General features: G+C 37.1%; 1 protein-coding gene across 1 annotated transcript; it reads right to left on the bottom strand.

Moving 5' to 3' along the window:
- Window positions 1-21,405: 21,405 nt before the first annotated feature.
- Window positions 21,406-27,128, bottom strand: LOC105051096 (N-alpha-acetyltransferase MAK3). Its single transcript, XM_010931387.3, has 5 exons — window positions 26,882-27,128; window positions 26,673-26,793; window positions 24,250-24,305; window positions 21,802-22,045; window positions 21,406-21,682 (listed from the first exon to the last, which is right to left on the bottom strand). Exons 1-4 carry the CDS (start codon window positions 27,083-27,085, stop codon window positions 21,839-21,841), a joined length of 588 nt encoding a protein of 195 aa, XP_010929689.1. The 5' UTR covers window positions 27,086-27,128; the 3' UTR covers window positions 21,406-21,682; window positions 21,802-21,838.
- Between the last annotated feature and the right edge of the window lie 39,930 nt (window positions 27,129-67,058).

A 67,058-nucleotide genomic window follows, 5' to 3' on the forward strand; every position in this document is an offset into this window, starting at 1 on the left:
ATAGGAGAGCAGGGAGGACATGGAGAAGAAAGGAGGGGGTGGTAGCTTTGATGGTTTTTCACAAAAACTTAAAATCCTAGGCGCAGACAGGGTTTATATAGACCCTGCTGCGCTGCGCAGTGCCACATCATTCGACCAATCAAAAAATTTTAATTAATTCTAAAAAAAATTTGATTGATGGAGTGATATCATCTGATCACATCAGATAAGAACCCCTACCCTCTCTCCTATGTTGGCACCAACTTTGGATAAGCACAAGCAAGGGTTGGTGCCAAAGAGTCCATGTTAATCAGGACTCTTCATCCTTATCCATTTGGGGCACCCACTTTAGTCCAATTGGGCTCACACCATAATCTGATTGTGGCACCCAATTCAATGTGATTTTGGTATGTGGACACTCCACAAAAATCCTCCAATGAGCTCTCTTCAGTTTAAGACCCATATGTCAACATTTGATAGATGTCCTAAAATGAAATTGACAGGTCACAGGAATTAGCAGGTGCTTGTCTTAAATTCATCTCATGAATTAAGACAAGCCTTTTCTGAGCTGAACAAGCTTCATTTAGACTGAGAGAAATCTTCTTAAGATTTTCTGGATGAGTCAAATCATATTTGACTCAGTCGAGATAGAAAAGATTACACGAGAAGAAAGTTAGGCTCAATCAAGTGCTAGCACGATTTTCTTGAATCTAATTGGATCTAATCCAAATCAATTGGGTTAGTCCAATTGATGACATCCAGACCTTAATCTTTGTTTATGTGACTCAATTAGGTTCAATTCTGTATGGTAATGAGACATGTCGTGATCTCATCATCGACATCATCGAAACTCCTTTCGATGGACCAGAACTCTTCTGCTTCAGACAATTAGAATGATCGATAATCAATATCATTCTAATTGTTCTCAAAATTCACCAGTGACACCTAGCAGTATGTGGTGGCAATCCATCAGAACTGAAGATGAACCTCTCGGTGCAGCTACCTGTGTGATTGAGTTTCTCTATCATGAGTCCCGACTGAATTAGGGTTAAGGTGAACTCGTCAAATCCAACATCAGTCATATGAATCAATCGATCGATCCGAGTCCGATGTGAAACCCCAATGAAAAACTCTTTTTTCATTATTTCACTCTGCCATGACCATGGGCTTAAGGACTCGATCTTTCGATCATCATAGGACTACTTCTCTCATCTACCGAGGTTGATAGATCCCATCTTAGTGCGACCTAGTTCCTACAATGAATATACTATAGCCAACATACACCTCAGGATTTCGAATGACTAGGAGATCGATTTATGGTGTAGTCAAACTATAACACACTCAAAGTGAACTGTCGATGCACCTTAGGTCAAAGAACAAGACACACAACTGCAGCATCGAGCTAGTCATCGATGAGAAGGTAGACTTCCTTATGACTGCTCGATATGGTCATGCTCAGTACTTTCGTTCTCAACGAATGCCTGTACTCTCACTCTGGTGTCTCCACACCATAGACTCAAGACACATTTATCCTAAAAAAATGATCGTACACCAACCTTTCGGATCGATCACCATCCTCGTAATGATCCTATGGTCAGGAGCTGTTTATGAGTTGTTATGTAAATTCATGTCTTAAATTTTTAACTCTTAAAAATATGAATTGACATTCCTACTAACTCAAAGGATGTATTACAGACACAATGTACACAATGTGATAGAAGAATAACCTATTTATTGATTTATAGTCAAAATTATAAATTTGTCCTTAGATTTGTACAGGAATGTGTCAGCCAATCTGGCATCTAGGGCATACATCTAACAGTTAGGATGTAGGGATTGTTCTGTAGTCCGAGGAGGGCGGTGAGGGAACTCTATGACCAATATAGGAGGGATCCACTTAAAAGGTTGGATGGTGCGTGGATTTGGAGACTCAGGATTTATTCGAGAGTTAGCTTATTTGTATGGAAGTTTGCTTAAGATCGTCTTTCTATCGATATGTGCTAAGAAATAGGGGTATGGCTTTTCCACCCACCTATCCTTATTACGGGAGGGAGAACAAGACTATACAACATATTCTTTTTCTTTGCTTGAAAGCTGAGTAGGTTAGGTGGTTGATCAATTTCTTTCTGATGGTGGTCTGGACGGATACATCGATGCAGGCCTTCCTTAAGGCTTTGCAACGGGGCATTAGCATTGAGGCTACTAGATTGCTGGTTGACTATGAACAACATGAATGATGTTGCTTATCAGAGTAGCCTAAATTGCTTATCATATCTGATTGACCATGAACAACATCATATTCGAGTCAAGGAGGTTACTAGCTAGATTCATCTTGGAGAGAACATTAAGTCAGACTATTGAGATCGCTTAAGAGAGCATTGAATCAGACCATCGAGATTACTTAACTATTGTCGACTGATTTGGCCTTAAAGACCATGAATTTCTGGGACATCCTATTTGCTCATGCAATGACTCACAGGATATTCATCTCATGGTAGCCCCCTACCATCGGGATATCTCAAGATCAATTTTGATAGAAGTATGATGGGTAGTAGAGGAGGGGCAAGGTTTGTTATCCACAAGCCAGATTCAAGGTTGGTGGCCATAGGCGGCAGACATCATTTTGATTCGATAGTCCTAAGTATTGAGTTGCAGGTGGCTTGAGCGGATATTACTTTTGCAAGGCTGACCTTAGAGCTGATTACTTCATCATTAAGGAAGACTTTGCCATAGTAATGGGGTGGATTTAGGGCCAGACGAGGGTTACTACTTGTCATCCATTCATGTATAACATCTAGAGCTACTGTGGGATTTCACTTCATTGGTGATCATTTGACACATTAATTATAAGGCGAACAGTGCAACTGACTGGATCGCTTCTTTTGGTATGGAGTACTTTGAAGAGATGATGTGGATGCAAATGGGAGTTGTTCTACTGCCATTCCATGATATTTTATTCTTTGACTCTTTTGGCTATATTCATACAAGACTTGTATAAGTGCTCTATCTTATAAAAAAGAAGAAGAAGATATACTATAACATATGTTATTTGTCGACAATATAATATGAGTAATGAAAATAAACACAAATTAAATACCGAATTACAGTTATGAAAACAAACATTAGATATAACAAAAATAGAGTATATAAAATATATATTTAATGAGAATAAAAATAAAAATATTATATTAATTAAAATTGTAGGCAAAAGATACCATAAAGTGATGGATTTTGTTATTTAGAATCCATTATACAAAATAATGAGGAGACAGTTAAGAGTATATAATAGAATTAGAGTTAGTTAAATGAAGCATGAAGATGCATCTTGAAAATTATATGATTGGGACATACTATGAAAAGTTTATAGAATAGCAGCAAGGCTTGCAATATTGCACGGCTCAGGTGTTGGACATTGAAGAAATCATAAAATAAATTATGTGTTGTAGAAATATAAATATTTAGATAGATGTGCACTAAAATTTAAAAGGATAGATTAAGAAATGAATATAATAGAGGAGTTATAGAAATTATGCAATAAATGATGAGGTGATGGAAAAATGTTGATGATTTGAACATATACAGTACATATCTGAGGAGGCTCTTATAAAGAAAGATTCTTGAAAGTAGTAAAAACAAGAAAATAAAAAAGAGAAAAGGGGAAGACCTATGGTAACATGGATGAAGGTTGTGAGGAATGATATGGAGAAATTTAGGATAATATCAAATATGGTCATAAATAGAAATATTTGATGAACAAGGATCCATAAACCCAATCCTAGATAGTTGGAAAAAGAACATATCCAAAACCATAGACAATACATTTTGCTCCTTCCCTCCCCCTCACCCTAATCCCATCTTTGAATGAAGGCTAAGTGATCCATCTAGTTCGAAGTGACCGTGTCCTATAATCTCTCCACCTTTCTTCTTTGTTCTTCTAGATAATATAGTTTAGCTTTTCAAAGTAAGTTCTCTCCCTATTTAACTATTTGATTCTTATAACAATGTGCTATCTGTGTGATTTGGGACTTACTTAAGTCATTACATCATTTTCTCAACAACTAGATCGTCTAGGTTTGATTCTTGGATGGTGCAACCTAAAAAATGTAAACTTGGACGAACCATTCTTTGTAGTTTTCTTGTTAATGATCATCTTCAATATATAGATCTTATATCCTTATGGAAAAAACATAAATGATAGCAAGAGATTAGATGTTACTATAGATGTTAATGGTAGTACAAAAAATATAGAGGAACTTACTTAAGTCACCTAACATGAAATTTATTGAGTGGTCACTAAAAAATCAAGAGAGCAATGCACAAAGACCAACATAGAATAATTTTCAATATTTTCTTAGTAATTTTTACGTATCTATTCCAAACTAAAAAGCTGCAACTTATAGTGGATGTAATGCAGGATAAAGTGTTTTGACATGTTAACAACCTAGATGCTATAATATAGGCTAGAACTTATCCCTATTATGTTTACAAGCAAGAAACTTAAATAAAAGTAATTCTCCAACCTGGCTCTACATTTTTTGGTAGGATACAAAGAGACAAGGAGAAGACCAGTAGCAGCTTAATAATATTCTTATTTCAAATTCTACTGCAAGCTCAAGCAAAGATTCTTGCTAATATCCTTAATAAACCTATAGTGGTTTTAGAATAAGCTATGAGCAAACTCTCCATCTTAGATGTTATGGCAGCAAGGATTGGTATTTTTTAATATTATAATTATTAATTAGTAATATTAGTATGATGGCAATCATTATAACAAAAACTATAAGGATAGTAGATGAATAAGCACATTCAATCTCCATTACTTTTTATCAACATCAAAATTTTCTAACTTAGGATTGCAAATGAGTTAAGCTACTCTCTAGTTTGACTCGACTCGACTTAGCTATTATCAAGCTTGAGTAGCTCAAATAGTCTTTTAAGTCGAGCTCAAGTAACAGGATATTCAATTCAAAAGCTCGCAAACCTATTCGAGTGTGTATATATATAATATTATTTTTTAAATTATAATATATATTAATATAGATATTATTAGTAAGTTAAGGCTCGAACTCGAGCTCAAGTGTGACTCAGTTGATATTCGAGTAGAGCTGAGTTGATCTCAAAGTTTGTTATTTTTTTTATCAAGTGAAGCTCGAGCTCGAAATATTAAGACTCGATTGATCTCAAGTTAAGTTTCAAGCTTGATATTTTGAATCGAGTGGAGCACGAACTTCTAGCTACTTGATTCAGCTCAACTCGGCTCGATTGCTCCCCTATATATTCTAACCTTATGAAACAAAACAAAATTTTTTTCATTTAATAGAAAAAATTCTAATTATTACATGTTTTGAAATATGATTGCTCTAATATCATGAAATGAAACAAAGATTTTTCCATTAGTAAAAAATTACTAACTATCATATGTCTAAAATATGATCCATGGCTTATTATATAAAGTTTACACAAGGAAAGGCATTCTAAACATAAAACTAACTAGTTTTCTAAGTGGATGTATTTAATCACAAATAAATAATGTAACATATTGAGAACAAGTTAAAATTATTATAACAAATAGTAAAGAAAAGAAAAAAGGAAATATTTAGATTAAACTTTTGTTTTTAAATATAATTTGTGGTTCTTTGTTAAGATTTACATAAATACGATGGTTCAAATTGATAAATTTTCTTCAATATCATAATTGCAATATTTGAAATATGTATGACTTTCCCAACATGCATATAGCCCAATGTAATGTAGGTTACTCAATAAATGCTAATTTCTTTTTTTTTGTCGAAACTATTAAGAATTCTTCTCAATTTGTATGACCATTACCACACATAATAAATAATTTCTTTTTCATACATCTTGACATGCACAAAATATGCACTACCAATAAAATGTGGTTTTGTCCAGCTCGTAAGAAAGAGGTCTCATTCTCTATCCTATACCCACCCCATCCGACTTGGTCAAAGCCCAGGCCCGAGCAAGCCAAGTCATTGCTTATGGGCATCATATGGAATTGAACCCTGCCATGTATCATCCAATTTGTCCAATTTATGTAGGAATTTCTTGTGATAAAAGAGCTAAGAAAAGCCACATAAGACCAACCAGTACAACAGCAGGGATGAATGAAATATTTTAGACCATATGTGAATAATCCTAGCCTAATGGGCCTAGACTAGAACTGGGCTTGGTCCAATCAACCAACCCAACCACAAAAAGGAGCCCAAAGAGTGTTGCATTATTTTTAAAGTCGTAAGAAAAAAAATAAAGAACCAACACGTCTTTCGTATGTGTGTTAGGAGGTGAGAGTTAGTCCTAAAATTGATTTTGATAATGTCAAAGATATTTAAGTATAAATTATATTTACTAATGATATTTTTGAAAGTGATTGTAAGATTTCTCAATATACTTAGTTAGCTTATTTAAAAAAAAATCCTCTCAAAAAAATTTATATTTTCATATTAAAGATCTTTGATTGGAAGTAAAGAAATTAAGTTTTCAAAGAAAAGTCTAGTCTAGAAGTATTTCTCAACAAGCCTACATTTGCATAAATTAAGTTTGAGAAGGCAAGTCTAGCCTAGAATAAGATTGATCAAGAAAATCTATCTAAAATACTTTTTGGAATGCTTGGCATGCCACTAAGTTGATCAGGTGAGAAGCTTAGCCAACCCAATTTTAGTCCAAGAAAAAAATAGAAATCAAAAAAATTCATAGAAGTTTTCTTAGCCAACCAAGCCTTCATCTTAGATAATCAAGATAGGGTCTTAGCCAACTCAAGCTTTTGGATAGCTAACCAAATCTCAAACTCAGAATGAAGATAGAAAAATAAAGATTTAAGATATTTTTCTAAGCTGATCCGATGATCGAGTTAGCCAACCAAGATTGAAGCTTAGCCGACTCAAGAAAAAAGATAGCCGACTTAGCCTCAGAAGCAGAAGAACATAGAAAGCACTATAAATCAGCAAGTCTTTTGAGCCGATCCAGAAAATCAGTTAGCCAACAAAGTAATTAAGCTAGCCGACTAAGAAGAGATCTAAGTCAACACAGTCTCAAACAGACAGAATGATAAAATTTTGGAATCTACTACTGAGCCATCTTAGAATTTTTACTTACTCGACTCAATGTCGAAGGTTAGCCGACTAAGAACTTAAGTGAGCCGACTAACAATTTTCTTATAGAATAATGGCTAATTTTTTAAAATTTTTAAAATATATCTAAAATATTTTTATCAGCCATTTTCAAGTTTTCAACGGCTAGAGTATTAATTTTAGATATTTGTGAGGCCATAAATGCAAAGGATTCTAAGAGAGAACAACTTTTTGAAGCTTTTGGAGTTTATTAAGTTATATTTTTTAAGCTGGTGAGTGGAATTAAAAGAGAAAGAGAAAACAAGTCAAGAGCACATTAAATTCAATCATTCCCACATTCAATTCACTTGAAAGAGAGGAAAAGAGTATTAATCTGAGCTAACTACTTTTGTATAAAAGCATTGAAAGCTTCCTCAATCCTCTCAAGTATTCAAGGAAGAAGTCCAAGCAATCAACTACTTATCTACCTCAACTTCTTCAGAGCTTAAAAAAGTTTTATTATTTATAAACTTTATTTTCTATATATCTTTGTTTGTTATTGTAACAAGTTTCTTGGATGTAGAAACTTGGGGTTGGTCAAGCCTAAAATTAGACGGTGTAATATTTTGATTGGTATTTTCGCAAAAATTAATCGGGGTTGATTATGAGTCCAGAAGAAAATAGTCGATTATAAGATTATAATTGATGATCTAGATAAAATCAACTAGATTATATTGTAAATCCAAGAAAATAATCATATTGTAATTTTAAAGAGGTTATAGTTGAAATTTTTAAGTAGATTTACTTGAGGAGTAGAAGTAGGTGCTGAGTTTAGCATCGAATGATATAAAATTCTGTATGTTTATGATTGTATTGCTTTATTTATATCTTAGTTCTGCTACACTATTATCATCTGCTAATCGATCACTCCACAAACACTCTTAAAATTATTGTTGGGCACAAGTAGCTAAAGTTAGTTATTTATTTTTAAGAAACCAAATTCACCACCCCTCCCTCTCTTGGGTTGTTGCCTCTAGGAAACAGTGAGGAATTAAATTCTCATCGGAGTCATCTTCTTCACCGATTTTCTAATAAAGAATGAAGCTAGGGAGGACTTGGACTCCTCCCTTCAGCTCTATTTAAGGGGAAGAGGGTTGCCCATCTTCCCAATGAGGATCAACACCCCAAAGGAACAAAATCATCCGTGATTTTGGTTGTTTTCATTGGATGCAAGCCACCACCATCATGGATAATACATTATCGGAAAATAAGGTATGGTCCCTTAATTCTTTAGGTAATCCCTCTTAAGGGTGGCAGTTTTAGCTAACCTATTGGTACCTAACTTGATGCGACCCGAATAGTATAGGTTTCATTAGATCTGATTAGAACGCAAGATAGGTATGGGTTCTTACAAAAATATCCAGAGCAGATTTGGGTCGGATATAGGTAATGGTATACCCTAACCTAAATCCAACCTGATATAAGTTTAATATATATCCCCTTTCAAAATTATAATAATTTTAGATTATTTACATGTATCCGATCCGATCCGACCCAAGACAGGTATAGGGCGGGTATGAGTATGGAGTTTTTACTTGTGGGATGGGTATTGGTATGGACCAACTCGATTCATATTCGATCCATTGCCATCCCTAATCCCTCTTCCCATCTTAGCCTAAGATCTTGGAAACTGATTGGATGAATTGTTGGAATTTGTCAAGAAAAGGATGCTCTATCGCTTCTCCTATTTTCAAGTCTTCCAGCTCTATTTCCTCCTTGTCCGATCATCTTCTTCACTGGTGCTCGTTGTCAAAATCATAAATCATCACCTAAGGTTGTTCATGGCCATGGTTGAAGTCCCAAGCACTAATGAGCAAGTTGGAAATCTGAAAATCGATGAGCCAAGGGATCCCCTGTTGAATTTATTTTCTTTGATCTTTCTCTCCTTTTTCTGATGCTATTGATCATTATCGACCGTCGATAGTGAAAACTTGGTTGTATCGCTGTGGCCCCAATCATCACCAGTCGTGGTCACCACTAACTAGAAGTGCCTTTATTTCGGGAAAGAAGGGGGTTGTCCCCTGTTTCCCAAAATGCCAAGGGAAGAAAAAATAAAGAAAAAGAAAGGAAGAAATAAATAAATAAATAAATAAATAAGAGAAAAGGTAAAAGAAAAAGAGAAGTTTCTCTCTCTTTTCTCTCTCTTTTTCTAATTTTTCTCTCCTCTCTCTTCCACACTTTCTCTCTTTACAAGTTCCTCTATCTACAACTTTCTCTTTCTAGATTATTTCTATCTCTCTAGAACTGATCCAGTAAAGATCTTTTTTTCAATGAGTTTGATCAATTTTGATAAAAAAAATTATGATCCATGATTGCTGAGTAGTATGTCAGCACCCATTTTAACCAGACCGAGTGATGCATGTCGTAGCACATCAAAATTAATCCTACTCACTACTATGTAGATAAGGTGAGTCGGGATCGTATCTGCAGGAATCTTAGTTGATTATTTTGAAAATACAAAAGAAAAAAAATAATAAATTATAAAAAAAAATTAAGAAAGAAGTATGAAAAATAAAATTACTTTTCATTAATCTAATAAAGAAGTATACATAAAGAAAATAAATAAAATTACGATACAAGATAACTAAGCTAAGTTGATCTTCTTACTGCACCCGATGGTGGATGTGTCTCCTTGAATCCTTCATCTTCCTCCATGCAGACAGCGACAGGATGGCTGGAAGGTTTAGTACAGAAACTCCAAAGAAAAAAAATTGATGGAAGCGGATATGTAACAAAGAAAGGATAGCGGCACTAAGATTAGAACCTCTCCTAGATTTGATGGGATGTGGAAAAGGGATCTATGGAGGAATATATTGTGCTAGGGTTAGTACCTCCCCTAAACTTACAAAGAAGAGGAAGAGGGAGAGAGAAAGAGAGAAGCTTGAAGAGAACTTAGGCGTTGGCTTGATTGAAAAAGAGGGAGGCCTTGGGGTTCTATTTATAGAGTGAGGAGGCTAGGGTTTCATGAAAAGAGAGATGGGAGTGTGAATAAGGACCCTTGGATCTTCATATTGATTCTCCTCCGTTGATCAATAAGTCGTGCTCACACTTAGTTCCATTTATTTTTTAATATGGACCTTTGATTGGAGAGGTTGCTTCTTGACCCTTGATCTTTAAGTTGCGTTCACACTGAAATAAGAGCTGATTGCTTGGTTCACCCAAATCTGAACCAATTTGAGTCCAAATTGAATCGTATGAACCCAAACTCCAAATTACCTGCAAAATAGACTAGATAGTATTAAATTCTTAATAAAATAATATTAATGATTACAATATTTAGTACCTCTAGCATCCTAAATTAAGTATTCATCACACCCTCCAATTTAAACTTTACTCGTCCTCGAGTAAAATAGATCCATTAGCATTGTACACCAAATTATCCTTGAATTGAAAGTTATCCTAGATATTCCTAACTATAGTTGATATCCAGCTAGATCATTAAAGAGGTACTTCATTGGATTATCAATTCGACCCAATTAATGGTTGAGTATTAGCCATAAAATTTTTAGAGATCTTCTTTCACCGACTTCCTACTCTACTCTTTCAGTCCTCAAACTTGATGTGAGCAGAATTTATTGTCTTCTTATAATTTAGTCCCCTTATTCTTTTTTTTTAAAAAAATATTTACATGTATAGTCAGTGCAATGTCCTAACCCCTTAAGCTTTCTCATTGACTCTTATAGCGAGCTTTAGGCCAATGACTCCCAAACCAATTGGCTTTAGGGCATTAGGTGTAAGGCACCCCTCAGGCTTACTAACTCAAGTCAAAAAGGCTACGAGTTAAAACTGACTATACAAGAGATTTCTTCACATTCTCACCTTTTGACGCGAACAACAATGCTTACTTAGGCGAAGGGGTCCGGTTACTTAGTGAGAAATGTTAAAATTTTTTTTTTTTTTTTATCTCTCTTTCTTTTTTTTTTGCATATCTCGACCTTTCCACCCATACCCCCATAAAGCAGATTCTTCATTGAGATGGTGGAAAAAGGATTCTAGAATCACTTCAAAATTTAGTCTGATCTAAATTCTTTCATTAATTGGGTGTCCTTAATAATTTTTTTCTCGATATCTCTAAAATTATCTAAACCGTTAATCATTTATTGGTTAGAGTGCCTAGTTAACTTCAAATTGAGACAAAATTTAGATGCACAAAACTAATTATTTCTGACCATACTCGAGGACTTAATTAGTTATTCTCCCTCCCAACTTAATTTTCATTGTCCCCAATGGAAAAAGAGAATCATAACAAAGCAAAAATAGAGTATAACAAAAAAGGACACCACCTGAGTTCGATATGTGTAATGTTGATTAAGATGTCATTCATTGCTGGGCTAGTGTGTTCTTGACTCCATTGATTATAGTGCTCTCCCCAACTTGGCTAATTATCCTTTTCAAAAATTTTTATAAAATAAAAAAAAACTGAATAGCTAAAAAATAAAATATTGGGTTGCCTCCCAACAAGCGCTAAGTTTAAGATCTTCAGTCAGACCAAGCCAAAGTTCCATTGTAAACTAGATCCTGTAATTTAATTGAGTCAACTTGCTCGCCATCTCTAATTTCATCCATATAATGTTTCAATCGTTGGCCATTTACTTTGAAGGTGTTTTCCTATTTAGGATCTTTGATTTCAATTGCTCCATGAGGGAACACCTGAGTTACGACATATGGTCCATCCCAACGTGAACGAAGTTTTTCAAGGAATAGTCGCAACCTCGAATTATAAAGCCACACTTTTTGATTAGGTTCGAACATTTTTTATGAAATGTATTTATCATGATAAGCCTTAGTTCGAGCCTTATAAATTTGTGAACTCTCATATGCTTCATTGCGTAGCTCTTCTAATTCGTTCAATTGTAGTCTCTTATTACTACTCGTATTTTTAATGTCGAAATTGAACTGCTTTATGGTCCAAAATGTACGGTGTTCTAGCTCTACCGACAGATAGCAGACTTTTTCAAAAATGAGTCGGTAAGGAGACATTCCTATCGGGGTCCTGTATGCAGTACGGTAGGCCCATAATGCATCGTCTAATCATCCAAATCAATCTTTTCGATCAGGCTTAACCGTCTTCTCAAGAATTCGTTTGATCTCCCTATTGGAGACTTCCACTTGGCCACTAGTTTGAGGGTGATATGGTGTGGCAACTTTGTGAGTGATTCTATATTTTTTTCATTGAAGTGTGTACCTCCATCACTAATAATGGCTCTTGGACAACCAAATCGACTTAAGATATTCTATTGGATGAATTTGATTACCACCTTGTGATTATTCGTTCTGGTTGCCATAGCCTCAACCCATTTAGATACGTAATCCACCGCAACTAAAATATATTTATATCCATAGGATGAAGGAAAGGGGCCCATAAAATTGATTCTCCAAACATCAAAAACTTTCATGACTAAGATGGGAGATAGGGGCATCATGTTTTTTCTAGAAATATTTTTCGTTTGCTGATAGCACAAGCACTCAAGGTAAAATTTATGTGCATCCTTAAATAATGTCGGTCAGTAAAATTCACTTTGTCACATTTTTGCGGCTATTTTTTTTCCACTGAAATATCCCCCGCATACATGAGAGTGACAAAAGGTAAGTATACTTTGATACTCACCCTCAGGGACACAGCGTCGAATCACTTGGTCAAGGCCATGTTTGAACAATTCAGGTTTCTCCCAATAATAATGTTTGACCTGTGAGAAGAATCGATCTTTCTCCTGTTTTGTCCAATGGAGAAGAACTTACTCTGTTGTCAAGTAGCTAATGATGTGGGCAGACCATGAAATTTGGTCAGTGGATGTTGCAAAAAGTTGTTCATCAGAAAATTTACTTCATCTGTACCTATCGTATGATCAACTAAGATTCTAGAAATGTGATCGTGATCACATTTTCGGAACCCTTCTTGTCTCGAATTTTTAGATCAAATTCTTGAAGCAGAAGGATCCATCTGATCAATCGTGGTTTAGTATCTTTCTTTGAGAGCAGATGTTTTAAAGCTGTGTGATCAGAATATACTAGAACCTTAGACCCTAACAGATATGAATGAAATTTATCAAGGGCAAATACCACCGCTAGTAGCTCTTTTTCTATCGTAGTATAGTTCAATTGAGCATCGGATAGAGTTTTGCTAGCATAATAGATCACATGTGGCTCCTTATTGATTCTTTGACCTAAAATGGCCCCTATTGCAAAATCAAAAGCGTCACACATGATTTCAAATGAGAAGGACCAATCAGAAGGTTTTATTATGGGTGCTGTTGTCAGGACTGTTCGTAATGTGTAGAAAGCTTGTAGACATTCTTCATTAAAGACAAATGGTGTATCCTTGGCCAACAGATTGCACAAGGATCTCGATATTTTGCTAAAATTTTTAATGAAGCATCTGTAAAATCCAGCGTGACCTAAGAAAGATCATATTTGTCGAACCGAAGTGGGGGGTGGTAGTTTTGAGATGACCTCAATTTTTGCTTTATCTACCTCAATCCCCCTTTCGAAAATAATATATCCCAATACGATTCCTTCCCGAATCATGAAATGGCTCTTTTTCTAACTTAAAATCAAATTTGTCTCCGTACAGCGCTTAAGGACTTTGGAGAGGTTATGAAGACAATCCTCAAAAGTGATTCCAAATATGAAAAAATCATCCATAAATACTTCAAGATATTTATCCACCATATCCAAAAAAATGATCAAAATGCACCGTTGAAATATAGCGGGTGCATTGCAGAGTCCGAACAGCATACGTCAGAAAGCGAAAGTCCCGTACGAGCAAGTGAAGGTGGTCTTCTCTTGGTCATCTAGAAATACAGGGTATCTGATTGTACCCCGAATAACCATCTAGAAAATAAAAAAAAATATTGACCTGCTAGCCGTTCTAAGATTTGATCGACGAAGAGTAATGAAAAATGATCCTTTCTAGTAATGGCATTGAGTTTCCTATAGTCAATGCACACTCTCCAACTAGATGGTGTGCGAGTGGGAAGCAATTCACCTTCTTCATTCTCCATCACAGTAATACCTGCTTTTTTAGGTACTACTTGAGTAGGACTGACCCGTTTACTATCAGATATGGGGTAGATGATTCCAGCATCTAACCATTTTATCACCTTTTTTTCACTACTTCCCCACATATTTGGGTTCAATCTCCTTTGCATGTTTCGATGAGGTTTGGCATCTGCCTCGCAATGAATATGGTGCATACAGATGGAAGGGACAATTCCTTTTAGATCGGCAATGGACCAGCCGATAGTCTCTTTATTTTCCTTCAGAACACCAACCAATTGTGCTTCTTGATCCGGGATCAAGTCTGATGCAATGATCACCGAAAGGGTATCATTAGGTCCTAGGAATGCATACTTGAGTGTGGCCGAAAGTGGCTTTAATTCTAGTGTAGGTGGTGATTCTAATGATGGGGTTGTGGGTGTATTGGCTAATGCAGGCAATGGCTTATACTTGATTGTCCAATGGGGAGTAGTTTCATCACTTGATGTATCAACTAAAATGTTTACTTCTTCACTACCTCCCTCCATATCACAGTTGTCCACTCCAAAGTACATCAAATGGATATCTCGAAAATCATGTGCAAAAATTATTGATGTTACTTCCTCTATAATATTCTCGAATGTATTTATCTCGAAGTAACTATCCATTGATGGTCCCTGAGATGCACTAAACATATTTAATCTCAGTTTCTAATTCTCAAATGATACGTCTATGACTCCTGTCCTACAATTGATGCATGCATTTGTCGTAGCTAGGAAGGGTCTGCCTAAGATAATGGAAATTTACCTTGGATTGCCACTCAGTTCCATATCAAGGATTAAAAAATTAATTGAAAAATAGAACTCATCTACCTTAACCAAAACATCTTCGATCATCCCACGTGGTGTCTTAATTGATCTATCAGCTAACTGTAGAGTGACCGATATGGGTTTTAATTCTTCGAATCCAAAAAGTTCATAAACTGAGCTAGGTAAAAGGTTCACACTCGTCTCTAGATCTAGGAGAGCTTGTTCAATGTGAAGATCTCCTATAATGCAAGAAATGTTAGGGGTACCTGGATCTTTAAGCTTTGGAGGGGTAGCATGCTGGAATACAGAGCTAGCTTGTTCGGTGAGGCATACTTTCTTTGAAAGTTGTGATCGAGATTTACGTTTCTGGATGCACAATTTTTTCAAAAATTTTACGTAAGCTGGGACCTGTTTGATTACATCTAGAAGGGAGAGATTAATTTAGACTTGCTTAAATAATTCTAACATCTCATCAAGTCTTCCTCCTTTCTTATCCATAAGAGTGGGGGCTTTTAGGGCACTCGAAAATGGGGCTCTAGGCAAGTAAGGTGATTTCGGTACAGTTGGTCTCTTTTCTACTTTTATGTCCTCCTTACTCTTAGGTGATTTGGGCTTAGTCAGAGGTCTAGCATCAGTCTCATTGATTTTACTCATGTGTTCAATGACCTTCCCACTTTTGAGAGTCATGATTGATTTAGCATGTTCAGAAAAGGTATCTAGAGTATTGGAGCTCTCAACCATGAATTGTCCTCTCGGATTGCTCTCAGATTGGCTAGGTAATTTTTTTCCTTCTCTCCTACTGACTGCGGTTGCTAGTTGACCTATTTGGGTCTCTAGCTTAGCAATGGATTGTGTGTGGGAGTTAAGGGTCTGGGTGTTGACTTCTAATCATTCTAGTGCTTTTAGAATCTTATCCTTAAAAGCTGAACTGTGACCAGTGATAGATGGTTGAGGAGTATTTTGAAACTGGTGGTATGGTCCATGCCTATATGTCGGGTCCTGATAATTTGATCTAGGTACAACAGGGCCAACCACTGGCTATGATCTCCAAAAAAAATTTGGATGGTTTCTCCAGTCGGGGTTATAAGTGTTCGAATATGGATCATTTTCTAATCTACGAGCTTGTTGGGCTTGAGCTTGCTGGACCTGCTCATGCACAAATTCAGAAAATTGAGGTGCGGTTGGACATTCACTAATAAAATGAGTCGGGCTTGCACACAATGCACAAATATCTTGCACTGGATTAGGTAGAATCGAAGAGTGTCCGGTATTCAGAAGATGGTCTAATTTTTCGGACAACTCATCTACCTTACTGTGGATATCCATAATATTTCCAATCTAATAGATTCCACCTCTTTTCTGTTGAGACATGGGTTGTTCTCTAAAGGTGGCAGACATGTGATGTAGGGAGTTCTCACTAAGTGTTTCAAAGAGCTGTCAAGCCTCATCCTCACTCTTTAGCATGAATGTCCCACCACACGATGCATCGATCATTTGTCGGTGTTTCTTCGATAGACCATCGTAGAAACACTGAACAAGTTGCCATTTGAGGATAGCGTGGTGGGGACATTTACGAATAAGATCTCTTAACCTTTCCCATATCTCATGAAAAAGTTGACTATCCAATTGGAAAAAACTAGTAATGGCTTTTCTAATTTGATTCGTTTTTCCAATTGAAAAGTATTTCTTGAGGAATTCTCTCTGAAGATGGTCCCAAGTTAAAATGATTATGGAATCTAGGGAGTTTAACCAATGCTTGGCTTTGTCCTTAAGTGAAAAAGGAAACAGTTTCAACCTGAGGGCATCATCGGAGAAGTTTTGGATTTTTACTGTAGAGCATATCTCAAGAAATTCATTCAAGTGTTTATACGGATCTTCATTCGTCAGTCCATAGAATGATGGAAGCATTTGAATAATGCTGGACTTGATTTCGTATTGTGCCGCCTCCACAAAAGGAGGCTGAATACATGATGAGTAAGTGTAAGATGAGAGAGTAAAATACTCTCTCAATTATCGTGGTGGGTCAGTCTCTTATTTTGGATCCATGGTTTTGATTTGGTTTATTTGAATCATTTTTTCTAGCTCTAGGTCTAATGGGTGTAAATCAGGTCGTAATGATCGGTGTCCTAGCATGCACCCAAAAGATCTCATCGAGTTTTAATTTCAATAAGTTTTTTTTTTTGAAAGAGAAGAGGAGAGTAGGAGGAAAAAGAATTCTAAAGAAGAGAACCTAAGGAGTTCTAATGCTAAGAAGATAGAGAAGAATTAATTAGATTTGATATTTTTAGTCAACAATCAAGTGATTCAATCAATCCTTTCTATGGGTTATCCTAGATCTAGACAGCTCCTAACTGTCAAAGTCACCTTCAAGCACTCCAAGTAGCAGACTAGCCGCTCAACTGGTCAGGTAAGTATAAGGTTGGTGGGGGTCCCCCCGTTGCTTTTCTTAGACACCAACTGTGTTGGCCAGATTAGCGAACGGAACCAATTAATGAACCACCTTCCTTCAAAACATAATTTTTGAACCACTTTTCTAGACACCAGTTAAACTGACTAACCTGAACCCGGTCTAACTTTTAGGATTTCTTGTCCTACTGAGCTCGAGGATCCTTAAGGGTCAACGTCTAATCGATTTTAAATTAGAAATTTAGGTCAATGTAATTGCAAGGTGATGATTTGTGGGCCAAGGAAGGGTGATGAAATTCCTACCTTATGTTGATTAGGGTTTTGCCCTTAAGATTTTTTTTTATGAAAATATGCAATGCAAAAGGAAAAGATGTCCAAACATATTAAGTGGATTTTAAAATTTAATTGATTTATTTATATTAGTCAAGTGTTATGTATTATCGTTGTATTCCTTTTATATTATGTTATCTTTTAGCAAGAAGAAATAAAAAGTAAGTTTTTAAATTAGATTAATTAGATATTAGAAGATCAAGTGAATCTAACTAAATAAAAAGTAAATCATACTAAGATTAAAAAGGTAAGTAGGTATTCTACAAATAAAGTAATAAATCAAATCTACTTTTAGAATAATAAATTATTCTAAGCTATAGAAAGCAGTAAATCACTAGGAATAATAGGCAATAATAAATAAGGTAACTACTTAACTATGCAAAAAGGTAATCTTACAATTAAGAATAAAAGGTAACTACATAATCCAAATAAAAGGCTAAGAATCTAATCTACTTATGAAGTAGGAAATCACTAATTATATAAAACAGTAAATTATTCTAATCTATAGAAAATAGTAAATTGCTAGGTTATAGGAAGTAGAAAATATTTCTATGTATGTAAATAAAAAAATCTAAATATAAAATAATAAATCTACCATATATGAAGAGTAATATGAGGCAGAAATTTAAAAAAAGAATACATAAAAGACAATCAAGCAATCTAAAGTAAGAAATAAAAATCTAAAAAGTAGTAAAATATTTTTTTTATTTTATAGATTTTTTTTTATTTTAAATTTTTTTTTCAAAACAATCGTGTCAAAATCTCCGGCAACGGCGTCAAAATTTGATGTGTGTCGTAGCACACCAAAATTAACCCTACTCACTACTATGTAGATAGGGTGAGTCGAGATCGTATCCGCAGAAATCTTAGTTGATTATTTTGAAAATATAAAAGAAAAAAATAATAAATTATAAAAAAAATTAAGAAAGAAGAATGAAAAATAAAATTACTTTTCATTAATCTAATAAAGAAGCATACATAAAGAAAAGAAATAAAATTGCGATACAAGACAACTAAACCAAGTTGATCTTCTTGCTGCGCCCGATGGTGGATGTGTCTCCTTGAATCCTTCGTCTTCCTCCGTGCAGACAGCGACAGGATGGCTGGAAGGCTTGGTACAGGAACTCTAAGGAAGAAAGGTTGATGGAAGCGGATATGTAACAGAGAAAGGGTAGCAGCACTAGGATTAGAACCTCTCCTAGATTTGATCGGATGTGGAAAAGGGATCTATGAAAGAATATGTTGTGCTAGGGTTAGACCTCCCCTAGACTTATGAAGAAGAGGAAGAGGGAGAGAGAAAGAGAAAAGTTTGAAGAGAACTTAGGCATTGGCTTGATTGAAAAAGAGGGAGGCTCTGGAGTTCTATTTATAGAGTGAGGAGGCTAGGATTTCATGAAAAGAGAGATGGGAGTATGAATAAGGACCCTTGGATCTTCATATTGATTCTCCTCCATTGATCAATAAGTTGTGTTCACACTTAGTTCCATTTATCTTTTAATCTGGACCTTTGATTGGAAAGGTTGCTTCTTGACCCTTAATCTTTAAGTTGCATTCACACTGAAATAAGAGCTGATTACTTGGTTCACTCAAATCTGAACTAATTTGAGTCTAAATTGAATCGTATGAACCCAAACTCCCAATTACCTGCAAAATAGACTAGATAGCATTAAATTCTTAATAAAATAACATTAATGATTACAATATTTAGTGCCTCTAGCATCCTAAATTAAGTATTCATCATCGAGCATGCTAGATTTGATCATTCATAATTTTTATTGAATCATATGAATAGTAATTTAATCATGATTTGATGAAATCATTTTAATTGGATTAGTCAGGATGCTGGATAATATCACTTGGTCATCTTTGTTCCACCCAATTAATTTCTCTCTCTTCTTTTCTACCAATCTCTCTCTACTTGATCTATGAATCCAATGGTCCTTAGTCCTATTACTTTGAATCTAGGTTGATCCAATAGATAGATTTTGAACCATCTTTTTGGTCGGATAGTATGTTCGCACCATCCGAGCCACTATCAAGCATCATAAGATCTAATTTTTATTGGTCTCTAACAAATTTTTTTATCTTAAGTTATCATGATTAAATAAAATTATTTGATCGAACTGACTTTTGATCATCAGGCGGCATACCAACCTTCACGTTGACTCTTGTTAAACACGACTAAGTTGATCATCCTCGATCTTTATTGAATCCCATATATCCCAATATAATCTTGATTGGATGAAGTTAGATAACTCGACCAATCCAGATCGTTGGATGCTACTATCTATCAATTTTGCCTTTTTTTAATTATCCATACTCTTTTTAATTATTGAACTTGATCATGTATAAGGATGTAATTATCTTGACAAGAAGATGTCCAGTAGTGGCATACTGCAATATGATCTATTAAGTAAAGATTTTGAAAGAAAATTTTTGAAATTATATAGATTTGTTGGAGTGCATATGAGATAAGTATTACTTTATTTTTTTTAGATTTATCAATAAATTATAAAATATTTTTTATATTGAATTATTCATGATTTATAAATTTGATGTATTATATTTTAAATTATTGAATATATTTTTTTTAAAATATTAAACGATTTATTTTCGAACGTATTGAATTTGATATATATTGTCTAATTGCTTTCGCTGTCATATGGTTTATGAACCTTTCGATTCGGAATATAAAATATATTTTCAAGAAAGATATTTTAATTTAAGATGGAATTCAATGCATGGCCAAACTCTATTTTTAATACTTTTTTAGTGGGGGTTGTGCACTTATATTTTGATACCTTGCTAGTAGGATTTGTGTGTTGGTGCTTCGATATCCTACTAGTGGAGATTGTGCATTGATACTTTAATATCCTACAGTGAAAGTTGTGCATTGGTATTTCGATATACTGCCAACGAGAATTGTGTGATTGTATTTCAATATCCTATCAATGAAGGGTTGTGAACCGATACTTTGATATTCTGTCATTAAAGGTTATATAGTGGTATTTTGATTGAGTTCATAACTATCTAGATGAGCGTGATTTTTTGAAAGAAATTGATTTATGAACAAAATAAATATTAAGAAGATTAAATACATATGAATCTAATTTTGATTAATATTATATATTTTGAATTGATGAATCTTATATGCTTATTTTTTAATATATTATTAACATCAAATTTATCTAGCCAAAATGTTCATTACTTACGGAATTGTCAAGCTCGTTATCATCTCTTTCTTTCTTAAATTTAGATACTGTTTGAATGTGAGATTAGAAGCAAAATTCAGCAATTCTGATATTGTTTATATTTAGATATATTATTATTAGTTAAAATTTATCAATTAAAATTTTATTTAATATAAATATTTTCAAATATAATTATTAATTAAATATTAATTTTGAGTTATTTAAATTAATTTTACTATAATATATTAATATTTTATTTTAAATATCTTACATGCTTACGGAGAAAATTTTTTATGAGTATCCAATGATTGTTATGATCCATGACCTACAAGTCTTGGATAAAGGACACGAGAATATGACTCCTGAAGCATGTATCATTATAGACGCACGTTAATAGATACAATGACGCTATCCAATCGACTCCAGTCCAAGGCGGTTCTCCTCCAATAAGTTTTTGAATCCCCACAATGTTGCTTTGGGGACATTATGCAATTGATGCAGACGCAAGGTCATTACTTCGATGCAGATGGTGTAGATTCAATATACACTGATGATATTAAAAAATTCCCAATCACTGAGATAAGTTCAGAAGCAAATATGTCACCCTTTTCTTCCACCCCTGGTCAGCATAATCCTTGTTACAGTTCATCAGATATAGCAGTTACTCATCATCTTATCCAACAAAATTCATGTTTCCTTCTGAAACCAAAAAATTTGTAGTCTCAAGGATCTGAACAAAGATCATATCTTGTTTATCACGGAAAAAAAAAATCAACCAATGCACGGCAACACTTCTCTTAGCCGTTTAGAGACCCCTTACATGCGTAAGAAGGTGGTCAGCTCCATGCCTTTGCCTGCATCCCCCCTGAACCAGAAAGTAGAAGGTTAATCAAGGAAGCTGGCAACACAGACTGTGATTCTCCTATATATTGCAAACTTCAATCAACATAGGATTAAGAAGCAATATCAGCAACCGCTCTCTACCTTGGACTAGAGATCATGACAAAATTTGAGAGCATTCTCATGGATGGTGATCAGGTTGGTTCTGGCTATCATTTTTATCTGGCATAGCAAGAAAGGTGGGATTGGGGCGAGGGAACAATAGCTTCAGGCGGAAAGCATCCACTCCATTCAAGTAATATCGGAACAACCTCTTTGCCCGTATGAATCCTAGGCGACCATACAGCGCAAGAGCTCCCTTGTTTGTAACTTCTGCTTCAAGAGTCACCTGCATAAAATAAAAACAAAATTTATACGTAGCTGATGTGCTTCTCGCCTATCAGTGTAGCATGTGATGGAGCATCATATCATGCACTTCCATTATGCCCTACTGTTCCATATCCAGTATGCAGGGTTTACAAACCACTCCTAGGAGGCAGATCAAGGAGGGGAGAGAGTTGATGGTGAAAGGTCTTCAAGCAAAAGAAGAACAAGGAAATTCTCTGGCCTGGATATGAATGGAGGGTTGACATCAGGCTGTTATTATGACAATGATCAACATGCCTTTTCTCATCTACATGGTCTTGTAATATATTCTTTTCAGAGAGAATATTTTGTTTTTCAAAAATGCCATTGACCTATCAGCTACAAGTACCATCAAGTTGCGACCAGTATAGAAAATCTTATTGAGGCCCAAGCTACCAATGAATAGTGCCAAAAAAGAAGAAGAAGAAGAAGAAGAAGCAAAAATATGTATATTTGTGAGTTAAGCAATCAGGAGGAAAAAAAAAGGAAAGAAAGAATCTATGACAGAGTGCAGGCAACAAGCTTGACAGAGCTACAGGAATGTTTCAGATACAACCTCAGTACCTCTGAGAATTTACAAGAGCCAAAACATAAAAAAATAGAATCGAGAAAGAGAGAACAAAAGCTCTCGAGGTTCTGGAACTGGGCCCGAATACATGCACTTAAATCATCTTCTTGGTTGCTGTACTTGTACAACCAAGAAGAGGACTTGGAAGTATAAAAAAGGCTCAAAAATGAGCAGTTACTGAACCTAGAAACCTCGGGGGAAATCCCGTATCTTCATCTTTTAAATTTCTTGAAAAGACCTCTTCTTTGCCAACCAAATCTCCCAAAAATAAGCATGAGAATTCGCAGATAGATGAAGCCATCCAAATTTAGGTCAGATTTGTCTTGCTTGTGTTGAGGGTTATATCGACTAAGATCATCTAAGAGTTTGTTGAAGATACATCATGTTGAGGCTTATATAACCTAAGATCATCTAAGAGTATGATGAATATACATTGCATCAATAAGAATGTTGAGGGACACATCTCTCAGTACACCAGATGAGAACAAAGATTACCTAAGCCAATCAAACCCCAACCCTAAAGAGGGGAGTGATTGTCCACCAGCTATTCTTGGCTGAGAAGATTATTTCAGGGAAAATTACACAATGTATCAAACATCTAATTTCTATTTTGGGCATGCTTGGCTATGTTCCTTTTAAAACCTTAGCCCTAAGTCTAGAGTAATGTTTTAAAAGCAAGTTTCGTAACTCCTCACCTGCATCATGAAAGTACAATAACTATCAAATATTGTTGCTTGGTAGATGGATGAACTATAAAGAATGGATACTACTAAGTGGCAAACATTTCAGAAGTCCCAGTCTGTACCTAGCCTACAGACCAGTAGAAGTAAACTCTGCACACCTGACCAGCTTAAGGCTCAAAGACACGTAATTGGTACTTTGGCATGGTTTTGTTTTCCATCTGTAGCAGAAGAACACCATCCTACTTGTGTACATTTTTAACCTGTTTACCATCTTTTAGCTAACACCAACTAAATATCAGGCATGGCCCTGCTCTAAATCACTTGGCTTCCACCCTGTCATACCAAACCAAGCCAAAAAAAACTGGAGGTCATAATAACTAGAACCGGACAACCTACTAATCATAATTACATATCTTCAAATTATATTTTCAAACATTAATCACTTGGCTACTTCTACATTTTGTATGACCACTAATTTCAAATGTTAATATCTCATATTTATGAATTAAGAAAAATAGATGCAATTTAGTACATATTAAATATTCATGGCATCATCAAGAAGTTTTCTCCAAAATCTAGGACCCTAAAAGATACCACAGTATCACCAAAAGGTGGTTACTAAACCTTAGTCTTTGAAGAAGATCTGGTGGAAAAAGGAACAGTTACAATAAAACAATCCAAGTACCAAATGCAAAATATCTCCAGATTGAACAGAGGAAAAGGAGTCATGTTCAATAATATTTTGCATACAAAAATCAAGCATTGGAGTAGAACTTCATAACAAAAAGCAAACATAACTATACGCATCAAGATATTGCTCTTCTAGAAAAAAAATTCAAATCTTTTGCATGTTGACTTCTATATTATATTATTTATATCTTCTCACTTGAAGAATCATAAAATCACATAACTCAACATCACGCAGTATTAGCTTACCTCCTCACATCCAGATTCCATCATCATGCGGATAGACCTAGTAACAAGTTCGGTAGCTGCAAAATCAACAGATATAAGATGTGTTGTATAATATGCTAAAACTACTATGATCGCCAGTTGACACGTATTGATAACATTATCAGCAGAAAAATGGCACTTATGCAGCAGTTCCTCAGAAGAAAAAATTAAGATCACGAAATAGTTTAAATAATGTCTACTGGCATTATTTTTTGCATACCATCCATATAGAAAGCTGTCAAATATCTAAAAATCAGAATGAATTGAATCTCTATAGGACTTATAATGTGCACCAGAAATTGATTATAAAAAGCATAATCTGATGTATAACAACAAAACAGCAAAAAATTGGCATTGTTTATCAATTTTGAGGAAAAAAAACTACTGAAGTATCTGATCAATGACATGCAAAGGCAGGATCATTCATATGAATTTTATGCATTTTACAGCAGAATCTTTGTTCAAGACACCACCAATAGGTTTTGGCCCCAATGTGGATGCTAATAATAGTGCCAGGGTGAGCAATCACTTTCTTTGATCTCTCGAAAGAAGGTTCAACAGCATACTCTCATGATTCTCGATCACTCTTACACAAGTACATGTGCACAAATATCTCAACATATGTACATTCACTTATGACAAGCTATCATATACCGTGCACCTGTTCTAGACTACACACACTTTTGGACATGTAGATGGCTAATAATACGCAGCGAGCTCCTTGGTGCCCCAAATAGAGTGTAGGGCTTATGTCAGCCATAAATGTTGGAACTTAATCTGTTCTTTTGCGGTGTCCTAAAGAACATGGTATTCTAGTCTAGACACACTTTTGGACATGTAGATGGCTGAAAATATGCAGCAAGTTCCTTGGTGCTCTAAATAGAGTGTGGGGCTTATGTCAGCCATAAGTGTTGGAACTTAATCTGTTCTTTTGCAGTGTCCTAAAGAACACGGTATTGCAAGCGAGAGCTTTCCAATTAGCCTAAGCATATGGGCATTCTAGTTAACTTCCCATAGCTCTCCTTTCATGCTTTTCAGCACTGTAGTGTGGCATGAAACTTCAACAGTTCTAGCCAGAAGGAGTCAGGCTTCATACTCAACATATTTTCAAATGTATATGCATTTTGCAGATACAAAGCCCCACTATAATTTTAAGATTGTGGGTTGGACACTACAAGAGATCTATTCCTAGTCTTTGGACAACGTAGGCGCAGCATACTTGCATTGACATCTTGCCCTGCCAAGTTTTTTAAAATTTGAAACAGTAAGTACTTATGGATACATTGACACTTGATAATTATCTCACATAACTAATTAACAATTATTTTGTGCACAAGCAAGAAGAGAGTTAGGAAGAATGCCTTTTTAAGATATCCTATCTAAAACTTCATCGAGAAGTTACCACTAAGTAGACTAGGCCAATTATTACAATATTGCAGGACATATTACTAAGTTAATTATCTTGGTGATGAACACGAAACTCAAATAGCGCAAAATCATAGGTATTGAGCCATTAATCCTTGCGACATACAAAGCTGACAAAAAGCCATTTGGAAGCACCATCCCAGAACATAAAATATACATCTTGACGAAAATGGAAAGTATGAGAAACTATAAGAAATGTTCTCTAAAAGCATGCCATTATCAAAGCAGTGAAGCTTATGTAGAGTGATCCTGTCCTGCAAAATCCACATACAGATAGGAAAAAGGTGCTAACACCACAGGTTGCCCTGGCGATAGATTGAAGCCCACAAAACAGTAAAACTACCTTGTGGCTGAACAGGCAAACTTGCAGAAAGTAATGAGCAGTTGAATGCCAATATTACACAACAGAGGTTGTCGATTGCCCAAACGTGTAATTGACCACTGAGGCACAATCTAATACTTTCGATGAAGCATAGGAACACTAACCTCACTCTCTAACCCAATAACCTATACTATCCACAGTCAAAATAAAGAACTATATTTTTTTTTTAAATATATATATTTTAAAACTTCACTAACCCAAGGGCGCCCTTAGTTTCTTTTTCTCAGATGCCTCTAGAAACACTATCTATAACCAAATTAGTCCTGAAAGATTGCTCCTCTTTCATTGTAATCGAAATACAAATATTCCAGACTTTCACAAGATTAAATGATATACTTAGGCTATTGTTTTGGTTACCAATGCCTTGGAATACAGTTGCTTTGGCAAGACTGCTCCTTTTTCATCAAAATCAACATAGAAACAACTACTATTTTCTCCGAATCAATAGGGCCGCGTTATTTTTTCTTAATTCCTCTATAAACTCAATCCACATCTAAATCAGTAAGGAAGGTTCGCTACTTTTCGATCATCATCAAATCCGAAACAGCTAAAAAAAAGAAACTTCACCAAACAACCAAAAGGGATGCAAGTGCCTTACCAATGCCTCTCCCTCTATAGGGTTTGATGACGACAAGCATCGCGATGTATCCTCTAAGGGTGTTCCGGTGCTCCCCCATTTTACACACCACCGTCCCCACGCACTTGCCCTTGTGGAACGCCTGAAATCGCCATCAAAACCGAAGCCATCAGCGTTAATTACATCCGGGAAGAGATCAAGAGAGAAGCGAAGGAGAAGAGGGGGAGTACGAGGAAGGTGAGGTTGGGCCAGAGGTAAACGAAGTAGCGGTAGGTGAAGATGGAGTAGGGCTCGCTGAGCTCGTCGTCGACGAGGCCCATGATGAGCGGGAGGTGGTGCTCCCCGCCGTAGCTCACATACTCGATCTCCGACGGAGAGAACACTACCACCGGCTCCTCTCTGCCACCGCCGTCGCCGGCCCCCTGCGCCGCCATTCCCCTCCTCTCTCGAAACTCTCTCGTAGACCTTCCTGAAAGAAGCTTTGAAACGGGCGGTTCCAAATGGGCCGCCCCAATTAGATGGGTATGGACTTCGATCTTCAGGCCCATTTGGTTCCAAGAGAGAACCAAAATCACACTGGGCGGGCACTATAAACCGTCGTGAGAAAGTCTGTGTATTTAATATCTATAATTTTATTTTTTTATTTAAAATTTTAAATAATAAAAATATTTTTTCTAAAAAAAATTATAATATTTTATGATTATATTATGACTTCCTACGATCAAATTATGACTTCTTGTATAACAGCAGATCATAATTTGACCATAGAATATTATAAAGAAGAGAAGAATATTTTCATCTTTTAAAAATTTTATAAATTTTCAATGATGAAAATATTTTTTTTTATGATTTTTAAAAGAAAATTATGATTTTTTGTTGTACAACAAGTCATAATTTGACTGTGGGATGTCATAATATGGCCACATGATGTCATAATTTTTTCAAAAGAGAAGGGATATTTTCATCATTCAAAATTTCAAATAAAAAAAGTAAAACTACGAATATTAAATGTACATAAAAAAATGATAGCTATGTGGCTCAATAAGGTAGGGTGATGCATTTTTACTGCACGGCATGTGGTGTATAAAGAATTACTCAAACCATCATATAGGGCGGGCCTAATTTAATGCCACGTATCTGTTTTTTGCATCTCAAAGTAAAAATCTAAAAATCAAATAAGAATTAAATTTCTCCAACAAACGGAGCCTATTAATTTCATAACTGAAAAAATAAAAAATAAAATAAAATACATATCTAAGAGAGATCCTTGGTGACCGTCCATATTTTTTTTTTCTCATCAAGCCTCTCTATCCATCATCTTCTTTATTAAGTCATTTCTTCTATCTGTAAGATCTTCCTCCCAAATCTTTTTGTCCTCTTCCAAATCCTATGCGCTATCTCTCTTATCCATTGGGTCTTTCTCAAGTCTTTTTCTCCTGTCCCAAAATTTTTTTCTTTTTTAAGATCTCCACATCTAAAAGTTTATGAAATCCAACAAATAATATATATGTAATTTCTTATGTTAGATAAAGCTAGAAAGTTTTCTTCATCATTTCGTTAAATTTTTTATCTTTTTTTTCATAAATTATGCTAAGGAAAAGTTAGAAGACTCGAGAGATGAGATAATAAGTGGTAACACAAGTCCCATTCAGGATGCTGAGCTCCCCGCACCAAAAACTATGGTATTAGTTAAATTAATTTCTATGTTTCATCTTTTATTTGCAATGCTAAATTATATTACTCTACATATACAGATATTCATATATTACTTAGTTATTATGCAAATACATACAACATATTTAAATAATATATATTTATACTAAAATAAAATAATATAATAAGAATGACTGCATGCATAATTTTTTTGGTACAAATCTTATTATTTATTAATATATATTTGAAAGTTCACTAACATACGTATCTAATATTATAAATATAGATAAGTTATTTGTTAAATTCATTATAATTATCGAGAAACTATTTTTGAATATATAAAAATAGTTGTTTTTATTTTAAAGGACTTGACATGTTATTCTTTTTGAATTATTTGATGTTCATAGGTATCTATTCAAGATAAAAATTCATTGCTAAAGATAGTTGTTGGGTCATATTCAAATCTAGAAATTGACATGGCATTTACTTCAAAAGAAGAAGCATATAAATTTTATAACTCATATGCAAAAAGAGTTAGCTTTAGTGTTCATAAAAATCACCATAGGATTAGAAAGGATGGAAGCATACAAAATAGAATATTTTTATGTAGTACCAAAAGTACTTGTGCTACTCATTCCATACATATAACTAAGAAATCACGGATCATCGAGAGAACAAATTGCATGGCTCGCATTGAATTCAAAATTGATTATAAGAATATATGGATTATGAGTAAAATTATCATTGATCGTATCATCCTCTAACAAATCCTGACAAGGCATATATGTTAAGATCATATCGTAAACTATTATCTATTCACATGATGGTTATTGATCAGATAGAAAAAGCTGGAGTAAATACTTCACAAGCTTATAATTTTTTCTAAAGGATCCCAAGATGCCAAACATGTCGAGTTTATAAGAATTGATTACTCTTATTATTTACATATAAAGAGGACGAGACAACTTGAGGTTGGAGATGCATAAATTCTCTTAGATTATTTGAAGAGTCGGTAGTTAGAAGATCCTTCATTTTATTATGCTATACATATCGATGAAATAGGATAAGTGGCTAATTTTTTTAGGTAGATGGGAGATCAATTATAGACTATGCATATTTCGGGGATATTGTTTCATTTGACACTATTTTTAAAATAAATAAATATGAAATGCCATTTGCTGCACTTCTTGGTATTAATCATCATAAGCAAAAACAATTGTGTTTGGATGGTTTTATTATTTGATAAAATAATTAATTCATTTATTTGGTTGTTTAAAACTTTTTTAGTTGCAATATCTGAGAAATAATCCAAAATAATCTTCACAGATTAGTGTGCCACCATATCGAGAGCTATCAAAATAGCCCTATCCAATACATGCCACCATCCATGTTTATGGCATATATTTCAAAATACTACAAAAAATCTTTCTCATACATATACCAGTCATCCTGGATTTCAAACAGAGTTCAAAGCTTGCATATATAAATGCCGCTCTGTGGAGTATTTTCAATCATAATGGAAAAGCTTAGTTAAAAAATATAAACTTGAGAAAAATCGATGGATGAATGAATCATATGAATTACATGAGAAATAGGCTTCGATATATCGTCAAGAGTCCTTTTGTGTAGATATGATAGCAACACAACAAAGTGAGAGTATGAATGGTCACTTCAAAAGTTTTTTTTACAAAAAATTCTCTTTCAATGTTTATAGAAAGATATGAGAAAGCAATAAAGCTATTTTAAGAAAAGAAATTGTATAAAAATTTTAAATCAAGATAAACAAAATCAGTTATTTATGTCCATGGACTGTCCATGTTAACAGAAGTAACTGAAAAAATGCAAAGCATGCCTATAGTGATTTCAAAGAGGAGTTCAGAAACCAACTTGCATATCTTTGTGAATGTACATGATGCAATGGTGGCAAATATACTTATAAGACTACTCCACCAAATGATAGTTATCTTGATTTTGTTGAATTTAATTCATTTGATGTCTCAATTAAATATAGTTGTTTAAAATTTGAGAGTATGAGTATTTTATGTTTGCATGCACTGAAGGTTCTGTATTATAATAATATTCTTCATTTGCCTTTTAAATATATACTAAAATGATAAACTAAGTATGCAAAAGATGGAGCATTGTCAAACACCCATCAACTAGTTGTCCATTCAGATGGTAAGAAAACATCAGCTTTTTATTATACCAGAGTATGTCAAAAGGCAATCACTATTATAGTCAAAGGTGCTATTCCAAATGACATTTTAAATATGGTAGAAAATGAACTTGATAAATTGACTATGGAGGCCGAAAGGATGCTACATCAAATGAATAAAAATAATATTGATATATAATGAGAAACAAAAGAATATTATATCAAAATCAAGTAATATGGAAATATCTAACAATAATATCATAGTCAAGTCCCCATCTATTAAGAAAGATCCCACCACTAATAGGATGAACAGTGCACTTGAGAAGAGAAAAAAAAAAAGAAGACAAGCTATACCAAAAAGAGATACAAGTGATGCTGATCGATAATCTATAAATTATAATATTTAATATTTCCAATGAATATTATAATACTTCTTATAATAATTTATTAATATCTATATACTTGCAGGATCTGATAATGCTTTAAATTTCATGATCATTGATGAGCCATTGCTTCTTTTTTCATACAACCATGAGAGTATGTCATTGGACCATTCAATATCTATGCCATTTGAAAATATCTATGCCACTTGAAAATATTATTCTCAACCATCATATGTTCTTTCATAAGAGAATATAACACCTTACAGTGGATGCTCTATCAATGTCCAAGATCCAATAATGTAAGGAAATATAAACAATATCCATATCCAAATACTTCAGTGCCTTATCGTCTTGACCAACATATGGTATAGAAATTATAGAATGTTGGTATTAATTGATATCTCTTATTAATATATATCATGATAATAGATATATTTATATTTTACAGTATTATGTGGTTCCAAGTCAATAATAATTGGTGCCTTACGAGCTCAACTTTGATGTTAATACAGGTATTTAGCTAGAAGACTTCTCTTAACATCACTTTTCATATTGTTTCAAAAATTTTAAACGATCTAGTAAAACTATCTGTTGGAGCTCATAAACTTTTCATTTTGCAGGTAATTGATTGAAAAAAGGCCGTCATTTGGATTGTGCTCAACTTTTTTGTCATTAGGGATTTTTTTTGTAAACATCTCTCCATTTTCAATATTTTTGTATTTATTAATATAGAGGTGTGTATGAGGATGTCTGATGAATATTTTGATATGTGTATCTCAAAAAGAATGCAAAATTTTTGTAATATTTGAAATAATTTTATCATTTGCATTTGAATCAAATATCCTATACATACATATATATCAGTTGTTGTAGAATGTATATTATTTATCCATGGAGTGCATATCAGTGAATCAAACTTCATTTATATTTATTTCATCAACCATTACATGTGAATCTTTATTACACAAAAATTGTATTGGCAGAAATCATTAGGTACAATAACACATTCCGATAACTAAAAAGAAAATGAACCAGTATATATAGATTGATGATTATATATAAACTTTACATCATATAAATTAGATTGCACCACAAAATCAAATGAAATGATAATTTATATACGTTAAGAAGCCATTCTTTTCTTTGAAGTTGACAAATTTGGATGTTGCAATATCCGAACTATAAATTTTGTATGGCTTTGTTTGATCTCCCACTATCATAGAAAAATCACTTATTAAGTATTAAAACAACAACAACATATAAAGTCAAATAAATTTGAGAAGAGGGTGCAGACCTATTCAATTGAGAGTGATGCATGCTCTATAAAATATTGGCTCTATATATTTGAGAAGAAAAATACTATAATCATAGGAACTATAATAATATAATAATTAACAACTAAGAAACGAAATATGTGTTGTCAAATGTAATAAGAGTACTAATTATAAAAAATATTACTACAGTGCATGTAATAGGCAATTCAAGACAAATTCCAATCGCCATTTCTTTTTCTCTGGCCTGCCAAGTAACTCTGATAGATTTTTTTTCTAAAAATTATACTTGAACATGAAAAAAATGATTGTTAGTATAGATGTAAGTTAAAATCTAAATTAATTTTATAACTTTAATACTTACACTTTGATCGGCAAGAATCTTATGACTTTAACTTTATCGTACCGAATTGTACTATCTAAATTTTTTCTCCTCAAAGTCAACAATAAGAAGATGCCAATAATTTTTAGAATGTAGAGGCATAGATAAAAACTTGGCTTCACTAACTGCCTCCTTTGTAAGAAACCAGAGGAATTTCTTCAATTCATTTGGGGTCGAAATGTTACAGTCTATTAATTTCTACATTTTATACAAATACAAAACAAAAGATATAAAGAAGATTAAAAAGATATAATAGAAAAATATAATATAATAACATCTTTATCTTTATGAATGATGGTATAAAGAGCTACGAAGGATCACGTTGTCATGCTTATTTCCAAATAATTAAGGTGATCAAAATAACCTTTTATCGTAAAAAGTAAGCAAGCCATACATTAGGGCACACTAGATTATAAGAGAATAGATATCAAGATATTATACTATTAAAATTTTTATACATCATCAGATATTTCTCTTTCAAATAAAAATTAGTGTATATAAAATCTTGAAATAGAAGAGTGCTTATCATGCCACTCAAGCATCAAACTATATATAATGACAAATTAAAATTGATTAGCAATCCCCAATCTCATGTTGCCACAATTAAATATACAAAACATAAATATATTAATTTATGTATGAAATTAAATAAATGTACCTATCAATCTTTTGCTTCAATCAAGTATCAATTAATGTTTTCTCATTCTCCAAAATATATTCTCTACCAGCATAATTTTGATTACGCTCTAGAAATTTCAACAAAAAAAGTAATATAATATTTAATAACATTTATTCAATATAAGCATAAAGTTGTTAATTGATAGAAATGATTTGTTACTATCGACTATTACGGTTTCTTTTCAATGGATGATATATCTAGGAGCAAACTTTTTAAGCAACTTTATTCTCTTCATTATCTTTTCAGTATCATTTTTTTTGGTTCTATGCTCTTTGAAATTACTTCAAATATATTTACAAAAGAAGATGACAAAGCTCTAGAGGGTTTTATATCTTCACCTTTCAAATTATAACGAATAATATTTCCAACAAAGCATGCATGCATTGAACCATCCAAAACCATAGATTGAGGCTCATTTTCATCCTTTTCTACTTCATAGTTTCGCTCTTCTTGTATTTTTCTTTATCTCTTCAAGCTCATGGGTTAGTTTCTTTACATATTCTTCTAGCACTTCAATTCTAAGCTTCTGATTATCGATAAGCTCAATCAAAAAGCCTTTCTCATAAATTAATATTTTATTTTTTTCTTCAAGTTAGAGTATCCTTTCAACAATATATCATCCTTCTATAATTTCTTAGCCTGCATTGTAATCGGATTTTCTTAATCTTCATTATCAGTACTTTCACGAATGTCTTGACCCTTGCTTGGTCTTTTCAAAGATTTCATCTCACAATGAGAATTTGCATTCAAAATTCACATTTCATCATCCATTGGTATCAAGGGAGTAATAATAATCTACCAATTTTAAGGAATTACAATAAGCACTTGTAACATTATAATATTAAAATCAAATATCAAATACATATGTTGAATTATCTGACTCGAAGATACTTTAGACAATTCTTTCAATTGAACTTTCTTTTTCTCAAAATGGCCTCAAAGTTTCTAATTAAAGTAGCAAGGCATATTCCGATAACTATATCTTTATCCACATGATGTATGTTCAAACAACCATACCTACATATCATAGCAATTTTTAATATATACTTATAGATATAACTAAAATTTATAAATAATTTTTTTAAAAATAAAATTTACTAGTAATATAAAAGTGCATCCATGAAGATAGCCAACTTTCTTGCACTTTCTCTTCTCCCTCAACTGTACCTTCTTTACAGTGCATCGAATTTCACTTAACAAATTAATAATTATGTACAGCCATCCTCCAAGCATATGTCCATAAATTATCCAAATCATTGATATATAGAAATAAATTTTTGGGCACTTTCCAATTTGCTTGTAGAAAAAGGATGCAAAAGATATATAATATTTCAAGCTTGACAAAATCTTTCGCTAACTTTTCATTTGTCTTCAACTCTATAAGTCAATTTTTAATATTTTTTTTTGAAGGACAAAAATGAGTAGAGAAGTATTTCATATACATCTCAGACTCCTCAAAATTAGCTTTTCTAATAATCCTATTTCATAGTCTTTATATGGCAACTCTAACATGAGTCTGACTTCCTCATGAACAAATGGCATCCTTTTTTTTGTTTATTAAAAAAGCACCTTCGTTGTCATTCTATAACTCTAAAATATTATCTAACACACCCCTATTGGATCTTAAGATCAGGAATATCAAGAAAATGGTAAATAGAGTTTTTGCCAACAATCTATGGTGCTTTCCATCATACTTTTGACCACATTAACCATATGCCAATTTGTGAAATAGGTGACATAACATCTTATATCTATCAGTTTGAGTACGTCATTTTTTTTATATCCTTCTCATCTTTCAAATACATTTCCTTTATAAAAAATCAATCCCTTATTTGCATTTTTAACTTTTTGTAAATTCTTGATGCTTTTTTTCTTGTTCAATTTTTTATCTATTATTTTTTTCCTTCTTCTATTTTTTTCCCTTTATCCAAATTTTTATTAATTTTTCTTTTTTTTGTAATCCTCTCTTTTTTTTTTTCTTATCTTCTCCACATCTACTTTTTTATGACAATAAATCTTTTTCCTTCTTGCCATAATCAATTTGCATAAAACATATTAAGATAGAAAATAAATGACATTAATTTAAAAATAGAGAAGTCATATTCATTCATGCTCTTCGTTGTTATTTTTAAACTACTTTTTTGATTTTCGTGTCAATATATATCCTTCCTAGCACCACCAAATACAATCTAAGTTCTCTATCAGATAAATTTTTTAAAGCATTGAGTTGAGACAAAATCTTGATGAGACAATAATAGTTTTATTAAAAAAATCATACATCAATAGATAAAGATCATAGATTAAAATACTAACCTCAAATAATGGTAGTATAGTTGTTTCCAAATATGAATCGAAATAATGGAAAAAAAAATCAATTCTATAAATATGTGCTTTCTTTAATGAATTAAAAGTATGATAGCAAAAATCTAGAAAAGAAGATAGATGTGCTTCATGTTACATACAGGTAGGGGTGCAAATGGGTCGGATCAGATCGGATCATGAGTGATCCCGATCCGATCCAATTTCTTGATCGTGTGTGAATATTGCATCCAAACCCAGTCTAATAGATGATCAGATTGGATTGGGTTAGATCCATGATCAAATTTTTTGACCCAATGAATCATTCAGGTTGGGTCGGATTCATATATAATCCGACCCCAATTCATAAAATACGGATTCGGTTTGGATTTGGATCCGAATCAGTTCAGATCTGGATTATAAGAAAGACTAATAAAAAAATTTATGTAAGTAATAGTATGGGGTTCACTCACCCATCTAATTTTTTTTTTAGGAGGCTATATGTATTCTAACTCATATTCGATCCAAACAAATGGTCATTAGAGAAATTCACAGCAAACCTATGGATCCACATACTGATCTTAATGTGTTTATCTTGCAATGAAAAGAAGAGATAGAATAGTGAGAAACTTTGCATTGGAAAACTCCAACGATGCTACAAACCTAGATAACACAATTGCCATACTGATCTTGCACCAACATGCAAATAGATCGCAAAATTTCATCCATCATAATTTGCTGAGTTTTAGGATCATTACATTGAGCCATCTATTTGAATTGTAATGTATATTGTTGCGGCCAATTCCCTTATTGCCCGATCGTCAGGGTCGTGCATCTGCAAGAAGAGTCCTCACTGACCGGAGATGCCTCCGGCGAGGATCCTCTGACGGTCAAGTCAGAGAAGAGACTAGGCAACAGTGAAAAATCAGGGGCTCAGCGAGAGAGAGAGCTTGAGAGCTTAAAAATGCTTAAAAATTATTGTCTTACCCCATTTTATAGTAGAATGCGGTATGGTCCTACCATTAATGGTGCAGACAACTGGAGAGTTGTCAAATCGCCAGGGGTTGTCAAATTACCGTGGGTTGTCAAGTCATTGGAATTAATCCATATTCTTGACAGGACAATATCCCAAGACGGCCGTACCGCATATCCTTGGCAGGACAACAGCTCATAGCGGTTGTATAGCGTTCGGACGGACTGGCCGACTATATGTCGGTATTCGACTGTCAGAACATCGGGTGATGACTCGAAAATACCGTCGGTTGATCTGGTGCCTTGTGAAAGTCGGACGTCGGCTGCCACCCCCCACAGTGAGTTGGTGATATGGGTTCAGCCGTTCGACCAGTTGAAAACAATATTGGTCTGTTTGGCCGGCATACTTTTGGTTGGATATTATCGACAATCATTGTCGGAGTCGTCCGTCTATCCGGTGGGTAGAGTCGGGCGTCGGTCGGACCGATCCGAGGATAAGTCAGCGTACAGGGGTCAGTCGGTATATCCCAACAGTTGCCCCTCCCACTCTTGAGTCTGATATCGTGTTGGCCCGCATTTTCATATGGGCGGCGGCTTCAGATGAAATGAGTGGTTTTCCATCACGTCATGCTCTGACTCTGACGACCGTACCAACGAACGATCCAGTGTCAGACATCTCATTAGGAATGCAAACCACCGTCGGTTAATTAATTTTGAGATGTGATTTTTTCTCTACGCATCAGGGGGCTATTGGGCCAGAATCGTTCACGCGGATGGAGGCGATGTGGCTCGATCTAGGACAGGTGCGTCGAACCGTCAGACCGAGAAAGAGCCCAGGCACTGCCACATGTCGACATCCGAAAAACCCTCGTTCGGTGCGCTTTCATCTCGACCGTCGAAGGGCCTTATATATATGCGGCCACTTACATCCAAAGCTTCACTTTTTGCTGTCCTATTTCTGACGCTGAGGCCCTGTCGAGTTGTCTCCCAGTTTCAGGTAGCTATTTTCATCCTCCTTCTTTGAAAGCTCTTCTCGAAGTTTTTTCCATTCTTGTCTTCTTGCATCCTTGGCATTTTCCTTTTTATTCTCTTTTCTTGGTGTTAGCGTTATGGCTAGAATCTCTCCTCGAGGAAGTCAGTCGGAGAACCCGACCGATGATTCTCGATCGACCCCGGAGGTGGAGGCTTCTTCACTTTCGGGGTCGAACGTCGAACGGCTTAGGGAGCAGTATGGTATCCCGGAGCAGTTCGAACTTTTTGCCCCTGGGGCTGAGGGTCGGGTTAACAACCCACCTTCGGGCCAGATGGCCTTTCATGTCGAGGACCTTCGGGCAGGTCTTCGCTTTTCGATTCCGGAGTTCGTCCGAAATGTCCTGGATTATTACGGGCTTTACCCGGCACAACTGACGCCAAATTCGATCCAACTAATAATCAGCTTTGCTCTGTTGTGTCGGCTCTTGCCGACCTTTCTCCGTATCTCTCTCTTTCGGGCGTTCTTCATCCTCCGACCCCACCCGAAAGCCCGAGGGTGGTGGTTCTTCAATCTCCGAAAGGATTTTTCGTTCATTACCGATCTTCCATCGTCGATCCACAGGTAGAAGAACTAATTTTTCTTTGCTTCTTCTTCATTATCCTGGGGGTTTTCTTCTCGCTGGGGCGACCCTCGGACTCAGTCGAACGAAAACAGTCGGGTGGAGGCTGGAGATCGAGAGGACTTTCACCGACTGAAGGATGTGTCGGTGCCGAAGCAGAGGGAGCTCGTCACCAAGCAAGCTCTGTATGACGCTGGTCTGAGTTCGATTCTCTGCTTAGGTACAGTTCGATCTGTCGGTTGTCTTTTGACTTTTTCATCCGTCTTCGGATTTGTGCTAATTTTTTATTGAAATTGCAGGCATGCTGTCGAGAGTAAGACTGACAGATGCCGACATTCGGCAGCATGCGAAGAGGAAGAGACCAACGCCCGGGGCCGGACCTTCGCGGCCCTCCAAGAGGCCTCAGACATCATCCTTGACCAACATTGCGATGGTGGCAGTGCAGCCTGACACCGAATGGGCATCGGGCTTTGAACCGGTCATCACCCTGTCAGCGCCGATGGTGCCACCCGAGGCACCATCCGAGGAAGGGGCGGCAGAGGGGGCAGCCGAAGGAGCGTCGGTGCCCCCGCCTGTGGAAGAGGTTCGGGTCAAAGCAAGTGAGCCCGAACGACCTACGACGGCTCCCGTCGCACCCTCGGGAGGAACTCAGTCGAGTTCAAGTTTTTCGTTCCTCTCCGATCTTCGAGCCTGGGCGACTAATCGGAGGAAGGCTCCGATGGTGCCGGCGGACAACACAAGGTCGGCAGACCGCATCGCATCATCCGACGTTCATGTTCCCGAAGGAGCGTCGGCCCTGGCCAATCACAATTTGGCCAGGAGGTTGTGTCAGGCAACTATTCTCCCAGTCGATCGGGAGCTCTTGAAGAGTCGGTCGATAATCGAGATGCTCTCTTTCTTTTATCCGACCATGATCCAGGTGAGCTCTTCTTCTTCTTTTCTTTCTTCTTCATTATCATTTTCATCATTTCATTTTTCTGACGACCGGCCTTCTACTTGCAGCTGATCTACAACATGTCCGAGCTGGATGTCGGGTACCGGAGGTTCGGCGACGTCCGGGAGGCTTGAAAGAATAGGGTCGAAACCACCGAAGCTGAGAAGACGACGCTGGTGGACCAGCTGAAGCTGTCGGTCGACCGCGAGGCCAGGCTCGAGGAGGAGATCTCCCGACTCACCAACGGCCTAGTCGCCTCGGAGGCGAACTTCAGTCAGCCCGCGAGCAAGTCCAGTGCAAGACCCGTTCCATTCACCGACTGCGGTGTGAGCGGGACGACTGCATTAGAGAAATCGAGGCCGAGCGCGAACAACTTCGGACTAGCCTGAAGAATCTGGCTAAGATCGAGGAGAACCTGTCCTCCACCCAAGCCGATGCTGACATAGCGAAAGCCGAGGCGGAGTCGGCTAAAGAGGCGCTAAGCCGGGCGGTGGAGGACGTTCGTGGCTCGGACGAATACCGGGAGGAGCTTCTCAAGAGCAGCTTCGCCTCCTACCGAGTGGGGTACGAGGATGCCCGAGATGCAATTTAGAGTCTGCACCCGAAGCTCGACCTGAGCAGCATCATCCCTCCGGGGTCGGAGGATCAAGCCGCAGAGGAGGAGGCCGACCCACTGTCGGCGGAACGAGCTACCGAAGGTGAGGCGGCTCCAACCTCCGGTCCCACCCCGACCCGAGTGGGCACATCGGTCACTCCCGAACTCTCTCCGATGCAGGAAGTCGATTCCGACGAATAGTCGGAGTGTCTGCTCCTTAGTTTTTGCATTTTGTTTTTGTTTCGTCTTTAATACTTGTAATCGGGCTTCAGCCCAATTTTGTAAGTCTAATTTTAACTGAATGAAATCAAAGACTTTTCAAACTTTTTTCCGCATGCGGTTCAAAGTATATGTTTTGCCGAGCCATCCTTGAGAGTATAGGTCGTAGCTCCGACACACCTCGTTAGGACACTCGGTAGGATCCAGCGTAGCCGATCAAAGTAGTCAGTGGCGTGCGCCATGCTAAGGGCAGAGCAAGCTCCGATCGCAGGCCGACATCCCGACTATCATACAGATAGCGTAGGATCCGATGGTCGAGAGCCATCCCGATCGTAGGTCGAGCGTCTGTCGTCCGGACCTTGGTCGGGAGCGCACGTCGGACCGGGTGTCGGTCAATCTCCGAACGTAGCATGTCGACACGATCATTCTGTAGAATTCGATAGTCGAGTAGTGTCCAATGTATTCGGTTAGGATAATGATAACAAGTCAAATATCCGTTGTCCGGATCTTGATCGGACGTATACGTCGCGATGTATGATAGACGGTGGTAAGCCGAATATCCTTCGACCGATCATGACCGAGTCGGTATGTCGCAAGTGCGACTGTAGTTGTCTTGACGTTTTGTCCTTCTTAGCCGAAGCTAAGTCGGCAAGTTAGCCAGCTGCGTTGATCGAGAGTCGACTGTGGAAGGAGCACGGCTTCAACTTAGAGAGGTTTCATCGCCAGTGCTGGCCTTCCATTAGTGTAGACAGAATGGTTCTCGTAAGAGTCCGATGTGTCGTCGGCGATCAAGTCGTAGGTTCGCCGATCGAGCTGTAGATTCGACGATCGAGCTGTAGATTCGGCGATCGAGATGTAGATTCGATGATCGAGATGTAGATTCGGCGTAGATTCGATGATCGAGACGTAGATTCGACGATCGAGCCGTAGATTCAAATCTACATCATAGATTCGGTGATCGAGACGTAGATTCGACGATCGAGTCGTAGATTCGACGATCGAGCTGTAGGTTCGACGATCGAACCGTAGGTTCCCAACGAAACATTGGGCCCAAGTCGGGGCGTCGGAGCTCGTACTTCTGACGAGGGCTGATCCTCGACGGAGAGCCAAACTTTGCAAACTCTGGAGTTTTGAAATTGAGTTGTATTCCGAGCAAGGGCATACAGAATTTATTGATGGTACAATTTCAGATTGTCGGCATTCCAAGTCTGGGGAATGGCTGTCCCTTCCAGGGTCTCAAGTCGGTAGGCGCCCGACCTGCAGGTGTCTGCTATCTTGTAGGGTCCTTCCTAGTTCGGAGACAGTTTTTCTTGATCCTGAGGCTTCGAGACTTTTGCCTTCCTTAAAATCAGATCCCCAGGTCTGAAAGACTTTGGCTTAACTTTAGCATTGTAGTATCGGGCCACTCTTTGTCAGTAGAAAGCCATGCGGAGTTGAGCCTCGCATCGAAGCTCGGGTAGGAGGTCCAAGTCAGCTCTCCGACACTTGAAGTTTCTTGGTTCACATTATTGCTCAACTCTAATCGATGATAGCCCGATCTCTAGTAGGATTATTGCCTCCGTCCCATAGGCCAAATTGAAAGGAGATTCTTCGGTCTGGACACGGGGTGTCGTTCGGTATGCCCACAAGACCGAGTGCAACTCCTCAACCCAAAGGCCACTGGCTTCATTTAGTCGAGTCTTCAACCCATGCAGAATGGTCTGGTTGGTTACTTCGACTTTTCCGTTGGACTATGGATGCCCGATCGAGGTCAGCTTGTACGTGATATGAAATCTCGCACAAAATTTTTTGAAGTCATGGTTGTCGAACTGTCATCCATTGTCACTGATGATAGTGTGTGGCAGTCTGAATCTGAAGATGATGGACTTCTGGATAAAGTCTTCCATCTTACGCTCGGTGATTTGCGTCAGGGGTTCGGCCTCCACCCACTTGGTGAAATAGTCGATCGCGACGACTATGAACTTTCTTTGGCCAGATATCGGAGGGAAGGAGCCGAGTATGTCGACTCCCTATTGGGCAAAGGGCCACGGGGCGACAATGAAAGTCAGCTGGTTGGTGGGCCGGTGTTGTAAGTTGGCGTACTTTTGACATGGCTCACACCTCCGAACCAAATCAGCCGCATCTTTCTTCATGGTGGGCTAGTAGTAACCTTGCCGTAGGACTTTGTAGGCCAAAGATTTGCCCCCCAGGTGACTTCCGCAGATCCCTTCATGCTTCTCTCTGAGTGCGTAATCCGCGTCCGTCGATCCCAAGTGCAGCGAAAATTTAGTGCAGGGGCAAAATGATAATTTTAAAACTTTTTCAAAATTACTATTTTACAGTGAAATTATTAATTAATCTCATTAATTAATACTAATTAACCCTACACTAGGATCTAAATATGATACAACAGCATGCATTTAAATTTGAAATTCAAATTTGAATCAGTAAACGTTTTACAGTACTGTGTTCAGAACACATCACCTTTTGCGGGTAGTCGATCACCGCAATCTGATCACCATCGGAGGGCTCTGATCATTACGTCACAGCCACCCAACTGTCTGGCCTCTGCGGATCGTCCACACGAAGCTCCCGTCTGATCAGCTCCTCACGAATGATAGTTCGTGATTTCACCCTTTTGATGGCAGATGTTGATCGAACTCCTTCGATCGATGTGTGCCGACTTCTTGGATGCTCCGGATCATCTGCACAGTTACTTGAGAGGCTGATGGATCTCTCTCTGAAATTTGGTGGACTCACGACACTCGTGGCACACCAATCTCACTTCCCGAACCCTAGGTAGAAACCCTAGGGTACACACCAAAAACCCTGCGCCCAATTTTCTCTCTTTTCTTTCTTTTTCTCTCGGAAGGTTTTGGACCTTCACCTTACGCAGAAGCCTTCCTCACGCCCCAAAGTTTCTCTCCTAATTTTTCTACGCACGTCCCACCTTTCTCCTCTTTTTAAAATAACGTCGAACGTGTCTTATCCGCGTGAGAGGATAAAGACAAGAGGTTACACATTTGAATTCAAATCAAATTTGAATTCAAACGAAAACCAACTTATCCCTATCCTTTTGGGCGTGAGAAGAGAAGGGGCGTGGCTCTTTGTGCGTGGAAAAGTTTCATGAGAAACCTTTTCTCGTGTAAGTAATGTGGCGCACAAAATGGATAAGGATGAAAGGGCAAGTGATAAGTTATCCATTCAAATTCAAACATGCTTTGAATTTGAATGGCTAACTAATTAATTTATCCATCCATATGGCGCACAAATGAGGATGTGGGGAAGGGTTTTACATGAGAAAAATTTCACGAGAAGTTTCTTCTCGTGAATTCAAATGGGTGCAAGGAAGTTGGGTGACGCAGGGAATTTAAAACAAGGTGGTTTGATTCAAATTGAGCCATCCTAGTTTAAAATAGGTTGAGCACAATTAGACCAAATTAAACCCAACATAATTAGGCTTAATTAGGCTTAATAAAATCCTAATCAAATCAGGAATTAACTAAACCTAACCCCTAATCAAATCAGGGACTAAACCACCTTAGCGATTAGGTCAACATTTAACCTAATCGGGTCAATCCAAACTGAATCCAATTCAATTGGACTTGATCCAAAAATAATTACTCAATCAAATTGAGTTAATTAGTGATTAAATCACTAATTAAACCTCTCATAAATGTTGAGTCCAAATCCGATGGACAATCAGGCATCAGAGACCATCGATATGAAACCCTGATCAAAGAGTTCAAATTTCAAATTCAAAATTCGAAATTCAAAATTTTGACCCCGGTACCCAAAATGTGTGGAACTCATGATTAGAGAATCCTAATTCTCAATCATAGAGTTTCAGATAGATAAGACTCATAATCAGCCATCAGATCAGAAAGGAACCTCTAATGTGTGTGACCCCGCAGGTTCGAACCTAAGCCGGTAGCACAGGAACCAATTTCTGTACTAATCGAAGTGACCATCTAGCAATGGTACCCGACGACCGGATAGGTCGAATAATCGCAATCGCAACATTCAGAACCTACGTGAATATGGTTACCGTATAATTCATCCCTTTTGACCCCTGTGTTTAGGATGACTCAGAGTTAAACTGTCAACCCTGATCATATCATCCGAATCGTGCTCAACTCAATTAGTCCTGTGACTCCTCACTAGGACTACCCTGGCCAAGGTTTTGCTAAATTGAAACACGACTGTACACAGCTCCTAAACTGGAGTGGTCAATCCCATCTTGACACACGCACCGACAAGTCAAGTACTTGACTACACCCAGCAACCTTCCGTCACTGAATTAGAAATTCAGGTAGTCCAGTGCCTAAGTGCAGTGAGTTGCTTGCAAGTCACCGTGACGGTCTCAGGTCGGAGGAACATTTATACCCATATCCCATCGGAGCAAATCTTGACAGCAGAAATAGCTCCGGAGTTGGTCACGTTCAGTGCAGATGTACCATTACATCTCACCTGTATGCCATACCAGTGTCTCCACACTCTTTGGTTATGAGGACAACCAACCCATATGGCACACAACGACCTATGCTCGATAAATGTTGTCGTCCTTGGTAACAACGTATCATTTGGTCGCGAACATGTTTAAGGACTAAACGACAAATCCTCCTTTGTCGAGTCTAAATAGTCCTAAGGACTTCACCACAACACAGGAGTTCATTAGAAGATGAAACATTTGTGATGAAAAAATACCAAAATAATTTTTATTTATTTATAATTCATGTACTAATACAAAAGGAGCACAACCGTCAACAGGCTGACAATTGGCTTTGGGACACTATTCCCAACACCAAGCACCTTAGCAAGGGAAGGAAGAACGATCTTTTGTAGAGTCACCCGTCCATCATTAGATATTGGGAGGCAGTCCACCGGAGTCGCTTGGCTTCTGCGGGATCCTTAGGTCTGGTTCTGTTAGTCAGATACTGAATGATTGGGTCCATCCAGCTTGGCTCGATCGTCAGTTGTAGCACCTCCTCAGCCCTGTCGATGTTCGGTTGCTCGAGACTCTCCACGAGTGTCCGGCCCAAAGCACTGTAGGCAGATGTCATAAGCCTGGAGAGTGCGTCGGCCCGAGCATTCTCCGTCCTGAGAATGTGGAAGATCTCGAAATACTTGAGGTGTTCCATGAGATCTCTCACCTTCTGAAAATATTTTGCCATGGTCGGATCCCGCGCTTCGAATTCGCCTTTGACTTGCCCCACAATCAGCTGGGAGTCGGAGAAGACTCTGAGACTGTCGATCCCGAGCTCCTTCACCACTCTCAAGCCAGCGAGAAGCGCTTCATACTTGGCTTGATTATTGGAAGCTTTGAAGTTGAATCGGAGGGCATACTCAGTAACTACTCCCTCCGAGTTGGTGAGCAGGAACTCGGCCCCGCTCCCTTGAGCATTGGAAGCTCCGTCTATGTGTAACACCCAGGTTGACCCGGGGTTATATTCAGAGGTCGCAGCTTCTTTGGAGCTTCCGTCTTCTGACATTTGGTCGGCTGTCGGGCATTCCGCAATGAAGTCGGCCAGGACCTGGGCTTTCAAAGTAGGTCACGGTCGATACTGGATGTCGAACTCGCTCAGCTTCACTGCCCATTTCGCCAGTCGTCCTGATGTGTCGGGGCGATGGAGGATCGCCCTCAGGGGCTGGTCGGTGAGGACCACGATGGCGTGTGCTTGGAAATACGAACAGAGTCGTTGCGCTGATATGACCAAGGCAAATATCATCTTCTCCATCCTTGAGTACTGGGTTTCGGCTTCATGGAGCACTTTGCTGGTATAATATATGGGCTGGTGAGTTTAGCTCTCGTTCTCCCGAACGAGTACCGAACTAACCACCTCTAGGGCGATAGCCAAATAAAGATACACTATTTCTCCGATCTCTGGCTTTTTAAGCAGGGGTGGAGAAGTAAGATATTTCTTCAAATCTTCGAAGGCTTGCCGGCACTCATTCGGCCAAGAGAAGTCCCTTGTTTGCCTCAGGGTTTTGAAGAACGGGAGGCATCTCTCAGCCGACAGAGAAATGAATCGACTGAGTGCGATGATCCTTCCATTGAGCTGCTGCACTTCCTTTTTGGTGTTCGGGTGCCGCATGTCGATGATCGCCTTTATCTTCTCGGGGTTGGCCTCAATTCCGTGCTGAGAAACAAGGAACCCGAGGAACTTTTTCGAAGTTATCCCGAAGGCGCACTTAGTCGGATTTAGCTTCATCCGATGTCGCCAAAGAGTGCGGAAGGCTTCTTCCAAGTCTTGGACATGATCTGAAGCCTGCGTGCTCTTCACCAGCATGTCGTCCACGTACACCTCCATGTTGCACCTAATTTGAGCTTTGAAGACCTTATTGACGAGGCGTTGGTAGGTGGCTCCGGCATTCTTCAGACCAAAGGGCATCACTCTGTAGCAGTAAAGGCCCTTGGCGGTCACGAAGGCCGTATGCTCTTCATCCTCGGACGCCATCCAGATCTGGTTATATCCGATGAAGGCATCCATGAAGCTGAGCAGTCGATGACCGGACGTCGCATCCACCAGTTGATCGATCTTCGACAATGAAAAACTGTCCTTCGGGCAGGCTTGATTCAAGTCGGTGTAGTCGATACAGATCCTCCACTTTTCGTTGGTTTTATTCACCATGACAACATTGGCGAGCCAGTCGGGATATGTGGTTTCTCTAATGAAGTCCACCTCGAGTAGCTTGTCTACTTCATCGTCGATGGCCTTCTGTCTTTCGGGGGTGAAAAATCATTTCTTCTGTCTCACCGACCTCATGCCAGGGGCGATGTTGAGTTGGTGAGTTATTGTTTCCGGAGGTATGCCAGACATATCCACTGCCGACCAAACGAATATGTCGGCGTTGGCTTTCAACAGCTCTATCAGCTGCTGTCGCTCCGAGTCAGACTACTGTGACCCGATCCAGACGACCTGTTCAGGATTCTTTGTTATCGGGATGAAAATCAGCTGTTCAGTCGGTTCACCCCACTCCTCCTCTTCCTGTTGGTCCAGCTTGTCGACCGACAGGGAGTCCTTTGATTTATTATTTTGAGCAGAGATTTGGAAGCATCGCCGAGCGAGCTGTTGATCTCCGTGCATTTTTTCAGCTCCATTTTTAGTCGGGAACCGGACTAGCAAGTGATATGTCGAGACTATCGCTCTGAGGGTATTTAGTCTGGATCTTTCAAGTATGGCGTTGTAGGCTGAAGGTACTTGGATGATCGTGAAGGTCATGTAGACGGTGCTTTATCGTGGTTCGGCCCCAGCTGTCACGGGAAGAGTAATTTTTCTTCCACTGCAATGGCCTCCCTGGCGAAACCCACTAGGGGCGTAGAGACTCTCCTGAGTCGGTCGGTCGACAGTCGCATTTGAAAGAAGGTTGAGTAAAACAAAACGTTAGTTGAGCTTCCATTATCAACAAAAAAATTTTTTACATCATAGTTCGCTATTGTCGCCGAGACAACAACAGCATCATCATGGGGAGTTTGGATTCTCCGAGTATCTTCATCTGTAAAGATGATTACATCATCCTAGCACGGCCTCTTCGTCGACTCCCCTTCAGCAGTCGTTCCTCGGTCCAGCCGTCTGAAGATCATGTTAATGACTCCAGCAGTAAGCTGATTATTTGCTGCCTCTTCAATCGGTTGGGGTTGTCGGTCAGAAAGGGGCCAAGCCGATGGGTCCCTTTGATACTTTCCGAGATACCCTCGTCGTATGAGGGCCTCTATTTCATCCTTGAGTTGGATGCATTGCTCGGTGTTGTGACCGTGGCTCCAATGGAATCGACAGTATTTTCTTCGGTCGAGGCCCTTTGCCTTCAGAGGCGGAGGCCGTCGTAAATATTCTGCTCCTTCAATCTCCATCAGGATCTGCGCATGAGGAGCGGAGAGATGGGTGTAGGAGTCATACCTGCGATGTGTCGGTCTCGGACTCCGCCGTCGGGATGATCTCGGACTTCGTCGTTGGGGCGAGATCCGTCAATCGGTAGGGGGCCTGCTGGGTTCAGTAGGAGCCCAATTTTTCTTCCGCTTCTCCTTCTGGCCCGTGCTCTCGGTCAGGCGCCGGTCGGAAGCTCCTTCGTCTGCGCATATGTATTTGTACGCGTGCTCCAGCAATTCGGCATACATCCGGGGGAGGATCTTGTCTAAGAAATATGTGAATCGGGACCCCCTCGGCTCCCCTTTCATGGTCGAGATAGCCAGTCCTCATTGAAATCCCGGACCTCAAGTGTGGCCGCATTGAATCAGGCCATAAAGTGTCGGAGTGTCTCATTTTCTCCCTGCTTGAGGAAGAAAAGACTGTCTGAGGTTCGTGATGGCTTCCGGCTAGTGCTGAAATGGGCCATGAAAGAATGCTCAAACTGTCCGAAGGAGTGGATACTCTCTGAGTGGAGGTCGGAGTACCAGGCCCTGGCAGCTTTACGAAGTGTGGCGGGGAAGCCGATGCAGAGGAGGGCATCGGTTGCCCCTTGAATTGTCATGAGAGCCTTGTAGCTCTCCAGATGGTCAACTGGGTTGGTGGAGCTATCGTAAGGCTCCACATAAGACATCTTAAACCGACTGGAGATTGGTTCGTCGAGGATAAATCGAGAGAGAGGTTGGGTGGTCCGGAAGTCGACGTCGTTCGAAGACTTTTGACCATCCGTTTGGAGCTAGGCAAGCCGACAGTCGATTTCTTCGAACTTACGTTCGTAGTCGTCCAACCGTCGGTGTTGAGAAACCCCAGGAGTCGAACCTCCCAACGAATTTGAGAGTGAGGCGGACAGTGTCCACGGCCGCTTCTCCTTCCTCACTCGCTCCAGCTGGGAAGGAGAGGGACGCTGAGACCGGCGGGTGTCACGCCGTGGCCGCCTCCCCCCTTCTTGATGGGAGTGCTGAGACAGCTGCTCTTGAGGAGGAGATGGAAGTTGACGCGGGCGTCAGCGGCTGCTTCTGGACGGCATAAAGTGCACCGCCGGTTGTTCCACCGGCGGTTGTGGCAACTGAGTCGATTGTTGTCGGAGATTTTTAACCGCATCCGTCAGAACGGTCATTTGCCTCACGATCGCCGCGATCTGTGCCTCCATGGTCACCACCGGATGCGGAGAGCTGGGTTCCGCCATGGAGGGTAAAGGAGGGGCCTCTTTCCGGCGGGAAGAGTGCCTCGCCGACCCGGTAGCTCTCGATCGCTGAGTTCTGATTTTCGTCATCTCGAGAAATTTTTCAAGCTCTACGGAGCTCGCTGTCTTACCTCCATCGAATTCCCCTTCCTGGCGCGTCAAATCTGTTGCGGCCAATCCCCTCGTCGCCCGATCGCTGGGGTCGCGCACCTGCAAGAGTGACCGGAGATGCCTCTGACGGGGACCCTCCGACGGTCAAGTCAGAGAGGAGACTAGGCAACAGTAGAAAATCAGGGGCTCAGCAAGAAAGAGAGCTTGATAGCTTAAAAATGCTTACCAAAACTGTTGCCTTACCCCGTTTTATAGTAGAATGCGGTATGGTCCCGTCATTAATGGTGCAGACAACTGAAAAGTTGTCAAATCACCGTGGATTGTCAAGTTATTGAAATTAATCCATGTCCTTAGCAGGACAATGCCCCAGGACGGCCGTAGCACATATCCTTGGCAGGGCGGCAGTCATTGTCGGAGTCGTCAGTCTGTCCGGTGGGCAGAGTCGGGCGTCGGTTAAACTGGTCCGAGGATAAATCGGCATACAGGGGTCAGTCGGTATATCCCAACATATATGTATCCATTTAATTCCATTTAATTCGAGCACAATCAAAGGAAGATCAGATAAATATGATGAATAAGTACAATAACAGAATTCTTAAAACTTTCTTCTGCAGTTCAGTGTCTAAAAACATAACTTTTGTAAGTTCAGTTGATATTTTCAGAACTTTCCCAGAAACATGGGCACCATCTGGTAGCGTTGGTTAACGTCCCATGGCAACAGCACCAATTATCTTTGCTATAATAAACCAAAGATGCTCCCATATCAACACACAATTAATCATTCACCAAAAACACAACAGTGAACTCATTTCCTAGCTTCATTCGTCAAAATGCCTCCGGAATATAGGGCCATATGGACTTTTTAGGGAAGAAGCCTGGAACTTTTAGAAAAAAAAATATATAAACATATATTCTCGCTTTCATGTTGCATACGTCCATCAACAAGGAAAAACATATGGACAAATACCCTTTCCTTTCATCCTTTTTTTTTTTTTAAGGTAAACATAGGTCAAAAAAGAAAAAAAAAAAAGAACGAATAGCCTCTTTTCTTTCCTTTCATTTTTTTTTTTTTGTTTTTTGAAGATGAACTTTCATCAAAAAAAAAATGGATTCCTTTCATACCTAGCAGATTTAGGAAGAAGGAAGAAAGTCTTATCGATAGATAAAAGGGACAGGTGCTTCACCTTTATTGAAAGAGAAAAATTTTTGAAGACAGAGGAAAGTTTGATGAAGAAGAAAAAAGATACAGACGATCTTTCTTCTCAGATAATTTTTTTTGGTGTGTAAAAAATAAAATTATTTTTTTTATTTTTTTAGTTATAGAATTAATTTAGTAAAAGAAATCTAAATTTTATTTGATTTTTACATTTCCATTTTAAGGTACGAAAAAAATTATGCTCGCCCCATATGATTTTTGTTCTCTCAGAAGGGAGGGAGAGCGAGTGCGAGAAAGAATAATTCCTCTTTCTCCGGTGAGGTCAACTATTGAATCACACAATATCTACTTCGAGATCTATACAAATAGATGAAAGATAGATAGAATTGTTCTGAAATTTATGTATAGAATGATTCAATAACTGATGTTATGAAGAAAAAATTAATTATTTTTGCATGAAAGATACAATCCGAATCGCAGAGAGAGATTGAAGCCCACTCCACATCACATAAGCCTAAAATATTAGTGCCTCCAAAAGATGAGCTCGTCAAGCTTTATAGTCTCTGGAGAAATTATATCTTAGGCTCAGTGCACCATGTGAATCATGCATGTCAGTAACGATGGGCTCCATCATCATATACTTGTCTTGGATTGCTCTCCGGCTCCCTTCATCCTGGTTTGTTTCCATGGTGCACCGCTCGCGTAATTCACATGATGTAGAGTATAATTTCTTATTTGCCTTTGACCGATGCATGGAAATCTAGCCAGCGATGGGGCCAACATACAAACATGATGTCCTGCGTGCTTTTAATGTGAGACCAACTTACAAGCAGGTTTCTTTGATTCATGATAAATACCCTCATAAAACCAATGACCAGAGCATATTGTTGTGGACCTGAGAAAAACACCTACTGAAGCATGTCAAGCAGCAACCATGCAAAACTCAAGGAAAAAAAAAAAAAAAAGTCTTACGTTAGACTGTTGATTCCAACGATCTAGAATTTGATCCATACGTAGCCAGTTGGATCCTTTTGCGATTTCTTCGATTTCATGATCAAGACGTTGCTAGCCATTGACTTTGCAAGTAAACCTCACATTAATGCTGCTACCTAGGTCTCTCGTCCAGAAAGGGACTTACCTGTTTCACATACTCTGTCTCTCTCTCTCTCCATTCTGTAATCCACTAAAACAAGCAAGTAATAACTTTCATTAATTATTCTCAAAATGTCCTATCTTAGAATACTTTTATAATGTTTGGAGTTTTTAACTACTCCTTAATACCCATACTAAACAACTTTCTTCGTTCTCAAAATATCCTATATCCTAAAAACTGTATAAGTATACTAATATAGATCTTAGAATATCCTTCTCCCAAGATAAAACTCTTCTTGTAATATTCCTACTAAATAACCTTTTTGGTTCTCAAAATGCCTTTATTTTAAAAACTATATAAGCTGCACTAATATAGATCTCAAAATATTCTTCTTCCAAGATATTTTTATTATAAATAAATATATTCTTTGCCCAAAATGCACCTATATTCTAAATTTTGTCAATAATTATGACTCAATGAATAGTATCGTAGTTAGTAATTAAACTCTTGATGTCAAATGAGGTTGAAATCTCCGATTTTGAAGAGGTGTTCGCGGGATTTTGGATCTGTAAACTCATCATTGTTGGGTATCAATTTCGAATTGTCAGATCTCTACTAATAGGATACCTTTTTGGTTCTTGGACAACCATCTTTCTCACATAGATATTCATGGTTTGCCATGAGGATATTAGCTTTTTATTTGCATCTTTATTGATTTTACCCTGTAATATGGACCAAGTCTAGCTCTTCACTTGATTCACTAACCATTTTGGGCTAGGCCACCTATGAAAAGGGTCAAATATTAAATGATTTTTTTTTTCATTCCCGATCCAATCTAGGTTAAATGAGAGGTTAGATAACCTATATTGACGGGTACCCTATGGACCATATGACCAATACATCTTCTATATATTGTGTTCATATCCCAATATCTAAGAGGCCACCTAATAAATTGCATTGTCTTCCATGTATTTAATGCAAGATTAGCTTCAAGAGTAGTATTTGTGGCTCATTTTAGCCTAGCAAAATAAACTAAGTTGTAACACAACGATGTAGATCGGTCACCCTCACTTTCTTCCAACAAATAAAAGAAAGAAAATTAACAAGAGTGTCATGAGCAATTTTATTGATAGTGCTTCCTATTTTAGTGTTAAAAAGGAAAACAAATATGGCAAAATCACAATATCGACTTGTAGCTGGAGAACTATGCAAATAAGGATCACTAAAAAATCATGTCACATAGCTCACAAAACTATTCTTAGAAAATCACATTCCACCATTTTTGATGGTCAAAATTTTTGACCATATATAGCCAAGTTATTTCTTTGGCATTTTTCTTTAATTTTTTGATCTGTGCGTGATTATTGACTTTGTAATAAATCTTGAATTCTTTCTCCATCACCGAAAGGTCCCCCTCTCCACTCCAAATTTAAGGCAACCATAAACTTAAAATTCACTTGGAAACTTTTTCAATATCCTGCGTGGTCCTTGCAGACCACTAAAATGGCTAGAAAGTCAGCACCAGCAAAAATTTGACAATGCCCAAAATATATAATTATGAGATTTTATTTCAATCAAGAACCAAACGAAAAGTAAGTATACATATGGACCACAAGTTTTCTTGGGAAAAAAGAAGAAGAAGAGAACAAAATCTCATTTTCCTGCCCATAAATTGGCACTGACCTTTGCATTTGCAACCATACGAAATTCTTAGAATTATATGTACATATTGAAAGTATGGTTGACCATGACTTGCTAAGAGGCCACATAATTCATCAGATGTTCATGTGAGAATATATGCTAATTAGTAGTATTTTTTGTATTATTTTGCTTATTTAAGAGGTAAAGTTGAAAGGTGCTAGCTGGTCTTGTTAGTAAAATCTCTCGATGGTTGTCCCAACGACTTAGGTTCGAATCATATTTTAACTAGAGTCTAAAGATTTAAGGGTATTAAAGAGAGGATAACGGCCTATAGTCTATTGATCAGCATGGATGTCGATTTAAAAAAAAAAAATGCGGGCATGCAAAAGCTATTATATTATTAAAGGGAGTTGTCGCACATGGAAAACAATAGAATATGGCCATGCGTGCTAAGGCTTTTGCTAAAATAATAGGTACTCATTGACCTTTCTTTGATTTACCTAAGCACATGATCTAGCCAGTTATTAGATAGTAACACTATTTGTAAACCGAAACAATTCTATGTTTTGCAGAATTTGTTGAAGCCATGAACAAACAAAAGACGCAAAAACATGTATCCAAAAGAGGGACACCATGGTGACCCTTTCCATGGTTGTGAGGGCAAGAGGGTTGTAACAATAAAACAAATTAATGAGTAGAGGACTTGCCAAATGAAGTGATATGGGTCACACACCCTCAACAATTAGGTCCACATCAACCCCATGTTGCTAACTTAAGCATGAACTAAGGTGGTAGCTAGGTGTGCCTTTCTTAGATGATTTATTTAATTAGAACTAATTAATAAGAGATACACATCGACCCATCCCTGCCCGGAGCCATCAAAACCCTAATTAAACTTGCATGGCAGTCAATTTGGCATGTATGACCAAACAATGTATATTCTTTATCCGTCCTCGACTCATGAAGTCGTCTCTCGGCTCCTAGAGTGGGCCTCTTCAACTTTACATCAACTTCAGAAGGCTACAAAGTTCTCTACCATAACATCTCTATCACGTATCGATCTTCTTGACCACAGCTAGCACGAGAGCCAGCTTTTAGAGGCCCATGTCAACGACAGTTCCCCACAACTCTGCCATAATAAATCAGTAACACGCGCAAGGATAAATATGTGAGCTCTCTGGGGTCAACACTGTCTTCTTCGTAGGCCGAACTTAGGCATTTGTGTCAACCTTCCCTTGCGTCAGTAACAGGCTCTAATTGAGACATGCATGCTAACTTTGCTTTTGGTGTAGGTCATAGGGTACTAACGACATCCCAGGAACAAACATTTTGACCAACAACCGATCAGAAGTATCTTTGACAAAAAGCAACCACTGTATATCTAGAGGTGAATATAGGTTGTTTGGTCAAGGTTTCCACATCAGTGATCAAGAGTTCATTCAAGGAAGTTCTTTATTGACTTTGGCATATAATTGGAGTTTGGCCGGTTTTCTTTGCTTTTACTTCTACATTTAAAGGAGGTGCAAGTGGGTTCGGTATCGGTCTAGACCGTGGCCAACCTAGCTACTTGCTTGGTCGTGTCAGGTTCAAGTACCGGGGTCAAATTAACTTTGACATTAAGATTGCTTAGGTCAATCCTATATATGCTGGACCAATTTTTAATTAAATCGATTAATACTTGGTCCAATTTTCATTTGCTTGGGGAGTTTGGACGATAGGCTGGGTCCGGATTGGATCCTTAGACGGTAAAGTCGAACGTTGAGTGTCTGGTACTTCGTTTTTATGTCTTCAATCTTCCTATTCCAATGGAATCAAGTACAAGGAATAATCAAAGATGGCCACGTACATCACATGATGCAATCATTAACATCTTGCATATCACGATTCGTGCTCTTTTGTTTATTTTTCGAATTGTCTTGCTTGTCAGTCATAAATAATTTGCACAATAAACTGGCATGATGCCATCAATACTATCTTAATGAATCCATAAGATTTGCTAAATGCATGCTACTGTGTTAATTAAGACAATCAATCTCTCTCTCTCTCTCTCTCTCTCTCTCTCTCTTTATATATATATATATATATAGATATATATATATAGACACACACACACACACATCATGCAAACATGCATCATTTATAAGACGTCCATTACACAGCATGGCTCTTGTTTTGGGTGGTGAATTAGAGGGGGAACTTGACTATCATGATGGCCATTGCTAGGATTAACTTGCATGCAAGATGATGCCATATCAGGGCCTCAGAAGTGACCTCCCTTCTAGGAGACGCCGCCTCCTAGCATAACTCGATCTAATCCCTGCTGAGAGCACCGGTCCTCGATCTATGGCAGTCGGGGATTGGTACGGTATATAAGACTACATGGATGACAACGAGCCTTATATATATACCATCCTTAGCCATCATCGTATGCTAGAGACCGAAGTGGAGGATGGAGTGGTGTGGTGAAATATTCTTCTTTTTACGGTTCAATATCCATCCTGAACAATTATATGTTCTCACATGTACACGCTTGGAGACCGTTCGAAGTATATGGAGGCACAAAGTTTTCTCATCCAGTACAAATTGGCAGCTCGGATTTGGAGATTGACCCTATCTCAGACCTTTGCTATTCTTCCAACGACTCCTATAGATCATTTTTCTTGAACTTATCAGGAAAAAATCCTCCGATAAAAATAAAAATATTGAAGCCGTGTTGTTGTATATATTATATTGTCTATCAAATTTGACTATCTAGAAATATATTATTATATTTTCCAAGGTATTAGGCTGAGTGCAAGGGTGATTTTGTTAAAAACTCTCATCTCCTAGCCAGGGAGTTTGCCCGCTTATCGACTTTAGAGGGAGTTGGAGGGAAAATCCTTGGCTCTTTTAGTGTAGTTTATGTGTCTTCTTATTTATGTTATTTATCTTGGGAGCCACCACCCATTTGTCATGTGAATATAAATTTTGACGGTAGTATATATACGGGCAAGAAGAGCTTTTGGTGGCACGGATTTTGTCATAAGGGGTGCTAATAGAACCCTTGGAGCTATCGGAAGTGTTAAGATTTTCGATACTATATTGCTCTATATATTAATTAGTGGAATTATGAGTTGTATGGAAAGGACTGACTTGTGCTACGCAGAGGTTAATGCTTCTCGTACTCACTTGGAGGGAGACTCCTCGACTTATTAGATGGCATTGGCTCCACCATCCATCGATGTCAATGCCCACTCTATTTTACATGATCGCTGGCGGTGGATGATGTGTTTTTTTGCTTTCTATTGAAGTTTCCCATATCGTTTAAGAAGCTAATAGTGCTATAAATTGAATGTCGAGTTATATGTAACCAACTGTGCTAGATCTATATTATAAAATTTTTTAATATATCTTGGGCATCAATTTTTGGATGTTTTGTTTGTTAAGATTCATTGTCAAGTCCGAATATAATTAGAATTTTATTTTTAATTAGTCATTAATTTTAATGACTTTATGATTCTATTCTGAGTATTACTTTATTTAATTTTTTTCTTCTAAAGATTATTAAAGTTTATATTCGAATGGATTTTTGATTTCTAAATCAAGATAGGAGTCAAACTATCATCCATATGGTGCTCTATTTGAAAGAACCTTCGATGCCTCCTTTGTGTGTGGAAAACCATGTAGAAGATGACGAAAAATGTGCGGAAAGAAAAAAAGATGAGAGCTTATTTTTACTTGTAGAAACTCTTTCGTGAGATGTCTTTACGAGGTTTTAGTCTTCATCTTTCTTTGAATAAATTATTTTTCTCTTCTAATTTTTTGTTCTTCCAAAATTTTTTTTCAATTCTTTGCAATTTTTTTTGTTTAGTGTTTATTTTAGATCTTGAGTTGGTATGATCGATTTACTATATTTAGTATGCCGTCGAAGATAGTAGGACCACTCTCAGCAGAGAGCTTTCCAAAGTAGTTCCACCTCCTGATAATAATATTAATTTAAATAATATTATTAATAATATTATTTAAATTAATAATATTATTAATTTAAATATTATTAATATTTAAATTAATAATATTTAAATTTAAATATTATTAATAAAAAATTAATCAGATAAATATAATTTTAAATATTAAAAATTTAAAAAGATGGGAACGAGTTGTGGCGATGGTGACGGAGCCATCGCCCACCACAAGAAATGCCATTTTTTGTAATAAATTTATTTACGACGTAAATATATTTCATCACAAATAATGATATTTATGATGAAAATCAAAATTCATTGCTAATAATTATTTATTTTATGAAACTAATTTTTCATCGTAAATATCTTTATATTTGCGATAAAAATAAAATTTTATCATAAATATAAATTATTTATGATAAAATTAATCATCATAAATAATAAAATATTTATTTTAATTTTAAATTTTTAAAATATTAGCAATGAAACTATTTCATCGTAAATAATGAAAGTATTTGCAATGAAAATTAAATTTTCATCATAAATATATATTATTTATGATAAAAACTTTTCATCACTAATATTTAAAAAAATAAAAAAATTAAAAATTTAATAATTAAAATTTATTTGTGATGAAAATATTATGTAATAAATAATAGCATATCAATGATGAAAATTAAATTTTCATCACAAATTAATATTATTTACAACAAAAATCTTTCATCGTTAATATATGAAAAAAATAAAAAAATTTAAAAATTTAAAAATTACAGATTATTTATGACGAACATATTACGTCACAAATACAGGTGTATTTCTGATGAAAATTTATTTTCTATCATAAATATTTAAGTATTTACGATAAAAAAATTTCATCGTTAATATTTAAAAGAAAATAAAAAATTTTAAAAATTTAAAAATTATAGATTATTGATGATAAAAATAATACATCGTAAATGACTATTATTGATGATGAAATAAAAATTTTTATCGTAAATATTTTTTATTTATGATGAAAATTTTTTATCGCTAATATGTGTAAAAAATAAAAAATTTAAAAAATTTAAAAATTACATATTATTTACGACGATAATGTTACGTCACAAATACTTGTATATTTGTGATGAAAATTAATTTTCTATCACAAATAGTCCAGTATTTACAACATAATATTTTCATCACTAATAAATAAAAAAAATTTAAAAATTTAAAAATTATAAATTATTTACGACAAAAATTCTATTTCCATCGTAAATAACATGTATTTATGATAAAAAATATATTTTCATTGTAAATAATCACTATTTATGATGAAAAATTTTCATCATTAATATTTATATTTTATCTAATTTTATCATTAATTAATTCATAATTATCATATATACTAAATTTTATATTTATTATATTTATAATAATATATTTAAAGATAAATCTTGATTTTGTTGCTTGTGATCTTTGAAAACCTCATTTTGTTTTATTTCTTAGTTATACACATAAGTAATGAATAAAAATTTAGAAGGATTGATGAGCTGATATGGATGAAGGAAAAATATATGTGGGGTATGGGTCGAACCTACTTCAACCTGCATGTAAACCAAATATAATTTGATCCATTGACACCCCTAATTTGAATCATGCTTTTGCCCGATTTTGGTTAGTCTTCTATCTATTTTACTTAATAAATAAATAAAAAAAAGTGATATGGCAGTAGATCAAGAAAAAATTTTGCACCCCATATCTGGGCTCTGGTGCTAAAAAGCCCTAGTTTTATTTTTTGACCTCTCAAATATCATTATTTTTCGCAGAAAGTCTTGAGTTAAAAAATTTACAGTCAAATCCTTGAACTCACTTTCAGTGAATCAATATGATCCTGCCGTCTATCTTGTCAGTTGGATCTGAACAAATTTTATCATGCAAGCATCATATAATTACTTATTAAAAATTTATAAATGAAAAAAAAAATTTAGTAATTATTAGCGATGGAAGAAAATTTTCGTCGCTAATAACGTAATTAGCGACGAAAATAATCATCATAAATAAAACTTTGGGACTATTAGCGATGAATTAATATATTTCCATCGTAAATAATATATTTAGAAAAAAAAAATTTTCCAGCGAGATTTTTTTTTGTTTGATGGGAAATATTAGCGACGAAAAGTTATTCATTGCTAGTTAGTTATTAGCGATGAAAAGCTTATTTTCGTCACAAAATTTTTTTCTGTTTCAATTATTTATGATGAAAATAAATTATTAGCGATAAAAATTTTTGAAAATTTTTTTTTCAGTGAGAATTTTTTTTTTGACGAAAAATATTAGCGATGAAAAGTTATTCATCTCTAGTTAGGTTATTAGTGACGAAAAGATTATTTTCATCACAAATTTTTTTTGTTTAAATTATTTGCGATGAAAATAAATTATTAGCGATAAAAATTTTCATCACTAATACCCCACGTCCCATCATGTCCCATCTGAAACCCATTTTCTCCCCCCCCGGCCCTCACTCAGCATTCTCTCTCTCGCATTCCCTCCCCCCCGGCATCCCGCATCTCTCCCCGTGTCCGACCACCATCGTCGTTCACTCTGCCGTCGCCGTCCGCAAAGCCATCGCTAGCGCCGCCGTCGAGGTGAGCTTATTCCTTTTTTTGGGGGGGGTTCGGGCCGGGGCCGGGGATGGGGCCAGCTGGCCGGGGACGATGGGCCGGGGCCGTGGGGCCTACGGTCTGGGGCAGCAGGGCTGCAGGCTAGGGCCGCGGGGCCTGCGAGCCCGGTCCGACGGGCCGGGGCCAGGGACAGGGATAGTGGTCAGGTTCCGACGAGTCAGAGATGGGGTTCTGCGGGGTCGGGCAGTGGCCGTGGCCATGGATGTGGCTGGGTCCGGGTCCGAGTCCGATCCATGACTAGGTCGGGCCGGGTCCGTGATGGGGCCGGACCGAGCCTGGTCAGTTTTTGAGTGGTGCTGGGTTGGGCCGGGTCGGATCGGGTCAGGTCGGGTCAGGTGGAGCCGGGGTGGGTCAGGTCTGGGCCGGGCAGGGCTGGGGTGGGTCGGACCGGGATGGGGCAGGTCGGGTCTAGTAGGGTTCGGGCTGGGTCGGTTTCAGGTCGGGCCGGGGCCTTCGGGGACGGGGCCGAGATGGGGTAGGTCGGGTTGGGGCCGGGTCGGGTCGGGTCCGTGATTGGGTCGGGCCGGGTCCGTGATGGGGTCGGGCCGAGCCTGGTCGTTTTCGGGTCATGCTGGGTCGGGTCGAATCGATGCGGGTCAGGCCGGGTCGGGTCGGGCTAGGGCGGGTCGGGTCGAGTCTGGGTCGGGTTGGGGCCAGGTCAAGTCGGGGCGGGCCGGGTCGGGTCCGGTTTGGGTCGGGTTGGGTCCGGGTCGAGTCGGTTTTGAGTCGAGTCGGGGTCGGGTCCAAATCGGGTCAGTTCTGGGTCGGGTCGGGGCCTTCGAGGATGGGTCCGGCGATGGGGCAGGGGGGTCCGGGGATGAGTGGGGCCGGGATTGGTCGGGTCAAAGCGAGTCGGGGTCGGGTCGGGTCGGTTTCGGGTCGAGCCTGGTCGGACCAAGCTGAAATTATTATAATTATTGCATATTATTTTTTAATATTACTACTGAAATTATTTAATTATTTGATTAATTATTTTTTCACTAACACAATGCACATTGCTGTTATTTGTTATAATTAAATTATTTTATGTGCTATTTTGTATACTATGAAATTATAAATAAAAAAAATATTTTCATTTTAGAAAAAATTTTATTGAAATTTTTAATGAAGAAATTTCAATACGAAGTTTTTTTTGATAAATTAGAAATCCATCTTCGAATACACGTTCAAAGATGGTACTTAAATTATATTGAGCCGTAGATTTCCGTTCAAATTTCGATCTTCATCAAGATCGAAACTTGGATATCCCATATTCAAACTTTTTAAAAAAGTAATAATATTATTATTATTAATAGTTGATATTTAATTTTATTATGTGGTATTCAGTAGTTATCTGTCTATTGTTCTCTAAATATATGGTGAATAGGGTGCATAGGCACCATATCCATATCGTATACTTGAAGAACCATGGGGAGATGCTGTCAAAATTTTTACGAAAATGAGATGAAATATCCACTAATAACAATAATGAGATTATTACTTTTTTGAAATGGATAGGGCCACATCTATTAGTAATGATTTGAAAAGAATAGGATCATGCATTTTGTATCAAGTGATCCGGATCTGGATCCGGGTTGGAATTTTAGCTGAAATTCGAAACGCGATTCAGTCCGAAATTCAGATCGGGATCCAGAATACCACTAAACTTTATTTTCGTTGTTAATGATTTTGTATTTGTTGTTAGATGAATATCAACAAAAATTGGATAAATGCTAGAGATATTTTTTTGCCTGAATATCGAAAAAGAGTTCGAGATTTCATTGACTTTGCACGGCATAAGGCTGACAGTACTAGTCAGATAAAGTATCCATGCAAGAGATGTGTCAATTTGATATATTGTCACATAACACTTGTTGAGGAGCATTTGCTACAATATGGTATGGATAAGAAGTGTACTTGTTGGATATGGCATGGAGAGGGTGATCCGAATGAAGTGGTGCGCAACGATGACAATACTGAAGATGATAGTACTGATGGTGCTGGACCTATCGAAATAGTGATATTGAAGAATTGTTAGATGATTTACATCAAGGTGCTTGTTCAAATGTACGCATGAATACTGCTGCATTTGAAAATAATTCTGATCATGAGCAAATATCCGGCTTGAGATAGAAGGGACTTCTGAACAGTTTGCAAAGCTTGTAAGGGATTCACGAGAGCCACTCTATCCAAATTGTACGAAGTTTTTCAAGTTAGAGTTTTTGATAAAATTGCTTCATATTAAAATCGTGAACTGTTGGAACCAAAAGTCATTTGACCAAATTTTAATATTGATTAAAGCAGCTCTGTCCGATAAAGAGAGACTTCCAAAATCATATTCTAAAGTAAAAATATACATGCGGGAAATGGGACTTGGCTATACTCCTATACATGCCTACAAAAATGATTGCATATTATTTTATAAGGATAACGAACAAGTAACTGAATGTCCAAAATATGATGAGCCTAGATACAAAATCGATAATAGAAAAGCAAAGAAGATATCTTAAAAGATTTTAAGATATTTTTCATTGATTCTAAGATTTTAAAGGTTGTATATGTCCACAAAGATAGCTGAAGAAATGAGATGACATTATGAGCAGCGGATTCTGGAAGAGAACATTCTTAGCCACCCGACCGACTCTTTAGTGTGGAAAGACTTCGATGCAAAGCATCCGCACTTTATGAGTGACTCGTGCAATATCCGGCTTGGTCTAGCGACAGATGGATTTAATCCCTTTGACAATCTAAGTATCTCTTACAATATGTGGCATGTGATGCTAGTTGTATATAATGTGTCACCTTGAAAGTGCATGAAAGAATCATTTATTTTTATGTCACTGTTGATTCCGGGTCCGAAAGCACTAGGTAATGAAATTGATGTATATCTACGACCTTTAATTGATGATCTAAAGGAGTTATGAAATAATAGAGTACAGATATATGATTATGTGAGTTAAAGTAATTTTAAGTTGCATGCTTCGATTCTATGGACCATAAATAATTTTTCGGCATATGAAAATTTATCTGAATGGAGCACCAAAGGATATCTTGCATGTTCAATATGCTATAGGGATGCATCCTCTTTATATTTAAAGCACAGACAAAAAATATGTTTCATGGGTCATCAGCGATTTCTTCCTGCTAATCATTCTTGGAGGATCTGTTATAATCAATATTTTGATAGTAAGTCTGATCAGCATCCGCCACCTAAGGAGTTAAGTGGAGCAAAAATTTTAGAATAACTTGAAGTCACTGAAAACGTTCAATTTAAAAAAACATCGGGTACTCACAAGTGGAAGCGTACTGAAGCTGAGCTGAATTGGACAAAGCGAAGCATCTTTTTCGAACTACCGTATTGGAAGCAGCTACTACTTCATCATAATCTGGATGTAATGCACATTGAAAAGAATATTTATGATAATATCATCGGTACTGTATTAAATATTTCAGAAAAAATAAAAGATGGTATAAAAGTTTGCCTTGATTTGTAGGAAATGAAAATCCGATCAGAGTTGCATTTAGTTCGTCGAAGTGAGAGACTTTTTATGCCACCCGCATGTTATTCACTGTTTGGAGGGAAAAAGAAGAATTTCTGTAGATGGTTCAAAATCGTAAAGTTTTCTGATGTATATGCTTCAAACGTATCGCGGTGTGTTGGGAACAACGATGGCAATATCTCTGGTGTGAAAAGTTATGACTCTAATGTGATGATGCAATGTTTGCTTCCTGTGGTCATGCGTGGTTATTTGGATGGTAATGGTCCAACTGTAATGATTGAGCTGGGAGTGTTCTTCTGAAAACTGTGTTGTCGAAAATTGAAGATTAACTTACTTGAGAGATTAGAGAAGAATATTGTACTCATTTTTTGTAAGTTAGAAAAAAATTTTTCACCATCATTTTTTGATGTTATAGTGCATCTGGCTGTTCATCTTTCAAAAGAAGCTCTTTTGATCGGATCAGTACATCATCGATGGATGTATCCTATTGAAAGGTAAAGAAATTATATGTACTTTATCATATCAATTATAAGATGTAAATGCATTTCTAAAATTTAAATTTATTTTTGTTTGTAGATTCTTGTGCACCTTAAAAAAATATGTGCGTAATAAAGCAAGGCCTGAAGGGTCCATAGTGAAAGTATATGTAGCTACTGAGTGTGTCACATTCTGCTCGATGTATCTTGATGATATCAAAATAAGATTCAATCATGTAGATCGTAATGCAGACCGTGAATGGGGTGATAATGAACCGATGTTGTCTATATTTAAACAAATGGTTCGACCTACTGGTGTAAGGAGATGAATTTATGGATGTGAACGAGCTATCCAAAGTATACTTTTACGTTCTAAATAATTATAAAAAAATTGAAGATTTTATTGAGTAAGTATCATCTTACCATACTATTTAATTTTTTAAAAAAAATTTATATCGATATAAAATTAAAAATCATAATTTCTTGCAGTTAGCATAAGAGTATACTATGTAGAAAGAATAATATGGATGCCGATGATCGACATAGGAGAAAATTTGCAAAATAGTTTGATGATCTTATTTATTTACTTATAAATAATATTATTTAAACCAACATAATTTTTTATCTTATGATGTAGATGAAACATAAGTATTTCAATAAAGAAGTGGGTGCGACCGATAAGTTACATGATTTAGCATGTGATCTCGATCGAAGGGTTAATCACTACACATCCCATATCATTGGAGGAATGAGATTTCACACAAGGGAGCTTGAGATGCAACGACGGATCCAGAATAGTGAAATTGCTACAACAGGATATGAAGGAGAAAAAGAGATTAATTATTATGGTGTACTGATAGATATCAGAGAACTGAAGTATAGGTCCAGTAATTCTGTATTTTTGTTTCAGTGTGAATGGTGGGATATTAATAATAAAAAGATTAGTATTCATATCGATTCATAATTTATCAGTGTAAATCTTGCACAAATATAGTACCAAAATGAGCCGTATATATTACCAACTCAAGTGAAACAAGTAATATATTTGAATGATCTAAAGTATCGAGGTAATTGGCATGTTGTACAAAAAATAACATCTAGAGGCGTATATGGCATACCAACTCGATTAGAGATGGATGAAAATTCAGATTGACACGAAGAGGAAGCTTTTCAGCAAGAAGAACAAATATTAGCAGCTTTTGGTTGATGAAGAACTTGTAACGGTACCTTTGAATATGGCTGATCTTCCGTCCAACGAAGTTGAAGCTGATTTTGTATTTAATCTTGATGAGTCGGAAGGCGACAATCAGTTCATAAATAACGATGAGATAGAAGACGACACATATATCAATTACTGTGATTCACATGAAGATCTACACATCGAGAAAGAAATGAATATTGATCAGTAGATCTATATTCTTCGTTCAATTTTATCTTCCAATAATAGTATGCGATATTATTGTATTCAATAGAACATTATTTGATTTCTACTATTATTATTCAACATTATATTTATTTATATCTCAATTCCTGCAAATATGGCACCAGGAGACAGACGACGATGTTCACATTCATAGCTCCCTGCAGATGCCTCAAAGGTTGAGGCACCTCCATCGATCTCCGTTGCTGCACCGGCTTCACTGTCAGAGGGTCTTGCATCGGCAGATCCCAGTGAGGCGGATCCCAGTGAGGCAGGTTCCAGTGATATTAACTATTACACTTTATATATAATAAAATTTGATTCTTTTATTTGGATCATACTAATGATTTATTTATTGTTGTTTCAGGTGATTTCTCATCGGTGGTGAGGCGAGGGCGAGGTCCATCAAAGAACCTCGCTCTGGAGCATTAAAGATGCGAGCACTTGGGACAGTGTCTCCAGATCGAGATACCGGTCGGCTACACCAGACCCATTAGAAGAAGGTGTGACCCATGGTAAACTGAGCTGGGCATCATATGCCACAGTTATGCCTCTGTGATGCTCTTCGATTATTGTCACGTTCTATCGACTCAGAGAGAGATTTTCTACACCCACTTACAGGTAAAATAAATTATATTATGAATATTTAATTTGTATAGTATTCTTCTAATATTGGTTATTAGTAGGGTGTATTTGATATCGCTGATTTTGAGGAGGATCGTGTGAGGTGAGCCATCGACATTCAGTTATCGTTGCGTTTCAAGGATTATCACCATCACATACATCAGCATTGATATCAAGTGGTGCAGGATTATGGGGAGGAGGCAGCGTGGCAGCAGCCCTATGACAGCATCACTATAGATGATTGGACTACTATATACCGGCAGTATAAGGATCCGACATATCAGGTTACACATCTAAACTTTTTTTATTGTTTAATGACTTAATCATTTATTCTTAAATTAAATTTTTTATCTACTAATTTTATTGATAATTTTACAGAGACGATGTGCCCAGAATGCGGTGAACCAGACGAGACAGACCGTGCCGCATTATGGGGGTTCAAGATCGTTTGCTCGTCATATGGAGCACATGGTTGGTAATTTTTAATTTCTAATTAGCATATAATTCTCTAGTTATTTAAATTTTTTTAATTAATTCTCAAATTGTAGAGAGATGTTAAGAGTGGCGAGCTTTCTGATAGGATCGATATCTACCAGCGGACCCACCAGCGATGGTCGGGGGAGTGGATGATCGAAAGCCAGGAGCTCTTTGTAAGTTTTTTTAATTATTTTTCATTCACAATCTGATTTTTATTATAAAATTAAAATAACTATAATTTTAATTCTCAAGATCGTATGACAGATATTAGATCCCAGTCTATCCCTAAGAGCTCGACCACACCCACAGGTGATGAGATCTGTGATCGGATGCTCGGTATGAGACCCTGTTATGTTAGGGGTCTAGGGTATGGGATCACTGCTCCTTCATCCTCATGCACATCTAGGGCGAACATCCATTTTACGTGCGAGGCTCGGCTGATGGAGGTGCAGAGGCAGGCTGTCGAGGATTGACAGCGAGCTCAGGAGTTGGCTGCACGCGTCGACGACTATCAGCACTTTCAGATCCAGATGATGGAGCAGATGGCGTAGATAGAGCAGACGATACAGTTGATGAGGCAGCAGTAGGCCGATCCGAGCTCTATCATCGGTCTGAGCTCCGTTGAGCGCTCTCCATCCCCAGCTCGTTCTCCAGATGTCAATATTTGATGGCTTATTGATGTACTTTTTTTATTTCAAACATCTTATAATTTTAATTTAATATAATAAAATAATAAAATTTATTTATCAATTTATTATGTAAATTTTTTATTTTTATTTTTTTAATTTATAAAAAATATTATACATATAAATTTAAAATATATATTTATAATTTTTTAAAAAAAATATGACTAAATTATTAACGACGAAATTATTTTTGATGAAATATTCATCGCTAAAAATATTTTACTAACATAATTTAATTTATCAATAAATATATAATTAATAGCGATAAAAAAATATTCATCATAAATAATATTATTTACGATAAATTTTTTTTATCACTAATATTATTTAATTTTTTTTAAATAATTTTTTATTAAATTAATAGTGATGAATTATTTTCATTACAAAAATAGTTTTTTGTGATGAAAATTTTTATCACTAAAACTTTAGCAAATAATAGCGATG

The sequence above is a fragment of the Elaeis guineensis genome, chromosome 9 (genome assembly GCF_000442705.2).
Source record: "Elaeis guineensis isolate ETL-2024a chromosome 9, EG11, whole genome shotgun sequence".
Lineage (NCBI taxonomy): Eukaryota > Viridiplantae > Streptophyta > Magnoliopsida > Arecales > Arecaceae > Elaeis > Elaeis guineensis.

What these genes read in the sequence shown, in the direction of transcription:
- LOC105051096 (XM_010931387.3), bottom strand. Translation starts at nt 27,085, where the DNA reads ATGGCGGCGCAGGGGGCCGGCGACGGCGGTGGCAGAGAGGAGCCGGTG. An exon ending in CTATAGAGGGAGAGGCATTG is followed by an intron (nt 24,306 to 26,672) that starts GTAAGGCACTTG and finishes TTGATTTTGCAG; the next exon opens with CTACCGAACTTGTTACTAGG. An exon ending in TGGAATCTGGATGTGAGGAG is followed by an intron (nt 22,046 to 24,249) that starts GTAAGCTAATAC and finishes TATTTTATGCAG; the next exon opens with GTGACTCTTGAAGCAGAAGT.